A 72,089-nucleotide genomic window follows, 5' to 3' on the forward strand; every position below is an offset into this window, starting at 1 on the left:
AGCAAGATGTCTGATACCAACAGGCTCAGAGACAGTTTCAATCTACAAGTCATCAGACTGTATTGGAGCAAGATGTCTGATACCAACAGGCTCAGAGACAGTTTCTATCTACAAGTCATCAGACTGTATCGGAGCAAGATGTCTGATACCAACAGGCTCAGAGACAGTTTCTATCTACAAGCCATCAGACTGCTGAACACTTGAGCTGGACAGACCACCTGCTCTGATTCTTCACACCTTAGCACACATTCACTCACACGTCCCCACACACACACACGTCCCCACACACACACACACACACACACACGTCCCCACACACACACACGTCCCCACACACGTCCCCACACACACACACACATACACACACACACACACACACACACACACACACACACACACACACACACACACACACACACACACACACACACACACATCACATCACAACTGCTGCTACAAGACTCTTATTATTCTGCTCAATTTACACCTGCCCCCCCAAATACATGTGTAAATATTGGACTATAAATTGTGCTTTCCTGTATTATACGTATGATAAAATGTCTTTTCTATTCTACTGAGACATTTACTTTATATTCATATACTTATATTTGATTATTTCTTATTGTTGTTGCATTGTCGAGAAGGAACCTGTGCGTAAGCATTTGTTTGGACGGTGTATACCATGTGTATCCCGTACATACAACTAATAACACTTGAAACACACAAACTACTTTCCAATACTGTTAGCTAGCTTAGCTAGAACCTGCTGAATTCCAAGACAGATTAAACTGTCCCAGTGCAACTGGTTTCTTCTCATTCTAGAACTCTCTGAGGGAGAGAGGAGGAACAACAGTCAGGTTGTAAATGTGTTGGTCTAGACCTCACTGTTTCATCCTATCGTGTTACACTGGTCAGAGAATCTCAGGATATTTAAAGGTCTTTTAAATGTGCTTGGTGAAAAACAGTAAAGTAAAGTGCTTGATGAAGTAGCCATTCTGTCCAGGTCCCAGAGGTACAGGTAAGGACAGATGGAAGGAGCTGTTTTGCTGTTTGGACTCCTGGCTGCATCCCACATGGCCCCCTATTCCCTTTATAGCGCACTCCTTTTGATTTGACCCCATAGGGCTCTGGTCAAAAGTAGTGCACTATGTAGGGAATAGAGTGCCATTTGGGACGCAACCCTTTTCCCGGAATCTTAAACAGTATCATTCATCTGAGACTCGTCAACTAACCCATCCAAGCCAAATAAATAAGAGGACCCCCAAGAGCAAAACGTGAGAGAGCAGTTCAGCTCGGCACTGAAACTATAGGCAAGGGAAAGGGGGGGATCCGTTGTTGCTACCCGATCCCCGGCCTCAACACATTTGGGGGGTAGAAAGAAACAGGGAAGAGAGATGAGAGAGTTGAGAGAGAGATGAGACAGTTAAGAGAGAGAGAAAGAAAGATAGAGAGAGAGCGCTGAGAGAGTAAGAAAAAGAGAGAGAGAGAGAGAGAGAGAGAGAGAGAGAGAGAGAGAGAGAAAAGAAGATAGACTATCAGTATACCTGAACTACTGTAAGATAACAAGGTTTTAGTAAACACAGGCTTATACCATAATATTCTATAACATCTGTTAACACCCTAATATTATGTCTCTGTGGATTAAGGTGCGATTAGTGATTGACCTGGTGAGACAGAATGATTTCCACAGATGATACGAATAGAAATAAATGAAACTTTCCTAAATATAAACAAATGAATAACACTTCATACAAATGACATTACGTTACATTACTACAGTATAACACTGGAACCCAAAATGACCAAATAATTGACTTCCCTTTAGCTCAGGACCAAATATACTCTAATGTTTACATTATGATTATAGACAGCATGGTCGAATGCCATTGCAATCAAACTCAACATAGAAACGGAGAGGGGATCACGGAAAGAACAAAATTGCCATTCTTTAGTGACAGATCTCATCAGCCACAAATGTTCTTTGTTTGTTCATACACAGAGTGTACCCACGCCATGCTAGGTCTAGCTAGTCAAATGTTTCCTGTTTGTTCATGCAGAGTGTACCCACGCCATGCTTTGCTTTGGAGATGCCCTGTAATTTTCAACCATGCAGTCAGTCAGTGGTTGGCTGGCCGGCATCGTTCAGTACCCATGACGTAATCTCTTTCCCTGGGCACAGCTAGTGCGCTGGACACGCATCCCAAATGGCACCTTGTTCCCTATAGTGCACTTTAAAGGGTTCCATTTGGGACGCAGCCCTGGCTTCTGTAACCCATGGAACAGTTGTGGTTTAACCTGTTAGCATTGGACGCACACAGAAACAGATGGATCAACATGCTATCTTCTAAAGACACATTGAAAAATGTATTTAAAAAAAAAATTATAAAGGATTTTTTTTTTTCATTTTCATTTTCTCCTCTTAATGTTTTTGCCGACTGGAAGCCCATTTTGTGTAGTAAAGTTCATACAACAAAGTATGTTTTGCTCTGAGTGTGAATGTAGTACTGTACAGCCTTATATGGTAACTGGACTGACAAGGTGTTCGTCTAGTCCAGGATTTTCAAAGAGACAGCTGTTTAGTACTGGAAACCAGATTCAACAGGTGATGTCAAAGATTAAGACCCTGTGGGGTCACTATTGCCGCGTTCACGTGCGACTCGGAACTAGAAAACTCTGAAATGTACGACTTGCTAACTGGTTGTAGTTATACACGTGCCACTTTCAACCAGTTAGCAAGTTGGAAATGTGCGAGTTTCCGAACTAGCACGTGAACGCGGCACATGTCATTAGGTACTTTTTAGTCACATGGGTCCAGGTAGTCAGGCTGTTTGACCTTGGAAATGTAATCTATTTGTGGTGTTTTGAAAACTCATTGTGATTATCAGGCTATGGATCCTCGCATCAGTCGCACTGTGGACAAAGATGTGGTTACTGTACACAAAACCATGTGCCAGAGAGAAAACCTTGTGATTGTTGCAAATACTCTATACTCATTGTTGTTCAGATTCAGAGTGTTTAATAATCACATGTACAGGGTTGCAGGTGTAATTGCAGGGTAACAGTGAAAATCTTAGGCTTCGAGCGCCAACATGCTGATCTAATGAAATAAAACAATGACAATGGTCATAAAAACAATAGAAATAAATATGTATATATATATATATATATATATATATATATAGATATACCACTATATACCACTATATACCACTATATACATCATAACAACTGTGGCAGTGATGAATAGATATACCACTATATACCACTATATACCACTATATACCACTATATACATCATAACAACTGTGGCAGTGATGAATAGATATACCACTATATACATCATAACAACTGTGGCAGTGATGAATAGATATACCACTATATACATCATAACAACTGTGGCAGTGATGAATAGATATACCACTATGTACATCATAACAACTGTGGCAGTGATGAATAGATATACCACTATATACCACTATATACCACTATATACCACTATATACCACTATATACCACTATATACATCATAACAACTGTGGCAGTGATGAATAGATATACCACTATATACATCATAACAACTGTGGCAGTGATGAATAGATATACCACTATGTACATCATAACAACTGTGGCAGTGATGAATAGATATACCACTATATACCACTATATACCACTATATACCACTATATACATCATAACATCATAACAACTGTGGCAGTGATGAATAGATTTACCACTATATACCACTATATACCACTATATACATCATAACAACTGTGGCAGTGATGAATAGATATACCACTATATACATCATAACAACTGTGGCAGTGATGAATAGATATACCACTATATACCACTATATACCACTATATACCACTATATACCACTATATACATCATAACAACTGTGGCAGTGATGAATAGATATACCACTATGTACATCATAACAACTGTGGCAGTGATGAATAGATATACCACTATATACCACTATATACCACTATATACCACTATATACCACTATATACATCATAACAACTGTGGCAGTGATGAATAGATATACCACTATATACCACTATATACCACTATATACATCATAACAACTGTGGCAGTGATGAATAGATATACCACTATATACCACTATATACCACTATATACATCATAACAACTGTGGCAGTGATGAATAGATATACCACTATATACCACTATATACCACTATATACCACTATATACATCATAACAACTGTGGCAGTGATGAATAGATATACCACTATGTACATCATAACAACTGTGGCAGTGATGAATAGATATACCACTATATACCACTATATACCACTATATACCACTATATACATCATAACAACTGTGGCAGTGATGAATAGATATACCACTATATACCACTATATACCACTATATACCACTATGTACATCATAACAACTGTGGCAGTGATGAATAGATATACCACTATATACCACTATATACCACTATATACCACTATATACATCATAACAACTGTGGCAGTGATGAATAGATATACCACTATATACATCATAACAACTGTGGCAGTGATGAATAGATATACCACTATATACCACTATATACCACTATATACCACTATGTACATCATAACAACTGTGGCAGTGATGAATAGATATACCACTATGTACATCATAACAACTGTGGCAGTGATGAATAGATACGTCCACTATATACATCATAACAACTGTGGCAGTGATGAATAGATACGTCCATTGGGGCGGAGGCAGAGGCTTGAGGGGGTGGAGTGGAAAAACCATAGGGGGAACAGCAGCACAACCATTGAGTGAAATAAAAACAAGTAATAATATAATATACATATTAATATCTGCAACAGTGATGAATATAATGGCGGGGGGGGGGGTTGCCCATAGAGGGAGTAGAAGGGGCAGGGGCCTGGCCTTTCTCTTGTCTCCTTTTGCCATTGAAAAGCTCAGTCTGATTGTGTGGGCAATACAAATGTTAATATATTTACATACACAGCCCTGATTGGCGGATAGGATCATCCAGAGTAGTGTTTTCCAAACCCTGGTCCTCGAGTAACCCCAACAGTACAAATTGCATTACTCATCTCATATCTCATAACACTGTCACCACCAAAAAATCCGCGATAATCACGAATTTCAAGAAGCATTTCTCTACGGCTGGCCATGCTTTCCTCCTGGCTACCCAAACCCCGGCCAACAGCTCCGCTGCCCCAGCTTCTCCTTCACCCAAATCCAGACAGCAGATGTTCTGAAAGAGCTGCAAAACCTGGACCTGTACAAATCAGCTGGGATAGACAATCTGGACCGTCTCTTTCTAAAATGATCCGCTTCCATTGTTGCAACTCCTATTACCAGTCTGTTCAACCTCTCTTTCGTATCGTCCGAGATCCCTAAAGATTGGAAAGCTGCCGCGGTCATCCCCTTCTTCAAAGGGGAGGGGACACTCTAGACATGTTACTATTCACTATGTTACTATTCATGTTACTATTCACTATGTTACTATTTACTATGTTACTATTCACTATGTTACTATTCACTATGTTACTATTCACTATGTTACTGTTCACTATGTTACTATTCACTATGTTACTATTCATGTTACTATTCACTATGTTACTATTCATGTTACCCATTCACTATGTTACTATTTACTATGTTACTATTCACTATGTTACTATTCACTATGTTACTATTCACTATGTTACTATTCACTATGTTACTATTCACTATGTTACTGTTCACTATGTTACTATTCACTATGTTACTATTCACTATGTTACTATTCATGTTACTATTCACTATGTTACTATTCACTATGTTACTATTCACTATGTTACTATTCATGTTACTATTCACTATGTTACTATTCACTATGTTACTATTCACTATGTTACTATTCATGTTACTATTCATGTTACTATTCACTATGTTACTATTCACTATGTTACTATTCACTATGTTACTATTCACTATGTTACTATTCACTATGTTACTATTCATGTTACTATTCATGTTACTATTCACTATGTTACTATTCACTATGTTACTATTCATGTTACTATTCACTATGTTACTATTCACTATGTTACTATTCATGTTATATTCATGTTACTATTCATGTTACTATTCACTATGTTACTATTCATATTACTATTCACTATGTTACTATTCACTATGTTACTATTCATGTTACTATTCACTATGTTACTATTCATGTTACTATTCATGTTACTATTCATGTTACTATTCACTATGTTACTATTCACTGTTAATATTCACGTTACTATTCATGTTACTATTCACTATGTTACTATTCACTATGTTACTATTCACTATGTTACTATTCACTATGTTACTATTCATGTTACTATTCACTATGTTACTATTCACTATGTTACTATTCACTATGTTACTATTCACTATGTTACTATTCACTATGTTACTATTCATGTTACTATTCACTATGTTACTGTTCACTATGTTACTGTTCACTATGTTACTATTCACAATGTTACTATTCACTATGTTATTATTCATGTTACTATTCATGTTACTATTCACTATGTTACTATTCATGTTACTATTCATGTTACTATTCACTATGTTACTATTCATGTTACTATTCACTATGTTACTATTCACTATGTTACTATTCACTATGTTACTATTCATGTTACTATTCACTATGTTACTATTCACTATGTTACTATTCATGTTACTATTCACTATGTTACTATTCATGTTACTATTCACTATGTTACTGTTCATGTTACTATTCATGTTACTATTCACTATGTTACTATTCATGTTACTATTCACTATGTTACTGTTCATGTTACTCTTCATGTTACTATTCACTATGTTACTATTCACTATGTTACTATTCACTATGTTACTATTCATGTTACTATTCACTATGTTACTATTCATGTTACTATTCATGTTACTATTCATGTTACTATTCACTATGTTACTATTCATGTTACTATTCATGTTACTATTCACTATGTTACTATTCATGTTACTATTTACTATGTTACTATTCATGTTACTATTCATGTTACTATTCATGTTACTATTCACTATGTTACTCTTCATGTTACTATTCACTATGTTACTCTTCATGTTACTATTCACTATGTTACTATTCACTATGTTACTATTCACTATGTTACTATTCATGTTACTATTCACTATGTTACTATTCACTATGTTACTATTCACTGTTAATATTCACGTTGCTATTCATGTTACTATTCATGTTACTATTCACTATGTTACTATTCATGTTACTATTCATGTTACTATTCACTATGTTACTATTCACTATGTTACTATTCATGTTACTATTCACTATGTTACTCTTCATGTTACTATTCACTATGTTACTATTCACTATGTTACTATTCACTATGTTACTATTCATGTTACTATTCACTATGTTACTATTCACTATGTTACTATTCACTGTTAATATTCACGTTGCTATTCATGTTACTATTCATGTTACTATTCACTATGTTACTATTCATGTTACTATTCATGTTACTATTCACTATGTTACTATTCACTATGTTACTATTCATGTTACTATTCACTATGTTACTATTCACTATGTTACTATTCACTATGTTACTATTCACTATGTTACTATTCACTATGTTACTATTCATGTTACTATTCACTATGTTACTATTCACTATGTTACTATTCATGTTACTATTCACTATGTTACTATTCATGTTACTATTCACTATGTTACTATTCACTATGTCACTATTCACTATGTTACTATTCACTATGTTACTATTCACTATGTTACTATTCATGTTACTATTCACTATGTTACTATTCATGTTACTATTCACTATGTTACTATTCATGTTACTATTCACTATGTTACTATTCACTATGTCACTTTTCACTATGTTACTATTCACTATGTTACTATTCACTATGTTACTATTCACTATGTTACTATTCATGTTACTATTCACTATGTTACTATTCATGTTACTATTCACTATGTTACTATTCATGTTACTATTCACTGTTAATATTCACTATGTTACTATTCATGTTACTATTCACTATGTTACTATTCACTATGTTACTATTCACTATGTTACTATTCATGTTACTATTCACTATGTTACTATTCACTATGTTACAATTCATGTTACTATTCACTGTGTTCCTATTCACTATGTTACTATTCACTATGTTACTGTTCACTATGTTACTATTCATGTTACTATTCATGTTACTATTCATGTTACTATTCATGTTACTATTCACTATGTTACTATTCATGTTACTATTCATGTTACTATTCATGCTACTATTCACTATGTTACTATTCATGTTACTATTCATGTTACTATTCATGCTACTATTCACTATGTTACTATTCATGTTACTATTCACTATGTTACTATTCACTATGTTACTATTCACTATGTTACTATTCATGTTACTATTCACTATGTTACTATTCATGTTACTATTCACTGTTAATATTCATGTTACTATTCACTATGTTACTATTCACTATGTTACTATTCATGTTACTATTCATGTTACTATTCATGTTACTATTCACTATGTTACTATTCATGTTACTATTCATGTTACTATTCACTATGTTACTATTCATGTTACTATTCACTATGTTACTATTCACTATGTTACTATTCATGTTACTATTCACTATGTTACTATTCATGTTACTATTCACTATGTTACTATTCATGTTACTATTCATGTTACTATTCACTATGTTACTATTCACTATGTTACTATTCACTATGTTACTATTCACTATGTTACTATTCATGTTACTATTCACTATGTTACTATTCACTATGTTACTATTCTCCATGAGGAGGGGGTACAGGTAGTTATTGTGTGACTGAGTCCCATTTGAACTGGGTCAATAAGTTCACAAAGGTGGGAGGGACAAGGACTGTTCCACTCTACATCATGTGGCCTGTTGTGCTACGGCACTGTCCTGTATAGTTCCATAGTCCCTACGGCACTGTCCTGTATAGTTCCATAGTCCCTACGGCACTGTCCTGTATAGTTCCATAGTCCCTACGGCACTGTCCTGTATAGTTTCATAGTCCCTACGGCACTGTCCTGTATAGTTCCATAGTCCCTACGGCACTGTCCTGTATAGTTTCATAGTCCCTACGGCACTGTCCTGTATAGTTCCATAGTCCCTACGGCACTGTCCTGTATAGTTTCATAGTCCCTACGGCACTGTCCTGTATAGTTTCATAGTCCCTACGGCACTGTCCTGTATAGTTTCATAGTCCCTACGGCACTGTCCTGTATAGTTCCATAGTCCCTACGGCACTGTCCTGTATAGTTCCATAGTCCCTACGGCACTGTCCTGTATAGTTTCATAGTCCCTACGGCACTGTCCTGTATAGTTTCATAGTCCCTACGGCACTGTCCTGTATAGTTTCATAGTCCCTACGGCACTGTCCTGTATAGTTTCATAGTCCCTACGGCATTGTCCTGTATAGTTTCATAGTCCCTACGGCACTGTCCTGTATAGTTTCATAGTCCCTACGGCACTGTCCTGTATAGTTTCATAGTCCCTACGGCACTGTCCTGTATAGTTCCATAGTCCCTACGGCACTGTCCTGTATAGTTTCATAGTCCTTACGGCACTGTCCTGTATAGTTTCATAGTCCCTACGGCACTGTCCTGTATAGTTTCATAGTCCCTACGGCACTGTCCTGTATAGTTTCATAGTCCCTACGGCACTGTCCTGTATAGTTCATAGTCCCTACGGCACTGTCCTGTATAGTTCCATAGTCCCTACGGCACTGTCCTGTATAGTTCCATAGTCCCTACGGCACTGTCCTGTATAGTTTCATAGTCCCTACGGCACTGTCCTGTATAGTTTCATAGTCCCTACGGCACTGTCCTGTATAGTTTCATAGTCCCTACGGCACTGTCCTGTATAGTTTCATAGTCCCTACGGCACTGTCCTGTATAGTTCCATAGTCCCTACGGCACTGTCCTGTATAGTTTCATAGTCCCTACGGCACTGTCCTGTATAGTTTCATAGTCCCTACGGCACTGTCCTGTATAGTTTCATAGTCCCTACGGCACTGTCCTGTATAGTTTCATAGTCCCTACGGCACTGTCCTGTATAGTTTCATAGTCCCTACGGCACTGTCCTGTATAGTTTCATAGTCCCTACGGCACTGTCCTGTATAGTTTCATAGTCCCTACGGCACTGTCCTGTATAGTTTCATAGTCCCATACTGCATGTTGGCGCTATAGGTGGCATGTTGTGCTACGGCACTGTCCTGTATAGTTTCATAGTCCCGTACTGCATGTTGGCGCTATAGGTGGCATGTTGCGCTACGGCACTGTCCTGTATAGTTTCATAGTCCCATACTGCATGTTGGCGCTATAGGTGGCATGTTGTGCTACGGCACTGTCCTGTATAGTTTCATAGTCCCGTACTGCATGTTGGCGCTATAGGTGGCATGTTGTGCTACGGCACTGTCCTGTATAGTTTCATAGTCCCATACTGCATGTTGGCGCTATAGGTGGCATGTTGTGCTACGGCACTGTCCTGTATAGTTCCATAGTCCCATACTGCATGTTGGCGCTATAGGTGGCATGTTGTGCTACGGCACTGTCCTGTATAGTTTCATAGTCCCGTACTGCATGTTGGCGCTATAGGTGGCATGTTGTGCTACGGCACTGTCCTGTATAGTTTCATAGTCCCGTACTGCATGTTGGCGCTATAGGTGGCATGTTGTGCTACGGCACTGTCCTGTATAGTTTCATAGTCCCATACTGCATGTTGGCGCTATAGGTGGCATGTTGTGCTACGGCACTGTCCTGTATAGTTTCATAGTCCCGTACTGCATGTTGGCGCTATAGGTGGCATGTTGTGCTACGGCACTGTCCTGTATAGTTTCATAGTCCCGTACTGCATGTTGGCGCTATAGGTGGCATGTTGTGCTACGGCACTGTCCTGTATAGTTTCATAGTCCCGTACTGCATGTTGGCGCTATAGGTGGCATGTTGTGCTATGGCACTGTCCTGTATAGTTTCATAGTCCCGTACTGCATGTTGGCGCTATAGGTGGCATGTTGTGCTACGGCACTGTCCTGTATAGTTTCATAGTCCCGTACTGCATGTTGGCGCTATAGGTGGCATGTTGTGCTACGGCACTGTCCTGTATAGTTTCATAGTCCCGTACTGCATGTTGGCGCTATAGGTGGCATGTTGTGCTACGGCACTGTCCTGTATAGTTTCATAGTCCCGTACTGCATGTTGGCGCTATAGGTGGCATGTTGTGGAAAATGAATAGGAGAGTGCACATGAATAGAGAAAGGGCATGGAAAATGCTACGGCTCTATAGAAATGACATCAGAGTCCCAACCTGCCTGAAATTACTATGGCTTCATAGAAATGACATCAGAGTCCCAACCTGCCTGAAATTACTATGGCATCATAGAAATGACATCAGAGTCCCAACCCGCAGAGCCTTTGTTTAGTCTGACGGTCCAACTGGTGCCAACTTCTAGAGTGATTCACTCAGCCTTAATGTTTCCATGCATTCAGACACTGTAAGAGCCTACTGAGTCTAAATATTAGGATGTCTCACAGACATTATTTCATACGTACAGTATGTATACACCCACATATTTTACTGTACGAACAGAGCCTATGCGGTCACAGCAGACCTACACATTCACATAAAGAGTAGAGGTGTACTATGAAATGTCTGTGTACTACAAAGTACACACTTACATAAAAAGTTTGTTCTATGACAGTGTGTACTAGGAAATTTACTCATCTACAGATACAGGAAACTCCACTTTGTGGGGGATTTTGTCAAAGACAGGAAGTGATCTCTGACACGAATCTAGAGAATCACTCTGATCTTATCAGTGAGGAGGCATCATCTACTAGAGTTGCCATAGAGACCAATGAGCTGATTGTGTCCAGACAGACAGTAAAGTGCCTCTGTTCCTGCATCCTAAATACAGTGAGATTAAGAAGTTAAAACGTGGTCACACATACTTGACTATTTCATGCACTACTTTTGATCAATTGGTTTAGTCTATGTGGCACCAGGCGGAATCTGCAGCACATCCTTCTAGCTCACGGTAGACCTGATAAGACTAATGACACATCGTTCACTGACCGACTGTCTCAGTTCTGCTTTGATACACTGTTCACTGACCGACTGTCTCAGTTCTGCTTTGATACACTGACTGACTGTCTCAGTTCTGCTTTGATACACTGACTGACTGTCTCAGTTCTGCTTTGATACACTGTTCACTGACTGACTGTCTCAGTTCTGCTTTGATACACTGTTCACTGACCGACTGTCTCAGTTCTGCTTTGATACACTGTTCACTGACCGACTGTCTCAGTTCTGCTTTGATACACTGACCGACTGTCTCAATTCTGCTTTGATACACTGACCACTGACTGACTGTCTCAGTTCTGCTTTGATACACTGACCGACTGTCTCAGTTCTGCTTTGATACACTGACCGACTGTCTCAATTCTGCTTTGATACACTGACCACTGACTGACTGTCTTAGTTCTGCTTTGATACACTGACCGACTGTCTCAGTTCTGCTTTGATACACTGTTCACTGACTGACTGTCTCAGTTCTGCTTTGATACACTGACTGACTGTCTCAGTTCTGCTTTGATGCACTGACCGTCTGTCTCAGTTCTGCTTTGATACACTGTTCACTGACTGACTGTCTCAGTTCTGCTTTGATACACTGTTCACTGACTGACTGTCTCAGTTCTGCTTTGATGCACTGTTCACTGACTGACTGTCTCAGTTCTGCTTTGATACACTGTTCACTGACTGACTGTCTCAGTTCTGCTTTGATGCACTGACTGACTGTCTCAGTTCTGCTTTGATACACTGTTCACTGACTGACTGTCTCAGTTCTGCTTTGATGCACTGACCGACTGTCTCAGTTCTGCTTTGATACACTGTTCACTGACTGACTGCCTCAGTTCTGCTTTGATACACTGTTCACTGACTGTCTCAGTTCTGCTTTGATGCACTGACTGACTGTCTCAGTTCTGCTTTGATACACTGACTGACTGTCTCAGTTCAGCTTTGATGCACTGACCGACTGTCTCAGTTCTGTTTTGATGTTTTGGCATCTATGCATCATTGATCTGTATCGTTGATGGTAGCTAACATAGAGGCTGTGAGGCTCTTGACTGGTCTTGTCTTGTAATTTAGATGTTATCTGTTGGCAATTGAGAGAAACAGAATATTACATCTAAGGGTATTCAATGGTTCGGTTTCATTTTCTCTAAGCACCACCTGCGTTAAAATGATACAGTCCACTAACTCACATACAAATCTTTTATTTTCTACGTGGACTTTACTGACATGATAGTGGCTTCGTCCCAAATTGCACCCTACTCCCTATGTATGCTCTGGTCAAAAGTAGTGCACTATATAGGGAATAGGGTGCCATTTGAGATGCTGCTAGTGTCTGTATACACTGCAACTCATGTGGGACACTGTGTCCTCCTCCTGAGTCTGCCTTACCCCAGATCCTAGACGCTGATAGGCCGGATACGAGTTACGACTGGATGACTTTGCCTTGGGCTAGCCGGGCTTATTTCGGGAGGATTGAGTCAAAAGGTGGAAACTTTAATGTTTCTGGGAAGTCCTGCCTCTAGCTGGTTTACAATCCCCACATACCTTTAGCCTGGGGCCCCAGTCCTTCCTCCTACCACCAATCCCCCTTTTTTGTAGGTCTAGCTAGTCTAAATGAAACTGAGTTCCTGCCTCTGTTTTAGGTTTACCAAGTGAACCATTAAATTAGATTACATCAGATTAAATCAAACCTAAGCCGTAAAAATCGCTAGACATTGCATTGAAGATGTGTGCCATATCAGGCCATAAAACAATTTGGGTTATAAAGTAATTCAATTTCAATCTTAAATGGCAGAGGCACAAAGAATGCAATGGCCCTTATTTCCTTGACACTGATTGTGATTGACTTTTCAAGGTAATGCCTCCTGTAAAAATCTCACGTGAACAATTCCCCCAATGACAGATTGACAAACGTTGGGACATGAAAAGCCTCTCTGTACTCAGATAATGAATTATATCTGATGCATGCCATAGTCTTAGGTCCTAGCACAACAAGTATAGTACCTAGGACTTTGTTTCCTTTCATTGGGGACATCAGAATGCCTGAAGCTGGACCTGGGAGTGGAATTAAGGTTCCACACAGTGGACGGATGTTGTCAGCGGTGGGGGGACTCTTTTTGATGTGAGCCCTCACAGGAACTGAATCCCGCTAATCATACACACACCCAGTATTCTACCAGCCACTGTCACTGAACTGATCAACTTATCCACTTTATTGGAGTTTATCTGCCTTATCATTACATATAGGACAGAACATCATAGGTGGTCTTCCCACAGGATTTTTCCAGTGGGTTGCAAGGATGAACCACTCGTAATCACATTTAAACCAACAGGGAATACACGTCTGTAATGAAGAAACATGTACTGTCCCTGTCTAAAACAGAGCCATAGATGTATATTAGATGAAGGGTTTTGATAGAGTGGGGGACAAATAAAGGGCAGGTCATGTGATTTTCCCAATGCATCCTGGGTTATCCTGGGGCCTAGAGTCTTTGTCAGTGGCAGGTGTGAGTATAGATTCAAGCGCTGGCTTCTCTGAGGCAGGTGCTTACTTTCATACAGGAGCCAAAGAGAGTTCAGGTGGTACAGATATGATTTGCTCCCTCAGTAAGACATAAAGTAGATCACCACATCAAACACTATTCAACCTCGACCTGGGATTTACAGTGGGGAACTCATGGACAGCTGCCTTTGGAAATCATCAAAGGTGAGCAGCAGCGTCACAATGCTAGGGAGTCTTCTGTAGCTGGCTATCTGGCCATTCTCCACACAAAAGAAACTCCTGACTGAAAGAACTCTGTTTTGCTTTTTCTTTGTGTCCTCTTAGTCTAGTCCCAGGTCTTTTTGTTCTGTCTAGCGATTTCCTTTTAAACAATCACCACAGCGGTTGGCGAGACACAACAAACAGATCTAGGACCAGGCTAATGGCATAATGTCTTCCTTCCCCCAGTCACATAAAACAATCAACCAGTTCAATGTGTTGCTTGTTTTACCTTTCATTCGATAGATCAGGAAAACAAATAAAAAAATGGGTGTACAGTACAGTACGTCTTGCTTTGATAGACGAAAAAGCATCTTGGCTCTGAGTCCCAAATTACACCCTATTTCTGCATAGTGCACTACTTTTGACCAGAGTCCTGTGGGACCTGGTCAAAAGTAGGGCACTATATAAGGATTTGGGACACAGATGTTGACTCGTCCTCTTCAGAAGGTTGGTTCCAGTTAAGGTAACGTCCTGTGACAGGGATCCTAACCAGATAAAGCCTCTGCCGATGACTCACCTGTACAAAGGCTGTCTGCCTAGAGTGAAAGAAGGGGGGGGAAGAGAGAGAGAGCGAGAGAGAAAGATAGAAGCATCAATATATGAATAGGTGAGTCGAAACATGTAAGAGAGAAAAACAGAGAGAGAGAGAAAAAAGAAAGAGATATGAGAGAAGAGAGATGAGAGTAGAGAGAGAGAGAGAGAGGGAGAAAGAGAGAGATGAGAGAGTAGAGAGAGAGAGAGAGAGAGAGAGAGAGAGAGAGAGAGAGAGAGAGAGAGAGGGAGAAAGAGAGAGATGAGAGAGTAGAGAGAGAGAGAGAGAGAGAGAGAGAGAGAGAGAGAGAGAGAGAGAGAGAGAGAGAGAAGCACCATATATGAATAGGTGAGTGTGAGTGAAAGTGTTTTGGGGCGATGTCTCACCTTGCAGATTCAATTACACAGGAAAAACAAAGGGATTCACAATGGAAGAGATCAAAGGGACATCATATAAAAGTGTCCAGAATGCAGGTCTGCACAGCACCCGAGGCTGTGACTTTTCAGGTTGGACCACAATCCCCCTGTTTCAGAACAAATCACACCGGAGAGTTTTTAAATGGGGAAGCTCCCTCTTAATCCTTTACAGAGGATATATTTATTCAACAAGATAAATCCTTTAATGGTTTACTATACATCTAGAAGGCTTTTACTCAATGTGAACTCAAATTGTTCAGTGTTCCTAGTTTTGAGAATGTTGCATTGTTGTATAAGCCTACAGTACTTGTTATTGATGTGCTGCAATGTGCACAAACAAATAAAGACAGCAAAATAAAGTGTCTAAATTTTTCGTCTAACCTCTTGGTGGAGTCACACAAAAAGCATAAAAGCAAGAATGGGATTGAATTGAAAGACTGTGGAAAACTACAGCAGGGAAATACATGAAGACTGGAGTAGGAGTCCACCTGGTGGCTAAATATGTCAACAACAGAAGCTTGCAGTTCAGCTACAAGGCAAGGGCTCTTTTTCAAAAGGTACATTTTACATTTTAATCTGGCAGTTGGCCTTTAGGTCGGGACTCATTAAATATTGCCCTGACATATTTCTATGTGACCTTTGTTTTGTATTCAGCCACAGCTTCATTAAATCCCATTTTCTAAACAAGAACACGGGCTGGTCGTATTTGATATGCAAATTATCTTACAGATCATTTTTTAAATCACAAAAACAGAGATTAAATCTTCTGACCTTAAAAAATAAACATCAAAACATTATAATAATGAAGATGATGAATATGCAATGTTATGATCAACACTGTCAAACCAGGCAAGCACAACAAAGTACCAGTGCATTTGATCTGGACAAATTACAGAGCAAATCCTTTTTTCTTTTGGATTCGCACAGATCATATTAGATCATATGACTGATATCCATTGACGTGTTCACACCGTACAGAGAGAGTTGGGTATCATATGTATGCAGACAGACCAGTGGGAACGAGTCAAAGAGCTCTTTCATACCACTAACCTGACCTAAACTGCCCAGAGGGTGGGTGTGGCTTTACCACTCTGAATGGCCATCTCTTCATCTACAGACTATCACCCCCCCGAATTACACTATCTAGTCTACACCCCACTTCAATTTACCTTACACAGGACCTTCCAATTCAGTTGACCTAAACACAGGACCTACCAATTCAGTTGACCTTACACGGGACCCTCCATTTCAGTTGACCTAAACACAGGACCCTCCATTTCAGTTGACCTAAACACGGGACCCTCCATTTCAGTTGACCTAAACACAGGACCCTCCATTTCAGTTGACCTAAACACAGGACACTCCAATTCAGTTGACCTAAAGAACAGGACCCTCCATTTCAGTTGACCTAAACACAGGACCCTCCATTTCAGTTGACCTAAACACAGGACCCTCAAATTCAGTTGACCTAAACACAGGACCCTCTATTTCAGTTGACAGGTGGGATGGAGCAAAACTTCCCTTCACTCCCAGTCATCTACCACAGTTGAATTCCTCACAAATTGTTATGGAAGTCAGATACACCCTGCAATCCAATGCGTATCTATTTCAATACCTGATATCACAGACCAGAACAATAGGGAAACCCGTCCTGTGATTCTTTATACCATCCTCCATTGTCTGTGAGACAGTGGCTGTCGGTGCCATTTAAGATGAGGGAGGATGATTTGTTTTTTCATGAGCATGTCCTTATTTCTATTACAGCATATCGGATGACTCTCATTCATATTCCATTCACCCAGTTCAATGTAACATCGATAGGTTTAGGCTACTACAAATTTTCCCTATCATTTGTCCAACATCTGCATACGAGAGTTTCTATTGAACAAATTCAGGAATGTGTATCCCCGTTTTGTTCCGTTTGCTTCCGTTTGCGAAACATTTTTCAACAGAATCGTCGAAATGAATACACCCCTGATCACGCATAAACACAGTTAATTTTCATAGCAGCCACGTTATATTCCTTCTCGCATCTATGCACTCTCCTCCTCTCACCTTTTCCCTTCGCTTGTGGACTTAAATGAACAACACATCAGCTGTATGTGACCAGGCAATAAAAACCTTTCCAAGCCAAATTTTTACACACCGCCTACATCGTTGTCACCTCATTAGCTAAAGTAACATCATAGTCAGCATAGCTAATAGAACTATCGCGCTAGTAAACCCGCTACAAACATGCAGTAACATTACAGTGTATAGTTAGTAAGCAGTTACACCGGCGGGACCCAGTGGCAATACATTTGTAAAACCAAAAGCTTACCTTGACTTGGAAGAGTTCCAGTGTTGTGTTGGAAAGTCATACCCAGCTAGCTAACATAGCATCCCTCTGTTTGAGCAGGGTGTTTCAGTAGGCTAAACAAGCTAGCTGCAATTGCTAGCTAAGTAAGTGAAACTGAAAGTGAAGAAAATGACAACATTTCTCTCTCTCTCTATTTCTCTCTCTCTCTATTTGGAAGAAATTAATTTGTTCAAAACTGTTCAACTACACATTTTATGTTCTGCAGTGCTAGATTTCTGTAGCTTATGCTTTCAGTACTAGATTTATTCTCTGAACCTTTGATTGGGTGGACAACATGTCAGTTCATGCTGCAAGAGCTCTGATAGGTTAGAGGAGGTCCTCCGGAAGTTGTCATAATTAATGTGTAAGTCTATGGAATGGGGGTGAGAACAATGAGCCTCCTAGGTTTTGTATTGAAGTCAGTGTACTCAGAGGAGGACGGAAACTAGCTGTCCTCCAGCTACACAATGGTGCTACCCTACAGAGTGCTGGTGAGGCTACTGTAGACCTTCATTGCAAAATAGTGTGTTTTAATCAATTATTTGGTGACGTGATTATATTTACTATAGTTTAAAAAGGATAACCTTTTAATGTTATACAATTTTATTTTTCTGAAATTCACTGAGGAGGATGGTCCTCCCCTTCCTCCTCTGAGGAGCCTCCACTGCGTGAGAGTAGTCTGGTATGATTTGTCTCTTAATGAGCCAAGTTCACAAAGGATAACTGTTGGGGGCAGATGATTGGTTTACAGTGCGGGATGAAAGACAACGCAGCTTCAAAGCAAAACCACCCAACCGCGACAAAGAAACTTAGGGTTCAAGAAGCCAAAATGTGTCCATAGAAGAGCTTTAACACAGTCACACTACAACTTCCTGCTACTTTCACAGCTTTATGGATCTGTATGTGGTCAGAATAGAGCCTCAAAGAGTGAAACGATCAAACCTAGAAGGTAAACGTCTCTTTATTGTAAAAACGATATATTTTGCTATGATGCCAAGGCTGTTTGGAATTTAGACTGAAGACCAGGTCAAGTGTTAGTATATCAAAGTTTGCACCTGTTCATTTCTAAAATAAATCTAACTTATTAAAAGGCAGAGCACAAGAAACAAGAAAAGGAATCACATCTTGAGAATCAGATCAAGTGTAAAAAGTAAAGATGTATTTTTTCATCTTTATTGTATTCTGAAAATAACAGGTGCAAAGGCTTAGTAAATCAGACCCTAAGTGATCCTCTTTTGATTGACATAGCATTCCATCTCCCAAATCACATTCAGGTCGTTCACCTCACTGCGCATTCCTGACATAATGTTGAAGGTATCCTCCTGACATAATGTTGAAGGTATCCTCCTGACATAATGTTGAAGTTATCCTCCTGACATAATGTTGAAGGTATCCTCCTGACATAATGTTGAAGTTATACTCCTGACATAATGTTGAAGGTATCCTCCTGACATAATGTTGAAGTTATACTCCTGACATAATGTTGAAGGTATCCTCCTGACATAATGTTGAAGGTATCCTCCTGACATAATGTTGAAGGTATCCTCCTGACATAATGTTGAAGTTATACTCCTGACATAATGTTGAAGTTATACTCCTGACATAATGTTGAAGTTATACTCCTGACATAATGTTGAAGGTATCCTCCTGACATAATGTTGAAGTTATCCTCCTGACATAATGTTGAAGTTATCCTCCTGACATGATGTTGAAGTTATCCTCCTGACATAATGTTGAAGTTATCCTCCTGACATAATGTTGAAGTTATCCTCCTGACATAATGTTGAAGGTATCCTCCTCAGATGTCAGATGCTGCTTCTTCATTTTGATACCTTTTGAACTGGCACAGTATCTGAAAATACTGCTCCCTTAGAAATTTGTTCCAGATCATTCAGAGATCATAACACCTCTCTCTCTCCCTCTCTCACTCCCCCCTCTCGCTCCCTCTTCCTCTCTTTCTCTCTCTCTCTCTCTCTCCTTTTGTTCTCTCTCGCGTTTTTTTCTCCTCTCGTTCTCCTCTCTGTCTCTCCTCTTTCTAACCCAAAACACACCTCCAGGCTGTGTAAGGGCTATTTGACCAAGGAATGGGATGGAGTGCTGCATCAGATGACCTGGTCTCCAGAATCACCCGACCTCAACCCAACTGAGATGTTTTGGGATGAGTTGGAGTGAAGCAGAGTGAAGGAAAAGCAGCCATCAAGGCCTGATTCACGCAATCTTCTCTGAACGGTTGATGTTGTGATGTGTCTGTGACTTGAACTCTGTGAAGCATTTATTAGTTTCTCTTTGCTTATTTGACCTGTTCTTGCCATAATATGGACTTGGTCTTTTACCAAATATGGCTATCTTCTGTATACCACCCCTACCTTGTCACAACACAACTGATTGGCTCAAATGCATTAAGAAGGAAATAAATTCCACAAATTAACTTTTAACAAGGCACACCTGTTAATTGAAATGCATTCCAGGTGACTAACTCATGAAGCTGGTTGAGAGAATACCAAGAGTGTGCAAAACTGTAATTTGTTTTATTTAACTAGGCAAGCCAGTTAAGAACAAATTCTTATTTACAATGACAGCCTAGGAACAGTGGGTTAACTGCCTTGTTCAGGGGCAGAACGACAGATTTTTACCATGTCAGCTCGGGGATTTGATCTAGCAACTTTTCAGTTACTGGCCCAACGCTCTACAATGTAGAAAATAGTACAAATAAAGAAAAATCCTTGAATGAGTAGGTGTGTAAAACTATATATATATATATATATATATATATATATATAAATGCTGGAATTCACATGACAAATTCTAAGTTATTTCTTGTTTATTAATGATACTGTGAAAAGTCTCACCACCAACCTGATGTGAAATACAAAACATGCTACGCATGGATCTAATTCCTAAAATGTATTTGTTGAAAGGACCACATAGGAGGAGCAGCTCTATAGCTCGCTCTGGTTCCTCGTTGTGCTGTTCGGATCCCTGATGAATAAACAAATACAAAGTAGGGTGGAAGCTTTCAGACTTGTCATCTGCCTTGAAAGCAGAAATCATTGGTTCTGGAATGTTAGCTTATACATCTCTCTCTGATAAATTCCCGAACGATGATTTTAATATTGACTCAGATGATGGTAATAGAGAATATGATCCGCTGAATATGATATCTCTTATTGATATTACGCACCTCCACTTTTATCAGGCGTTTTAGGATTGACTCAACTGGGAGCAAATCAGCACCATGGACAGTAACGGCAACGATGAGACGTCACAGACAACGCCCTGCAATACAAAAACGCATCATTTTTTTCCTAGTAAATATATGCAGCATACTACAGCCAATAGTCCCCTCACTGATTTTCACAATTTTACCGCTCAACTACGCCCACATGTGCCACATGATTACGCACGTTTTCAGCGTAAACACTACTCTACTGATTACTCATATTTTGTTTACCATTCATAAAGGGCTACAATATCATAACGGTAACTCGTCGGTTTAGCGTACAGTCCACTTTATCCGGTGGCGGCCCCTTTAAGGGTAATGTAGAGAGACGGGCTGATGTAGGACCACACCTCCGTGTGCGCTATGCTCTCTCGCGCTGCCATCCCATCCTCATCATGGCCTCCAAAAATCCGCCGCTGCGTCCGAGAACGAGCACGAGTAGACTAGCCGTTGGCCCTTTCCTTCCCCGCGCGGAAATGAACAACGTCAAGCCGAAACAGAGGCACCGGTAGAGGGGTGCGCGCCGGGGGATAAAGCCTCCGAGCTCATGCCACCCCGGTCTCCTCGATGTCTTCGTCAAAAGCCACGTACAGCCATTTGACAAAGAGGGGTGCGAACCCCGGCCGCGGCGGCGACAGAAACATGAACAGGGATTTTTCTGTCAATTTATCAGTGCAGCAAGTGCTGAGCCTCTGGGTGCAAGGCACGACGCTGCAACATTTCACAGGTAGGCTATGTCACATTATTACTATACAGTGTACAGCCATGTCGTGCATTTGGCATCGTTTCAACCGTTGTGTGTATGGTCTGGCCAGTGTTGTAGGCTACACACATGTAGTACTGGCCCATATCTACTAACCTACTGTAGGCTACGGACATGTAGTACTGGCCCATATCTACTAACCTACTGTAGGCTTACGGACTTCAGGGCGACATGGACAGCTGTGCGAGTCCATTTGTAAAGGGAGAGCATACAAAGCACGAAATATCTACCGGGAACTGGTAACTGACCAGAGGTGTTTCGTCTGTCGGTCTCCATACTTTATAGCCTACCAGGAGCCAACCTTGGTTTGCAGGATGCATCCGCCTGTCAATGGTAGTCCTATCACCAGATTAACATCTGTCAATGGTAGTCCTATCACCAGATTAACATCTGTCAATGGTAGTCCTATCACCAGATTAACATCTGGCAATGGTAGTCCTATCACCAGATTAACATCTGGCAATGGTAGTCCTATCACCAGATTAACATCTGGCAATGGTAGTCCTATCACCAGATTAACATCTGTCAATGGTAGTCCTATCACCAGATTAACATCTGGCAATGGTAGACCTATCACCAGATTAACATCTGTCAATGGTAGTCCTATCACCAGATTAACATCTGGCAATGGTAGTCCTATCACCAGATTAACATCTGTCAATGGTAGTCCTATCACCAGATTAACATCTGTCAATGGTAGTCCTATCACCAGATTAACATCTGTCAATGGTAGTCCTATCACCAGATTAACATCTGTCAATGGTAGACCTATCACCAGATTAACATCTGTCAATGGTAGTCCTATCACCAGATTAACATCTGTCAATGGTAGTCCTATCACCAGATTAACATCTGGCAATGGTAGTCCTATCACCAGATTAACATCTGTCAATGGTAGTCCTATCACCAGATTAACATCTGGCAATGGTAGTCCTATCACCAGATTAACATCTGGCAATGGTAGTCCTATCACCAGATTAACATCTGTCAATGGTAGTCCTATCACCAGATTAACATCTGGCAATGGTAGACCTATCACCAGAATAACATCTGTCAATGGTAGTCCTATCACCAGATTAACATCTGTCAATAGTAGTCCTATCACCAGATTAACATCTGGCAATGGTAGTCCTATCACCAGATTAACATCTGTCAATGGTAGACCTATCACCAGATTAACATCTGTCAATAGTAGTCCTATCACCAGATTAACATCTGGCAATGGTAGTCCTATCACCAGATTAACATCTGTCAATGGTAGACCTATCACCAGATTAACATCTGGCAATGGTAGTCCTATCACCAGATTAACATCTGGCAATGGTAGTCCTATCACCAGATTAACATCTGGCAATGGTAGTCCTATCACCAGATTAACATCTGGCAATGGTAGTCCTATCACCAGATTAACATCTGGCAATGGTAGTCCTATCACCAGATTAACATCTGTCAATGGTAGTCCTATCACCAGATTAACATCTGGCAATGGTAGACCTATCACCAGAATAACATCTGTCAATGGTAGTCCTATCACCAGATTAACATCTGTCAATGGTAGTCCTATCACCAGATTAACATCTGGCAATGGTAGTCCTATCACCAGATTAACATCTGGCAATGGTAGACCTATCACCAGATTAACATCTGGCAATGGTAGACCTATCACCAGATTAACATCTGTCAATGGTAGTCCTATCACCAGATTAACATCTGGCAATGGTAGTCCTATCACCAGATTAACATCTGTCAATGGTAGTCCTATCACCAGATTAACATCTGTCAATGGTAGTCCTATCACCAGATTAACATCTGTCAATGGTAGTCCTATCACCAGATTAACATCTGTCAATGGTAGTCCTATCACCAGATTAACATCTGGCAATGGTAGTCCTATCACCAGATTAACATCTGTCAATGGTAGACCTATCACCAGATTAACATCTGTCAATGGTAGTCCTATCACCAGATTAACATCTGTCAATGGTAGTCCTATCACCAGATTAACATCTGTCAATGGTAGTCCTATCACCAGATTAACATCTGTCAATGGTAGACCTATCACCAGATTAACATCTGTCAATGGTAGTCCTATCACCAGATTAACATCTGTCAATGGTAGTCCTATCACCAGATTAACATCTGGCAATGTGTAACAGAAGTTGTGTGATAAATGTAATTTCACTCCCATATAAATGATGCCATGCTTGGAATCATCAAATGAATAACAATCTTTTATAGCGGTTATTTCATATTTATGGTGTCGTGTCTTTGGGTACCATTAAACGGAAGATATGTTTATCAATTAGCTCCCTGTAATTATTATCACACGACTAAACTGATTAATCGTTTAATTGTAATTACCTAGGAGATCGGGGCACCAAGGAGAATATTCAGATTACAAAACTATAATTTTCCTAATATAACTTTCCTGTACTATAATATTCTATTATAGTATAGGCCGATTATCTTCTAGTTTCAATGGTGTATTTTACCTTGCGTCCAGTCTCATTCCAAAACGTCGTAAATTGTTGTATCTGCACGAACCCAGTCTTTACTAAAATCATCCATACATCAATTGTCTTAAAATCATTTATTTACTACACTAAGTAATTAACAGAAAACATACAAACAGTAATTATCGTCACAAAGGATTGGTAGAGGAATGTGCCCTACTGGCTAACAAGCATGGCTGGTCTGTTAGACAATGGGTCATAAACGGTCGGCTGAGAAGTTACACAGAGTTCATTAATATTAACAATTGACAATTGAAGGCTCACTCATTCGGGAACAATTGCAATCAATATATATTTACGCTCAGTGTGTCGTTCTGATTCTTGTTGGAGAGTAGTTCTGATGGAGAGTCTCTCTCTCGGTTAGAATGGATCTTTCAAAGCGACATTCATTAATGTCGTCATCGAATGGTTGTTTCGTTGGTCTTCGCGTTCAATGATATAATTTACTTAGCTGCAGACTAATAATTAATATCAAAGACTTGTTCTTATTCTGTCGGTATCAATAGTCTAAAAGTTAACCACGTGGTATTGTTCACTTTCAGTAGAGTACTTGGCTGGTCAAACCTATGGGCCAAACTCACAATGGAGTGGAGGCCTGGTCTGTAGAAATGTAAATCAGGGGGTGTTTTATAGTGCCCATAGAACAGGCTTGTCAAATGACGCCTGGTCCTGTCTGTGTCCCTGGGGGCGTGCCTATGACTGAGTTAGACTTGGTTACAGAAATACAATTCTATCACATTAACATCAGTACATAGCATCTCAATGTATTACAAATAGCTTTATCCTTATTAATACATTTTATACAACCATGTGGATTCAGTCTCATCGCTGAGGCTATCATATAAACAGTTTTATGGTAATATGGCTATATTGTCTCTTCTGAGTATCACAAAATTGTACCAAGCGGACCAGTTCGTTGCTGGAGTCTTCACCAATCTTCCATATCTTCTCCAGAACACACATGTCGCTCGGTTCTCCAATTCTATGAGTTGGAAGAATTTCCTTTGTCTCTCTATGAAACATGGGGTAGGAGATTCTCCTCTTAAGAGTTTTTACAACCCTGGGTTGGGGGGAAGGTAGGTTGGGTGATGGTACAAAGGGGAGGGGGTCAACTGATAGCCCTGTACCCAAAGAGGCCAACGTCATGACAATGGTTTGTGAATGCACTTGGCACTGTGAAGTGTTCGGTCGAGTTATGACCTACAATTAGTGACATCCTCTCCAACTCTTGAATAGGCTGTATTTGTATTTAAATGTATTATGGATCCCCATTACTCTTCCTGGGGTGCAGCAAAATGAAGGCAGTTATACAATTTTAAAAACATTACAATACATTTACAACAAATTTCACAATACATTAAGTGTTTGCCCTCAGGCCCCTACTCTACTACCACATGTCTACAACACAAAATCCATGTGTACGTGTGTATAGTGCATATGTTATTGTGTGTGTGTGTGTGTAACCGATGTGAAATGGCTAGTTAGTTAGCGGTGGTGCGCGCTAATAGCGTTTCAATCAGTGACGTCACTCGCTCTGAGACTTGAAGTAGGGTTTCCCCTTGCGTTGCAAGGGCTGTGGCTCTTGTGGCGCGATGGGTAACGATGCTTCAGTGGGTGTCAGTTGTTGATGTGTGCAAGGGTCCCTGGTTTGAGCCCGGGTTGGGGCGAAGAGAGGGACGGAATCTACACTGTTACATTGATGCTGTTGACCCGGATCATTGGTTGCTGTGGAAAAGGAGGAGGTCAAAGGGGGGGTGAGTGTAACCGATGTGAAATGGCTAGTTAGTTAGCGGTGGTGTGCGCTAATAGCGTTTCAATCAGTGACGTCACTCGCTCTGAGACTTGAAGTAGGGTTTCCCCTTGCGTTGCAAGGGCCGTGGCTTCTGTGGCGCGATGGGTAACGATGCTTCGGTGGGTGTCAGTTGTTGATGTGTGCAAGGGTCCCTGGTTCAAGCCCGGGTTGGGGCGAAGAGAGGGACGGAACCTACACTGTTACATGTGCATGCATGTGTCTGCTTATGTTTGTGTTGCTTCACAGTCCCCGCTGTTCCATAAGGTGTATATTTCTCTTTTTTAAATTATTTTTTATTTTACTGCTTGTATGAGTTACTTGATGTGGAATAGAGTTCCATGTAGTCAAGGCTCTATGTAGACTGTGCGCCTCCCATAGTCTGTTCTGGACTTGGGGACTGTGAAGAGACCTCTGGTGGTATGTCTTGTGGGGTATGCATGGGTGTCTGAGCTGTGTGCTAGTAGTTTAAACAGACAGCTCGGTGCATTCAGGTTGTCAACACTTCTTACAAAAACAGGTAGGGGGATTAAGTCAATCTCTCCTCCACTTTGAGCCATGAGAGATTGACATGCATATTATTAATGTTAGCTTTCTGTGTACATCCAAGGGCCAGCCGTGCTGCCCTGTTCTGAGCCATTTGCAATTTTCCTAAGTCCCTCTTTGTGGCACCTGACCACACGACTGAACAGTAGTCTAGGGGCGACAACTAGAGCCTGTAGGACCTGCCTTGTTGATAGTGCTGGTAAGAAGGCAGAGCAGCGCTTTATTATGGACAGACTTCTCCCCAATTTAGCTACTGTTGTATCAATATGTTTTGACCATGACAGTTTACAATCCAGGGTTACTCCAAGCAGTTTAGTCACCTCAACTTGCTAAATTCTCACATTATTCATTACAAGATTTAGGGTTTAGTGAATGATTTGTTCCAAATACAATGCTTTTAGTTTAGAAATATTTAGGACTAACTTATTCCTTGCCACCCATTCTGAAACTAACTGCAGCTCTTTGTTAAGTGTTGCAGTCATTTTGGTTGCTGTAGTAGCTGACGTGTATAGTGTTGAGTCATCCGCATACATAGACACACTGGCTTTACTCAAAGCATGTCGTTAGCTAAGATTGAAAAAGTAAGGGGCCTAGACAGCTGCCCTGGGGAATTCCTGCTTCTAACTTGACTATGTTGGAGAGGCTTCCATTAAAGAACACCCTCTGTGTTCTGTTAGACAGGGAACTCTTCATCCACAAAATAGCAGGGGGTGTAAATGGTAAAAATCTGTTGTTCTGCCCCTGAACAAGGCAGTTAACCCACTGTTCCTAAGCCATCATTGAAAATAAGAATTTGTTCATAACTGATTTGCCTAGTAAAATAAATGAAAACATTGATAATTTCAAAAGCTGTGCTGAAGTCTACCAAACAGCCCTCATAATCTTCTTATTATCATCAGTCATTTGTGTAAGTGCTGTGCTTGTTCAATGTCCTTCCCTATAAGCTGAAAATCTGTTGTCAATTTGTTTACTATTAGTATTGATTCTGGCCAAAGACCATTTCCCCCAAAGTTTACAAAGGTTTGGTAACAGGCTGATTGTTCGGCTATTTGAGCCAGTAGGTAGGTAGCTGTCTGGGATGTTCTAGAGAGATATGGCTCATCCATATGTGGGTAATGAAGACCTAGATGTTGTATCCTGACTATTCTGCACAGTGCACAGCAGTGTTAACTTCTAAATTACTGTGAGTTTTTTCTGAACGGAAAACAGTCATGATATTGAGAAGCAACACAGTCTAGAAGAGACAACTTGAGTGACAGTGTCACAGATTATGATTAAACGGCTGGCTATAAGTAGTCATTACAATTAGGCCTACTTCTCTCTCTTTGCCTGCCTTTCTGCCTGCCTTTCAGCCTGCCTTTCAGCCTGCCTTTCTTCCTGCCTTTCTTCCTGCCTTTCTGCCTACCTTTCTGCCTGCCTTTCAGCCTGCCTTTCTGCCTGTCTGTCTCTCTCGCTCTCGCTCTCGCTCTCTCCTCTCTGTCTCTCTCTCTCCTCTCGCTCTGCCTCCCCTTACTCTCTTTCTGCCTCCCCCCTCGCTACCTCTCTCTCAAATGAGGCTTGTACATAATGAAATATGATATCATTTTGTTAGTGCTTTGGTCATTGTATTCAGGGTATTTATTTTGAATGGGGGTGGAATGGGGGTGGACAATGGGGGTGGAATGGGGATGGACAAGCTCTCCCTCAACGTGATCAAGACAAAGGAGATGATTGTGGACTACAGGAGAAAGAGGACTGAGCACTCCCCCATTCTCATTGACAGGGCTGCAGTGGAGCAGGTTGAGAGCTTCAAGTTCCTTGGTGTCCACATCACCAACAAACTATCATGGTCCAAGCACACCATGACAGTCATGAAGTGGGCACGACAAAACCTATCCCCCTCAGGAGACTGAAAAGATTTGTCATGGGTCCTCAGATCCTCAAAAGGTTCTACAGCTGCACCATCGAGAGCATCCTGACTGGTTGCGTCACTGCCTGGTATGGCAACTGCTCGGCCTCAGACCGCAAGGCACTACAGAGTAGAGGTCGACCGATTTATGATTTTTCAACGCCGATACTGATTATTGGAGGACCAAAAAAAGCCGATACTGATTATTGGAGGACCAAAAAAAGCAGATACCGATTAATCGGCCGTTTAAAAAAAAAAAATATATATATTTGTAATAATGACAATTACAACAATACTGAATGAACAATGAACACTTTTATTTTAACTTAATATAATACATAAATAAAATCTATTTAGTCTCAAATAAATCATGAAACATGTTCAATTTGGTTTAAATAATGCAAAAACACAAAGTTGGAGAAGAAAGTAAAAGTGCAATATGTGAAACTGTCACGTCCTGACCAGGAAAGGGGTCATTTTGTTATTGTAGTCGGTCAGGACGTGGCAGGGGTGTGTTTGTTTTGTGTGTTTCGGGTTTTTTTGGGTTAATTTCTATGTTAATATATTTCTATGTTTGTTCTAGTTCTTATATTTCTATGTTTAGTTTATTGGGCTGACCTTCAATTGAAGGCAGCTGTTCCTCGTTGCCTCTAATTGAAGGTCCTATTTAGTTGGGGTGTTTTTTCCATGGGTTTTGTGGGTAGTTGTTCCGTGTATAGCTGTGAGCCTTACAGGACTGTTTTTCGTCGTTGTTTTTGTATAAGTGTTTTGTTTTGTTTTTTTCTTCTAATAAAAGAAGATGAGTATTCAGAACATGAGAACATATGAAAGCTGGTGGTTCAATATTCCCAGTTCTTCAATATTCCCAGCTAAGAAGTTTTGTCGACTTTTTCTCTCTGTACCATTTCTATTTCATATACCTTTGACTATTGCATGTATAGGCACTTTAGTGTTGCCAGCCTAATCTCGGGAATTGATAGGCTTGAAGTCATAAACAGCGCTGTGCTTCAAGCATTGTTAAGAGCTGCTGGCAAACGCAGGAAAGTGCTGTTTGAATGAATGTTTACGAGCCTGCTGCTGCCTACCACCGCTCAGTCAGACTGCTCTATCAAATATCAAATCATAGACTTAACTATAATATAATAAACACAGAAATACGAGCCTTTGGCCATTAATAAGGTCAAATCCGGAAACTAGTATTTCGAAAACAAAACGTTTATTCTTTCAGTGAAATACTGAACCGTTCCGTATTTTATCGAATGGGTGGCAACCTAAATATTGCTGTTACATTGCACAACCTTCAATGTTAAGTCATAATTATGTAAAATTCTGGCAAATTAGTTCACAGTTTGCAACGAGCCAGGTGGCCCAAACTGTTGCATATACCCTGACTCTGCTTGCACTAAACGCAAGAGAAGTGACACGATTTCCCTTGTTAATATTGCCTGCTAACATGAATTTCTTTTAACTAAATATGCAGCTGTAAAGAAATATACTTCTGTGTATTGATTTTAAGAAAGGCAATGCGCTTTTGTTAAATCATCACCCATTTGGCGAAGTTGAAGTAGGCTGTGATTCGATGGTAAATGAACAAGCACCACAATGTAATCGTCCATAATCGGCGTTCAAAAAGGCCGATTACCGATTGTTATGAAAACACGACCTCTACTACAGAGGGTAGTGCGAATGGCCCATTACATCACTAGGGCCAAGCTTCCTGCCATCCAGGACCTCTATACCAGGCGGTGTCAGAGGAAGGCCCTGAAAATGTTCAAAGACTCCAGCCACCCTAGTCATAGACTGTTCTCTCTGCTACGGCACGGCAAGCGGTACTGGAGCACCAAGTCTAGATCCAAGAGGCTTCTAAACAGCTTCTACCCCCAAGCCATAAGACTCCTGAACATCTAGTCAAATGGCTACCCAGACTATTTGCATTGTCCTTCCCTCTCCACACCACTGCCACTCTCTGTTGTCATCTGTGCATAGTCACTTTAATAACTCTACCTACATGTACATACTACCTCAACTAACCGGTGCCCCTGCACATTGACTCTATACCGGAACCCCCCTGTATATATTGTTATTTTTTACTGCTCCTCTTTAATTACTTGTTACTTTTATCTCTTTTTCTTATCTGTATTTTTTGAAACTGCACTGTCGGTTAGGGGCTTGTAAATAAGCATTTCTCTGTAAGGTCTATACCTGTTGTATTCAGCGCATGTGACTAATAAAATTTGATTTGATTTCAAATGCCTAAATGTTGAGAGATTACAATAGGCCTAACCTAAGAATGAACGGGGCAGTGGAACAACACACAGTACAACGTCAAAATAAGATCTCTCAAGATCTCTCGTGACTGAAATTCATTTTTTTGCCGTGCAAAGAGGAAGATGGACATATATAGGCATCATGGCTGCCATGGAGATTTACGAGAGCAAGCCCAGGCAGACTTCCTGCTGAGGAACAGGAAGTAAAAACAAGACCTGGCCTGCATCTCATGGCTCCCTGTTACCTTTATATTGCACTGCTTTTGAAAGGATGCCACAGGTGGCCATAATCACGCTGACTCGGCAGGGAAGTGACTCGCATCCACACATCTATGGTTAATCACGCTGACTCGGCAGGGAAGTGACTCGCATCCACACATCTATGGTTAATCACACTGACTCGGCAGGGAAGTGACTCGCATCCACACATCTATGGTTAATCACGCTGACTCGGCAGGGAAGTGACTCGCATCCACACATCTATGGTTAATCACACTGACTCGGCAGGGAAGTGACTCGCATCCACACATCTATGGTTAATCACGCTGACTCGGCAGGGAAGTGACTCGCATCCACACATCTATGGTTAATCACGCTGACTCGGCAGGGAAGTGGCTCGCATCCACACATCTATGGTTAATCACGCTGACTCGGCAGGGAAGTGGCTCGCATCCACACATCTATGGTTAATCACACTGACTCGGCAGGGAAGTGACTCGCATCCACACATCTATGGTTAATCACGCTGACTCGGCAGGGAAGTGGCTCGCATGCACACATCTATGGTTAATCACGCTGACTCGGCAGGGAAGTGGCTCGCATGCACACATCTATGGTTAATCACACTGACTGGACAGGGAAGTGACTCGCATCCACACATCTATGGTTAATCACGCTGACTCGGCAGGGAAGTGACTCGCATCCACACATCTATGGTTAATCACACTGACTCGGCAGGGAAGTGGCTCGCATGCACACATCTATGGTTAATCACACTGACTGGACAGGGAAGTGACTCGCATCCACACATCTATGGTTAATCACGCTGACTCGGCAGGGAAGTGACTCGCATCCACACATCTATGGTTAATCACACTGACTGGACAGGGAAGTGACTCGCATCCACACATCTATGGTTAATCACACTGACTCGGCAGGGAAGTGACTCGCATCCACACATCTATGGTTAATCACACTGACTGGACAGGGAAGTGACTCGCATCCACACATCTATGGTTAATCACACTGACTGGACAGGGAAGTGACTCGCATCCACACATCTATGGTTAATCACACTGACTGGACAGGGAAGTGGCTCGCATGCACACATCTATGGTTAATCACGCTGACTCGGCAGGGAAGTGACTCGCATCCACACATCTATGGTTAATCACACTGACTGGACAGGGAAGTGACTCGCATCCACACATCTATGGTTAATCACGCTGACTCGGCAGGGAAGTGGCTCGCATCCACACATCTATGGTTAATCACGCTGACTCGGCAGGGAAGTGGCTTGCATCCACACATCTATGGTTAATCACGCTGACTCGGCAGGGAAGTGGCTCGCATCCACACATCTATGGTTAATCACGCTGACTCGGCAGGGAAGTGACTCGCATCCACACATCTATGGTTAATCACGCTGACTCGGCAGGGAAGTGGCTCGCATCCACACATCTATGGTTAATCACACTGACTCGGCAGGGAAGTGGCTCGCATCCACACATCTATGGTTAATCACGCTGACTCGGCAGGGAAGTGGCTCGCATCCACACATCTATGGTTAATCACGCTGACTCGGCAGGGAAGTGACTCGCATCCACACATCTATGGTTAATCACGCTGACTCGGCAGGGAAGTGACTCGCATCCACACATCTATGGTTAATCACGCTGACTCGGCAGGGAAGTGACTCGCATCCACACATCTATGGTTAATCACGCTGACTCGGCAGGGAAGTGACTCGCATCCACACATCTATGGTTAATCACGCTGACTCGGCAGGGAAGTGGCTCGCATCCACACATCTATGGTTAATCACACTGACTCGGCAGGGAAGTGACTCGCATCCACACATCTATGGTTAATCACGCTGACTCGGCAGGGAAGTGACTCGCATCCACACATCTATGGTTAATCACACTGACTCGGCAGGGAAGTGACTCGCATCCACACATCTATGGTTAATCACGCTGACTCGGCAGGGAAGTGACTCGCATCCACACATCTATGGTTAATCACGCTGACTCGGCAGGGAAGTGGCTCGCATCCACACATCTATGGTTAATCACGCTGACTCGGCAGGGAAGTGACTCGCATCCACACATCTATGGTTAATCACGCTGACTCGGCAGGGAAGTGACTCGCATCCACACATCTATGGTTAATCACGCTGACTCGGCAGGGAAGTGGCTCGCATCCACACATCTATGGTTAATCACGCTGACTCGGCAGGGAAGTGACTCGCATCCACACATCTATGGTTAATCACGCTGACTCGGCAGGGAAGTGGCTCGCATCCACACATCTATGGTTAATCACGCTGACTCGGCAGGGAAGTGACTCGCATCCACACATCTATGGTTAATCACACTGACTCGGCAGGGAAGTGACTCGCATCCACACATCTATGGTTAATCACGCTGACTCGGCAGGGAAGTGGCTCGCATCCACACATCTATGGTTAATCACGCTGACTCGGCAGGGAAGTGGCTCGCATCCACACATCTATGGTTAATCACGCTGACTCGGCAGGGAAGTGGCTCGCATCCACACATCTATGGTTAATCACGCTGACTCGGCAGGGAAGTGGCTCGCATCCACACATCTATGGTTAATCACGCTGACTCGGCAGGGAAGTGACTCGCATCCACACATCTATGGTTAATCACGCTGACTCGGCAGGGAAGTGGCTCGCATGCACAAGTATTGCAGAAGTGAAGTTGCTGTAGTGAGGGAACCGAGGAGTGACACCCAGTATCACATCCCTGGTCAGATGAGAAGCAAGATGATGAAGCTTAGAGAGGTTCTGAATGTAGACTCCTCATGTTATGATAGACATCTCCCTTATACTAGTAGTGTCGCCCACAGAGAGACTCTAGTACTTTAACAAATGAGATTTCCTGTGGACGTGTTCTTCGGTGTCCTACCAAGCAATTTCACTCCCCATTTTCTTCTCTATTCTCAACAAAGCACAAAAACATGCATTCTTCTATTTTTTCCATTTTAAAATGTTGAAAAGACTGCGTCCAGCAAATTGATATGCTCTGATTGACAAGGTTATTGATGACACCGTTAAAGCACATTGAATGTTTGTCAGTTCTCAGTTATCCTTTGTGTTCTCATTTTATCATGCTTGCTCCCTTGTTCACATGTTATTACATGCTATTACAGTGCTGACAACTTTGATGCTTCTGACAGTACTGCATCTTGTTGTAATGTGACTATCATTAAATGTGAAGACTGTTATATTATCAAATCAATTCTCTATGTGTAATTATTCTTACACGATTAAACTAATCATGTAAACTTTAATTAACTAGGAAGTCGGGGAACCACGGGACAATGTTTAAAGAGTCTCTATTTCCCGAATTAACTCTTGAGATATTTTCATATCTTACAGTCTTCTATTAATGTATTGTTACCTCATCAGTGTCTTCTATTAATGTATTATTACCTCATTAGTCTCATTCCTGAACGTCGCAAACCCTTGGATATCTGCACGAACCCTACAATCATAAATCATGATTCAGCGATATACAAATTGGCTTAATTATTTATTTACTAACTAACTAATCAATCACAGAATTACATAAACACACACACACACACAGTAGGTCATACATTGGTTACTAACATGACACAAAGGAAAGTCCCTAGTGGACAAAACTGATATGACAGCTTGGTAGACAAAGGAAAGGGGTGGGGACCGTTCAAGAGCGGGAAACTCAGAGTGGACCCATGTACATACAGTTGACTACACTCATGGAAATTCTAATACTTTGAACATGCACAGTCGCTCATTCGAAAATATATGCCTTTGTTGTTTCTCCCTGTGGTCGCCGATCCATCTGCTGAATAGTTAGTTGACAGAAACTCTCTGGTATTGTCCACCATAGATCAAAGTCTCGTAGTTGTAGCTTGTTATAATGGATACATCAGAGTACCATTCGGTCATTCGAATGGATGCGTTTACCAGACTAAAGTATTTAAACAGCTGCAGACTGAATAATTGGTCTTTAGTTTGTAGATTTCACAACCATTTCAGCGTGGGGATGATTCCCATGTTCTCTGGACTTGTCCTTCAGTAGAGTTGTAGTTTAAACCATTTTGCAACATCCAGCTCACACCTTAGTCTTCTTGGTCTATAGAGTGGTAGCCATCCCTGCGTTCTCTTGACTACATGTACATTTTGTCATGAGTCCTTTTAATTAACTCTGTGGAAAGGGGGCGTTCCATGATGTTTGGGTATAATGTCTGTGCTCACTGGCGCGTGGCCACTGACTGAGCATAAATTACTATAAAAAAAATATTCTAATTTAGAATACTAACAACACATTATCTTTCCAAAACTATTCTAATTTAGAATACTAACAACACATTATCTTTCCAAAACTATTCTAATTTAGAATGCTAACATCACATTATCTTTCCAAAACTATTCTAATTTAGAATGCTAACATCACATTATCTTTCCAAAACTATTCTAATTTAGAATGCTAACATCACATTATCTTTCCAAAACTATTCTAATTTAGAATGCTAACATCACATTATCTTTCCAAAACTATTCTAATTTAGAATGCTAACATCACATTATCTTTCCAAAACTATTCTAATTTAGAATGCTAACATCACATTATCTTTCTAAAACTATTCTAATTTAGAATGCTAACATCACATTATCTTTCCAAAACTATTCTAATTTAGAATGCTAACATCACATTATCTTTCCAAAACTATTCTAATTTAGAATGCTAACATCACATTATCTTTCCAAAACTATTCTAATTTAGAATGCTAACATCACATTATCTTTCCAAAACTATTCTAATTTAGAATGCTAACATCACATTATCTTTCCAAAACTATTCTAATTTAGAATGCTAACATCACATTATCTTTCCAAAACTATTCTAATTTAGAATGCTAACATCACATTATCTTTCCAAAACTATTCTAATTTAGAATGCTAACATCACATTATCTTTCCAAAACTATTCTAATTTAGAATGCTAACATCACATTATCTTTCCAAAACTATTCTAATTTAGAATCCTAACATCACATTATCTTTCCAAAACTATTCTAATTTAGAATCCTAACATCACATTATCTTTCCAAAACTATTCTAATTTAGAATGCTAACATCACATTATCTTTCCAAAACTATTCTAATTTAGAATGCTAACATCACATTATCTTTCCAAAACTATTCTAATTTAGAATGCTAACATCACATTATCTTTCCAAAACTATTCTAATTTAGAATGCTAACATCACATTATCTTTCCAAAACTATTCTAATTTAGAATGCTAACATCACAATATCTTTCCAAAACTATTCTAATTTAGAATGCTAACATCACATTATCTTTCCAAAACTATTCTAATTTAGAATGCTAACATCACATTATCTTTCCAAAACTATTCTAATTTAGAATGCTAACATCACATTATCTTTCCAAAACTATTCTAATTTAGAATGCTAACATCACATTATCTTTCCAAAACTATTCTTATACTTAACATTTATTTTATACAACATTTCGATGCCCATCATCACCATCAAACCCCATCATTGAGAAGTGTATACAAATAAAGAAAAAGTAATGTGTTGTCTCCTGTCCTTCATGAGATCACCAAATGAAACAAACTCGTCATGACTGTTCCTTAAGTGTCCACGGTTCACTCCAACTGTTTGGAATACAGAAATACTGTTCAATTATTCAACCTTTTGATGTCAGAGTTTGACCAAGTGTCTCTCTGTGTTCCACAGTCACATTCCAATCTGAATACTACAGAGCCCAGAAGCAGAGTATTTTATGACCGCCATAAAGCTGTGGAGGGTAAATGCCCCCCCCCCCCCCCCCCCCCCCCCGGGCAGTCAATCTCTACTAAACTCTCATACAGCACAGTCTTTCATATCTGACTAGCCTGTAGCAGTTGTAGTATTACTCCAGGATTCATCTCTCTCCTCCTCTCTCCCCCACACAACAGGAGATAGGACTATAGCAGTGGGTGATCCCAGCTCCCCTGTGGCCCTCTCCCTCTGTTCTCCTCTATCCCGTTTAGCTCGGTCCCATCGGTCCCTCTGGGCCCCCATACAGCTACAGCTGCCTTGGCTGGCTGTGCCTTTTGTAATCAAGGCTCCATGGGCCAAACATTTTCACCGCTTATAAGTGGAATGGGAACATAATGCCTTTCACTGTAACACGGATCCATAATAAACCATTTATTAAGCATTTTATAAAGTGTGTGTTTACCATTTATTCATTCATAATTACTCCCACATGAATAAACCATATACTAATCATTAGTAAAGTGTTTTTGCGGTCCCTAATCAAAAGTGAGTGCTATTTATACTTTCTAAGTGTCTTGAGTGACCGGTGACCCGTGTAATTTGCCACGACAAGATGGACATGCCATTGGTAGACATTCCAGCAGTACCTGGTGATAGAAGCAACACACAACACAGGATGTTTAAGATAGTAAATATACATGTCTGAATAACTAGCTTACTAACATTACACATGTGGGAGTCATGTTTAATACATGGTGAGCAAACGGTTTATAAATGCCTTATAAACGGTTTATTATTGACCCTTAAAAATAAAGTGTTCCCCTTCCTCTTTAATGCTTGTGTTGGCATGCAAGGCCAGCCGGGACCCACCGTATGTTGTAAAAGCTGCTGACAGCAGCCCACAGGTCCCTGGTAGGGGATTAGTGGTGTAACACACATTAATAATCCTACATTCTGCTGACATGGGGGGGGGGTTGCATGCCTGAAGATGACACAGCACTTGTACTACTACAGACAACCTTGACTCCTCGACAACCCCTCATAGCCACACACACACACACACACACACATTCCCATGCAGAGAGTGGTGCTGCGGAGCTGTGTCCCAGTGGCGTGACAGAGCAGCGGTGTGTGGTTGGCCAGCAGATGCTCAGCTAGCGCCATCAGGTGGACTGTGTGGAATCCTAACGGAGTTGGCTGGCGGTGGCGTGACGCTCTGGGCCCAGTATGGCCCTTCTCTCTCCTCTCTATCCTTCCTTCCATCTCTCTCTCTTTCGGCGTCTCTCTATCTTTCTCCCTACCTGTCTCTCTCTCTCTCTTTCTGCTCCTCTCTCTACCTCTCTGTCTTTCTCTGCCTCTCTGTCTCTTACTCTCTCTCTCTCTCTGCCTCTCTCTGTCTCGCTGTCTCTCTCTCTGCCTCTCCCGTCTCTTTCTCTCTCTCTTTCTCTCTCTCTCTGCCTCTCTGATTCTGCCTCTCTCTCTCTCTGGCTCTCTGTCTCTCTCTGTTTCTCTCTCTACATCACTCCCTCTCTTTACAGTATCCTGTCCCTGTCTTCCTATGCTGGCCTGCCAATTCAGTCTGGCCCCACTCCTCTCAATCCATCTCTCTCTCTCTCTCTCTACCTCTCTCTACAGCTCTCTACCTTTCTCATGAAACATTACACTCACAAAAGTTTAAACAGATAAATATACGTTGTATTTACAATGTTATTTGTGCTCCACTGGTTTCCCTTTTCTTATGGCAACGGAACACAAATATTGTTGCTGTGATTGCACACTGCTGTATTTCGCCTACCAGATAAGGGAGATGTTTGTGGTCATAAATTTGTGGTCATAAATTTGTGGTCATAAATTTGGCAGGAGGTTAGGAAGTGTTGCTCAGTTTCCACCTCATTTTGTGGGCAGTGTGCATATAGATTATCTTCTCTCTCTTCTCTCCTGCCTATGGGGGCCTCTCTCAATAGCAAGGCTATGCTCACTGAGTTTGTACATAGTCACGGATTTTCTTAATTTTGGGTCAGTCACAGTAGTCAGGTTTTCTGCCAATGTGTACTCTATGTTTAGGGCAAGTTTGCTCTGTTTTTTGGTTGATTCTTTCCTGTGTTTCAAATAGTTATCTTTTTGTTTTCTCATAATTTGGCTGAAGCTCTGTGGGGTCTGTTTGTGTTTGTGAACATAGCCCCAAAACTAGCTGGCTGAGGGGACTCTTCTCTAGGTTCATCTCTCTGTAGCTGAGGGGTCTGTGGGGTCTGTTTGTGTTTGAGAACAGAGCCCCAGAACCAGCTGGCTGAGGGGACTCTTCTCTAGGTTCATCCTTCACAACCATAGAGGGCAATGGGTTCGATAACTGCTCCTAATGGGGATGTTGGGTTTTATGTTCCTTTTGATGGCGTAGAAGACCCGTCTCGCATATCGTTCACAGCCTTGTGGAAGTTACCTGTGGTGTTAAGGTTTAGGCTAAGTTAGTTATAATTTGTTGTGTTCTCTAGAACAACAGCATCTAGATATCATTTGTATTATTTGTCTTGGCTACTGGACTATTTTTGGAACACCATTATTTTTGTCTTACTGAGATTTACTGTCAGGGCCCAGGTCTGGCAGAATCTGTGCAGAAGATCTAGGTGCTGCTGTAGGCCCTCCTTGGTTGGGGACAGAAGCACCAGATCATCAGCAAACAGTAGACATTTGACTTCAGATTCTAGTAGGGTGAGTCAGACTGTTCTGGTGCCCTCGCCAATTCATTGATATGTATGTTGAAGAGGGTGGGGCTCAAGCTGCATCCCTGTCTCACCCCATGGCCATGTGGAAAGAAATGTGTGTGTTTATTGCCAATTTTAATTGCACACTTGTTTTTTTTGTACATTGATTTTATAATGTCATATGTTTTTCCCCCCAACACCACTTTCCATCAATATGTATAGCAGACCCTCATGCCAAATTGAGTCAAAAGCTTTATTGAAATCAACAAAGCATGAGAGGACTTTGCTTTTGTTTTGTTTGTTTTTCACTAAGGGTGTGCAGTGTGTGTATATGGTGTGTCGTATGGTATTTTGGTAAGAAGCCAATTTGACATTTGCTCAAGACACTGTTTTCTCTGTTGATGATACTGCAGACGGTTGCTGCTGATGCATATTCCACAGTAATCAAATTTGTCTCCACTTTTGTGGATTGGGGTGATCAGACCTTGGTTCAAAATATTAGAGAAGATGCTAGAGCTAAGGATAATGTTAAAGAGTTTAAGAATAGACAATTTGAATTTGTGGTCTATATATTTCATCATTTAATTTAGTATACCATCAACACCACATGCCTTTTTGGGTTGGAGGGTTTGTATTTGGTCCTGTAGTTCATTCAATGTAATTGGAGAATCCAGTGGGTTCTGGTAGTCTTTAATAGCTGATGCTAAGTTTAGTAAATGAGAATGTATATGTTTTAGCACTTGGTTCTTTGTTATATGGCCAAAAGGTTAGAGAAGAGGTTTATCCATACATCTCCATTTTGGATATATAGCTCTTCATGTTGTTGTTTGTTCAGTGTGTTCCAATTTTCTCAGAAGTCATTTGATTCTATGGATTCTTCAATCACATTGTTTTCTGTTTTCTGTCATACTGTTCCTTCTTATTCTTAGTGTATTTCTGTATTGTTTTAGTGATTCACCATAGTGAAGGCGTAAGCTCAGGTTTTCTGGTTCTCTGTGTTTCTCTGTCTCTCTGTCTCTCTCTCTCTCTCTCTCTCTCTCTCTCTGTCTCTCTCTCTCTTTCTCTCTCTCTCTCTCTCTCTCTCTCTCTCTCTACATCACTCTCCCTCTCCCTACAGTTTCCCGTCCTGTCTCTGACCTACCCTGACATAGATAGGGGCTGTATTGTGTCTCGTCTCACCAGTATGAGCTGACTAAGCTGGCTGTGTGTTCTGTTGAGACCAGAGAAGCCAGGCAGCACAAAGGTCCCTATGTCACATCTCTCTCTCTGCCCAGCATGACAGCTGGCAGCTGGATCGATATCAGAGGAAGACGGTTGTGGAACAAGGTTAAATGGATATGCTAAAGATAACATGGTTAATGTTGACAGCACATTCAGGTCATTGGCACATGTATTGCAATTTACACTTTAGACATTTAGCAGACAAGCGACTTACAGGAGCAATTAGGGTTAAGTACCTTATTCGAAGGAATATCGACACATTTTTTACCTAGTTGGCTCGAGGGTTCAAGCCAGCGACCTTTCAATTACTGGCACAACGTTCTTAACTGTAATATTTTTGCAGAGGTGCAGTTTGAAGATGTAGAACAGTCCACGTTTACTTTTCCTCTGCAAACAAAGCGAATAGTGAATAGAAAAATTACACAACCCCATAGTCACATTGTTGATCTATTTACTTAGATCCCGAGTGACACTTCATCTCAGTGCCAGAGGTGTCACTGCAGTCCCTGGTTCAAATCCAGGCTGTATCACATCTGGCTGTGATTGTGAGTCCCATAGGGCGGCGCACAATTGGCCCAGCGTCGTCCGGGTTTGGCCGGGGTAGGCCGTCATTGTAAATAACAATTTGTTCTTAACTGACTTGCCTAGTTAAATAAAGGTAAAATATGTGTGAAGCATTCTGACAAGCAGTCACAGGGAAAACAGCGGTTAAAAAAGAGGGGATCCCAGTTTTTACGATCCTACTTGATATATTTCTCAACTCCTAAATATGTGCGAACGGCCCCATTTTAGCATCGGCATGGTTACTGCTCTGAGTGCATAGGGGAGAGTAGGGATAAATGTAACACGGGTCAATTGTAGGGTAACTTGGGGTAAAACTACCCCCTACCTCAAAATATTTTTGGGGGGGGAGTGACTTAAAAAATTGTGACAAGGCAGATTACATTCTCTTCCCAACACCCCAAACATCCTGTCCAATCTTACGTCCAATCCACTTTGCCTCTGTGTCAGCGGAGCCAAGCTGGCCACTTGATGGCTGAGTGAATGTGATGTGGCCAGAAGGCACAGCTTGTCTCCAGGAGCCAGGAAAAAAGGAATACGGCAAGGGATGAGGGGAGGGAGAGAATGAGAATCGGACTCTCTGCTGGGCTCTCAAGCCTCTCTCTGGGACATCATAAGATTGGGTGTTCTTCCCTGTTTATCCATAGACTATCTATGTTTTCTTTCACAGCGATTACTATGGCAGGTGCTACCTTGGTCATGTACTAGGAATGACAGATATGTGTTGGAATTCCTATGTTAGAACATAGAGAGAAATCAGTTCATCATAGTTTTGGAATGTCCAATATTTTTGGAGGAGCTCTTTGTGAAAAGGGATACTTGTCCAGTATGTACCATGCATGTGTTCCAGGTTGGTGTTTCCGTTGGGATAATGTAGAACAACTAGTTCTACAGGTGGGACACAGCAGGAGAATGTTTGGTATTTACATTTTTGTGATATATCCAGAGCGACTTACAGAAGTGAGTGCAGACATTTTTGTAATGTTTTTGTAGTAATTTCTCCAAATTTGATAGAACAGTGAATTTAAATGCTTATTTAAGTGCTTTTAAGTCCTTCACTGAATGGATTTAATCCCCTTCGTAAACCTTCAGAATGGCAACTGGATATGAAATGGTAGAATTTTTTTGAAATGCAGCCTGTTTTATTTCATGGTGTCTACACACACACACACACACACAGACACACACACACACACACACACACACACACAAAAAAAATAAAGATATTGATTCAACGTACAAAGACAACCTGCTACAGTTGGACTGTGAGTTTTCTCAACATTTTCACAGAAACTTTTTGTTGTGAATTTGCTCAACAACATTTTCACACACACATTTTTGTTGAGCAAACAAACTCACAATCCTATTGCAACTTGTTGCCTTACAATCATACATTAAATAAATTTTTTTGAATGTAATTTTGTATTTTTACATTGTATTAGCATGCTTGACTGCCTTCTCATGAGCCCAGGCACGCGGTGTGTGCAGCTGCTGCTCTCTGTCTCTCAGATATAGTAATATAGTAATACACCTGCCGAGGTTTGACCCAGAACTGCTTCCTGTGGTTGTTTGTTCAGAGAGGTGTCTTAAACCACATCCTCTGTCTGATATTTAGAGTACGTGAAGGCCATGCACTCTAACACCTTACAAGAGTTAATAGTTCAAATATGTCAGCTCATCTTTTCTAACCACTCTGCCCTTTTTCCATTCAGAGACTATGTTATGGTATGCCTACAGAGCTGTCTAACTAACAACTGGTCTGTGTTATTTCCATTGCTTTTAACTAGGCAAGTCAGTTAAGAACAAATTCTTATTTTCAATGACAGCCTAGGAACAGTGTGTTAACTGCCTTGTTTAGGGGCAGAACAACAGATTTTTACCTTGTCAGCTCAGGAATTCGATCTTGCAACCTTTCGGTTACCAGTCCAACACTCTAACCACTAGGCTACCTGCCGCCCATGTACAGAGCTGTGTCTAACCACTAATCTCTGTCTTTCCTCCCCCTCTCTCTCAGAGATGTGGTACTGGGTGTTCCTGTGGTGTCTGTTCTCCTCTCTCTTGGTCCACGGGGCGATGGGCCTGCTCATGTTGGTCATGTTGCAGCGCCACAAGATGGGTCGCCTCATCACCTTGGTCCTGGTCAGTCTGGGTTTCCTGGCCTCCCTGGCTGGAGGGGTCATCACCAGTGAGTCATTGGAAGATGTTGAGTGTGTGTGTGTCTGTCTGTCCCTGCTTATGTATGCCACCCCCCTCTGTCTGTCTGTCTGTCTGTCTGTCTGTCTGTCTGTCTGTCTGTCTGTCTGTCTGTCTGTCTGTCTGTCTGTCTGTCTGTCTGTCTGTCTGTCTGTCTGTCTGTCTGTCTGTCTGTCTGTCTGTCTGTCTGTCTGTCTGTCTGTCTGTCTGTCTGTCTGTCTGTCTGTCTGTCTGTCTGTCTGTCTGTCTGTCTGTCTGTCGGCTGCCTTCTTCCTATCTGTCTGTCTGCGTTTTGCCTCTCTGTCACCACCCATTCTGTGTGTTGTCTGTCGATAGGTCTGTCTGGCTCCTGCCCTCTTTCTGTCTATCGATCTGCATATCTCTCCGTCTGTCTGGCTTTCTATCTAATTGTTGCGCATGTGTAGAGAGGACATCTTTAGCCCAAATATCATCTTTCAGTCTGAAGAGTGGTACATAGTACTGCTTCTGTATGTGTAAATCGACCTTAGTCTATGAATGTGTCCTAAATGGCACCCTATTCCCTACCTAGTGCACTACATTTGTCCGGGGCCATAGGGCTCTGGTCAAAGCAGTGCGCTAAATACAGATGTTAGATCTTATTTTGACCCAGTTTGCTACAGCAGGAAAATAATCCTGCAGCAACAGGAAATGATTATGTGGATTATAATTAATGGACATTTTTGTAAGGCTGATGCATTTTTTCATAAGGGAAAATCAAGTCTGAAATTGCAATGTGGAACTGACAAACTTCAGAAACCTTTTTTAAAACCTCAAATACACTACAGGTAAAAACAATTCAGGACAGTTATCCTGCAACAGGGTGATCAAATTAAGATCCTACATGTGTAGGTAATAGGGTGCCATTTGGGGCGCTGTTTGTGAGCTACGTGGACTAGGACAGGAGCTCCTGATGACAGACCAGGATGAAACACTCAATCACAGAGGCAAGCCAAGCCAAAAATAGAACAGACCACTTTATTATTCATATGGAAGCTCGCGGAGAGAGCAAACTATTGACTGTGCGTTGTGGGTACTCTTAAAACAGCTTTAAAGCAAGCACCGTGTAGCAGCAGCAACCCTCTGCCAAGAGTGATAGAAGGTGAGGTTATTTAGTGGTCGACCGGCAACAGTCAGACATCAACAACTTTCAGACATTTTATAAGCTAATCTCTTCCAGTGTCCTTTGTCTTGACATCATTGTTTGTTCTTGACTCAAAATAAGATTTGTATCTAAAGGTCTTGAGCTAAAACATATATATATTTTTATTGAACTCAAGACAGTTGGACTTTTGAGACCCTCTTCAGTTCTGACCGTTTCCATGGCGATGGTCCTAATGACGTATAGTGAGAGAGAGGCAGGACTAACTTGTATGGAGAGAGCGAGAGACTGCGTCCTAAATGGTACCCTATTCCCTACATAGTGCACTACTTCTTCACCAGGCGACATAGGAAGTAGGGCTCTACAGCATGTAGGAAATAGGGCTCTACAGTATGTAGGAAATAGGGCTCTACAGTATGTAGGAAGTAGGGCTCTACAGTATGTAGGAAATAGGGCTCTACAGTATGTAGGACGTAGGGCTCTACAGTATGTAGGAAGTAGTTCTCTACAGTATGTAGGACGTAGGGCTCTACAGTATGTAGGACGTAGGGCTCTACAGCATGTAGGAAGTAGGGCTCTACAGTATGTAGGAAATAGGGCTCTACAGTATGTAGGACGTAGGGCTCTACAGTATGTAGGAAGTAGGGCTCTACAGTATGTAGGACGTAGGGCTCTACAGTATGTAGGAAGTAGGGCTCTACAGTATGTAGGACGTAGGGCTCTACAGTATGTAGGAAGTAGAGCTCTACAGTATGTAGGACGTAGGGCTCTACAGTATGTAGGAAGTAGTTCTCTACAGTATGTAGGACGTAGGGCTCTACAGTATGTAGGACGTAGGGCTCTACAGTATGTAGGACGTAGGGCTCTACAGTATGTAGGAAGTAGGGCTCTACAGTATGTAGGACGTAGGGCTCTACAGTATGTAGGAAGTAGGGCTCTACAGTATGTAGGACGTAGGGCTCTACAGTATGTAGGAAGTAGGGCTCTACAGTATGTAGGACGTAGGGCTCTACAGCATGTAGGAAGTAGGGCTCTGCAGTATGTAGGAAGTAGGGCTCTACAGTATGTAGGAAGTAGGGCTCTACAGTATGTAGGAAGTAGGGCTCTACAGTATGTAGGAAGTAGGGCTCTACAGTATGTAGGAAGTAGGGCAGTACAGTATGTAGGAAGTAGGTCTCTACAGTATGTAGGAAGTAGGGCTCTACAGTATGTAGGACGTAGGGCTCTACAGTATGTAGGAAGTAGGGCTCTACAGTATGTAGGACGTAGGGCTCTACAGTATGTAGGACGTAGGGCTCTACAGTATGTAGGACGTAGGGCTCTACAGTATGTAGGACGTAGGGCTCTACAGTATGTAGGAAGTAGGGCTCTACAGTATGTAGGAAGTAGGGCTCTACAGTATGTAGGAAATAGGGTGCCACATCCAGGGGTGAGTAAACACAGTATGTGTGCAGACACTCACTCATGCCCCAACTGGCTGCGTGGAGCCACATATTAATACAGCAGGTAGCCTAGTGGTTAGAGCATTGGACTAGTAACTGAAAGGTTGCTAGATCGAAACCCTGAGATGACAAGGTAAAAATCTGTCATTCTACCCCTGAACAAGGCAGTTAACCCACTGTTCCTAGGCAGTCATTGTAAATAAGAATTTGTTCTTAACTGACTTGCCTAGTTAAAAAAAGGATAAATTAAAATATATATATATGGTCAGCTTACAAAGGACAGTCTTTTAATGCTTCTACTAAAACTGTCCATGTGGGAGAGTCTAAAGACACTTTAGATTCCAGTAGGGAGCTGTAAGGATATGAGGACAGGTTGAGAATAAGGAGTTATTTTTCTCTTTCTGTCATTCATTTTTCTTTGCGCTTTTAACAGTACTGAAATGCTATTGAACAATCTGGGGTGCAGACGACAAGGTTTGACTGGCTGGTGTATGTTAGGATATGTGTGGTAATAGTCATATTAATGACAATCTGTATGTGGGTGTGTCTCTTTCCCAGGTGCAGCGGTGGCGGGGGTGTACAGGGTGGCAGGGAAGGACATGGCCCCTCTCCAGGCCCTGGTGTTTGGAGTGGGCCAGACCACCCTCTCTGCCCTCATCTCCTTCTCACGCATACTGGCCACTCTCTGAAGAGATGACCCTTCCACACAGACGGAGACTCACTGACGGATGGATAGATAGACACACACACACACACAGGAGAGGAGGGAGAGACTGGGCACGTGTGGGAGACCATGGTTCACATCCTACCAGTTCCACTCGCCAGCGACAGATAACAACACAGCCAATGGGTGAACTGTGGTGTTTTCTTTATGTTGTATTTGGAGGAAAACAAACCCAGTAAATTAGCTGAAGACAGTGGTCTCCCAGCAGTTCCAGACATTTAGGGTGGGATGCTGAAGAGATAGTACCCCCTCAGTGGCTGGGGGGGTACGCCACTGCTGCCCTCTGCTGCAGTACGACATGGGACGTCAATGCAGGTCTCAGTTCTCTGTGTCAAAGAAGCACTTCATAAGGCTCCCCACCAGATGGCGATGTCCGCAGCCTCCGTCAAGTGTCAAGTCAGTGAAACCACATCCTGGACTGAAAGCAATGTCTTGGGTGTTTTCAGAATTGTCAGTTCTATGTGCCAATGGCCTCTGGGACTTACCTCCAGTGTTGCCAAGAGAGATGCATTCATGGCCGTCTCCACAGACTCTCCTCTCCTGTTTTCTGATGCCCTTGTGGTGGGAAAAACACCCACATCTTTTACAGTAAAGAAAAAGGACAACATTTGTCCAGAACAGAGATGGACCTTTTGAAGACCGTTCGTCATTCTGACATGCCAGAGAGGATGTCAACCAAACTACCTTTCAGTGTTAAACAAAACAACTGGTTCTTCTGACTGTGGACATCTTTGGAACTATTCCTTCTTGTAAAGTCCTTCACCTACCGCAGCAGTGTTTCTGTTGGCAACACACTCCTACATGTTCCTTTTTTAGGGTAAAGAAAGAAAATGACAAATGGCTTAAGCCTTTGTACTTTCTAAATGTTGGCGATCCCCCTTGTTTACCTAAAAGGTGTCGGAATAGGGGAAGTTGTTCAGGTGCCGTAGTTCAAGGTTACAATGGAGATAGAACCACTATCCCTGTTTGACCTTTGTCAATTCATGTCTAGACCCGTCCAGGTTGTCCAACATACTCTGAGGCAATAGCAACTCTGGCCATGAAGCTTGGCTGGAGAGGGTCAGAGTTGGGGAATCTTTCACTACCTGGTTCTTACAGAGTTTTATGGAGGTAAACTAATGTCTTAACTGAAGTTAAGGGATGCAATGTCCTGGTAGTAGCTGTATGGCTGCTTGAGAATAGTTGAGATAGAGTATCTCTTGGAAGGGTTTCTGTCTCTGTGTTGTGGTGCAGATTTACTGTTAAAGGCACAGTGCAGTCAAAAATATCATTTTCCTGTGTTTTATATATATTTCCACGCTATGAGGTTGGAATAATACTGTGAAATTGTGAGAATGGTGATTGTGCCCTTTTCGTGTAAGAGCTGTTTGAAAAGGACACATGAAATTTTTGCCTGTTTTGGTGGGATGGAGTTTTGGCCTGCCTGGTGACATCACCAGATGGTAAATTAGCTAATAGACCAATAAGAAAGAGAGTTCCAAACCTCTCTGTCAATAACAGCTAGCTTTCAGTTTCCCCCTCTCTACTTCAGACAGTCCTAGCTAAATTTGAGTCCGTTTTGATTGAAGTCAATATTTAATTGTTACCCAGAAAGGATTTAATATTGAGATAAAAATGTCTGCATTGTACCTTTTTTAAGGTTTAGAAATTGGAATCCAGCCGCTACTTGGCGATTAAAGATACAAATGTCTGGACTCCTATAAATCCCACTCCATAGAGAGCCATTTCTATAGAAGGTCAGAGACTCAAGTTGCGTCCCAAACTGCACCCTATATAGTGCACTACTTTGGACCAGAGCCCTATTACCTATATAGTGCACTACTTTTGACCCGAGCCCTTATGGTCAGTCACACAGATTCTGCTGCTGAGACGGCCATTTTCTATGGCTCCCTGCCTCTCTGTTAGGTCTTACCAAGCCAGTGTGTATTGTTAATGTGTTCTGTTTAACTAAGATTGGCTTGTTTATGTGTTCTGTTTAACTAACTTGTTATGTGTTCTGTTTAACTAAGTTTGACTTGTTTATGTGTTTTGTTTAACTAAGTTTGACTTGTTAATGTGTTCTGTTTAACTAAGTTTGACTTGTTTATGTGTTCTGTTTAACTAACTTGTTATGTGTTCTGTTTAACTAAGATTGACTTGTTTATGTTCTGTTTAACTAAGTTTGACTTGTTAATGTGTTCTGTTTAACTAACTTTTTATGTGTTCTGTTTAACTAAGATTGACTTGCTTATGAGTTCTGTTTAACTAACTTGTTTATGTGTTCTGTTTAACTAACTTGTTTATGTTCTGTTTAACTAAGTTTGACTTGTTTATGTGTTCTGTTTAACTAACTTGTTTATGTGTTCTGTTTAACTAACTTGTTTATCTGTTCTCTTTAAGTTTGACTTTGCGTATTTCACTGACAAGGTATCTGCCTTAATTTTGCACAGTGTTGATATCTGATGATACTGGTCTTAGGTGGGTGACCCATAGACCCATGTAGGATGTTATATGTAATTCTATGGGGTGACCTATAGACCCATGTAGGATGTTATATGTCATTCTATGGGGTGACCCATAGACCCATGTAGGATGTTATATGTAATTCTATGGGGTGACCTATAGACCCATGTAGGATGTTATAGGTAATTCTATGAGGTGACCCATGTAGGATGTTATATGTCATTCTATGGGGTGACCCATAGACCCATGTAGGATGTTATATGTCATTCTATGGGGTGACCCATAGACCCATGTAGGATGTTATATGTAATTCTATGGGGTGACCCATGTAGGATGTTATATGTAATTCTATGGGGTGACCCATAGACCCATGTAGGATGTTATATGTCATTCTATGGGGTGACCCATAGACCCATGTAGGATGTTATATGTAATTCTATGGGGTGACCTATAGACCCATGTAGGATGTTATATGTAATTCTATGGGGTGACCTATAGACCCATGTAGGATGTTATATGTAATTCTATGGGGTGACCCATAGACCCATGTAGGATGTTATATGTAATTCTATGGGGTGACCTATAGACCCATGTAGGATGTTATATGTAATTCTATGGGGTGACCTATAGACCCATGTAGGATGTTATATGTAATTCTATGGGGTGACCTATAGACCCATGTAGGATGTTATATGTAATTCTATGGGGTGACCCATAGACCCATGTAGGATGTTATATGTAATTCTATGGGGTGACCCATAGACCCATGTAGGATGTTATATGTAATTCTATGGGGTGACCCATAGACCCATGTAGGATGTTATATGTAATTCTATGAGGTGACCCATAGACCCATGTAGGATGTTATATGTAATTCTATGGGGTGACCCATAGACCCATGTAGGATGTTATATGTAATTCTATGGGGTGACCTATAGACCCATGTAGGATGTTATATGTAATTCTATGGGGTGACCCATGTAGGATGTTATATGTAATTCTATGGGGTGACCCATGTAGGATGTTATATGTAATTCTATGGGGTGACCCATAGACCCATGTAGGATGTTATATGTAATTCTATGAGGTGACCTATAGCCCCATGTAGGATGTTATATGTAATTCTATGAGGTGACCTATAGCCCCATGTAGGATGTTATATGTAATTCTATGGGGTGACCTATAGACCCATGTAGGATGTTATATGTAATTCTATGGGGTGACCTATAGACCCATGTAGGATGTTATATGTAATTCTATGAGGTGACCTATAGCCCCATGTAGGATGCTATATGTAAATCTAGTATTCCCTGGTACATATTCCCTGTGGGCCCTGGTCTAAAGTAGTGCACTATATAGGGAATAGGGCCCTGGTCTATAGTAGTGCACTATATAGGGAATAGGGTCCTGGTCTAAAGTAGTACACTATATAGGGAATAGGGCTCTGGTCTAAAGTAGTGCACTATATAGGGAATAGGGTGCCATTTGGGACACCGGTCAGGTTTGAGAAGCGCTGCTGTGGTTTTGGAGGTGTTACTGAGTGAGACTGAGAGACTGCAGCACCAGTGTTGTTGTTCGTTTGGCTCTGTGGGACTAATCATGAGTTATGTGTTTATGTCTGACTGTCCACCCTCTGGGACAGTTCAAGTGTATTTCAACAACAGGACAGGTCTTACTATAACTACATTAGACCACACAGAGTTATTGTCTGCGTCCCAAGTGGCACCATATTTCCTATATAGTGGGTTACTTTAGACCAGGGCCTTATTCCCTATATAGTTCACTACTTCAGACCAGGGCCTTATTCCCTATATAGTGCACTACTTTAGACCAGGGCCCTATTCCCTATATAGAGCACTACTTTAGACCAGGACCCTATTCCCTATATAGTGCACTACTTTAGACCAGGACCCTATTCCCTATATAGTGCACTACTTTAGACCAGGACCCTATTCCCTATATAGTGCACTACTTTAGACCAGAGCCCTATTCCCTATATAGTGCACTACCTTAGACCAGGGGCCTATTCCCTATATAGTGCACTACTTTAGACCAGGGCCCTATTCCCTATATAGAGCACTACTTTAGACCAGGGCCCTATTCCCTATATAGAGCACTAATTTAGACCAGGGCCCTATTCCCTATATAGTGTACTACTTTAGACCAGAGCCCAATGGGTCCTGGTCAAAAGTATTTCACTATACAGTGAATAGCAGGTGTAGTTTAGTTATTTCCTCCTGGTATTGGAGGGTTGCAGGGTCTACTGTTTTTACCTTTTAGTCAGAGAGCTGATAAGATATCATCCCCACCAGTCACTTTCATTGGTCAGTAAGTTACATTAGACCAACAAAAGGGTCCTCTGCCGCATATTAACTAGGGGTGAATACCGCACCAGACCCTCGGTGGAGTCTAAGGGTTATTTTTTTATGCCAAAGGACTTTGTTCTCACATTTTAACTTTATTTATTATGGATTTCTTACTTTTTTTTGTTATTATTATTGCTGAGAAAGTATGTATTGTTTTAATATCAGAACCATTATTTTTGCACAATGGCAATGAGCTGAACAACCGGATTTTAAAATCCCCCAAACCCCTTTGCTTCATTTTGGCCAAATATGAATGTCCAGTGTGACCTGACTGAGTGATCTGAGAGTGTTTACCAATGAAAGCTATTTCAGTTTTTTTCATTAGTTATGTAATTGACACCACTCACCTTCAGTACCAAGTCATTCCACCAGATGGCACCAGTGTAGTGCATTTTATGAGTGACAGTAACAGCCAGTGTAAGTGCGGGAAATGGATTGAGAGAGAGATGATTGTGGATTTTGTATTGAAGAGATACCTGATGACATTTTTTGTACTTTAATTTTTATTATATTCTTAAATTAATTCCTGAGGCTTCCAGACGGTCTGGAAACTTTTCTGTTTGACAAATCTAATGTATAACTATCAAATCAAACTTTATTTGCCAAATCAAAATTTATTTGCCACGCGCTGAATACAACAAGTGTAGACTTTACCGTGAAATGCTTACTTACAAGCCCTTAACCAACAGTGCAGTTCAAGAAGAAGAAAATATTTACCAAGTAGACTAAAATAAAAAGTAACACAATAAGAATAACAATAACGAGGCTATGTACAGGGGGCACCGGTACCGAGTCAGTGTGGAGGCTATATACAGGGGGCACCGGTATCGAGTCAGTGTGTGGGGGTACAGGCTAGTTGACAGTGTGGAGGCTATATACAGGGGGTACCGGTACAGAGTCAGTGTGGAGGCTATATACAGGGGGCACCAGTACCGAGTCAGTGTGGAGGCTATATACAGGGGGTACCGGTACAGAGTCAGTGTGGAGGCTATATACAGGGGGCACCAGTACCGAGTCAGTGTGGAGGCTATATACAGGGGGCACCGGTACTGAGTCAGTGTGGAGGCTATATACAGGGGGCACCGGTACTGAGTCAGTGTGGAGGCTATATACAGGGGGCACCGGTACAGAGTCAATGTGGAGGCTATATACAGGGGGCACCGGTACTGAGTCAGTGTGGAGGCTATATACAGGGGGCACCGGTACAGAGTCAGTGTGGAGGCTATATACAGGGGGCACCAGTACCGAGTCAGTGTGGAGGCTATATACAGGGGGCACCGGTACTGAGTCAGTGTGGAGGCTATATACAGGGGGCACCGGTACCGAGTCAGTGTGGAGGCTATATACAGGGGGCACCGGTACTGAGTCAGTGTGGAGGCTATATACAGGGGGCACCGGTACCGAGTCAGTGTGGAGGCTATATACAGGGGGCACCGGTACCGAGTCAGTGTGGAGGCTATATACAGGGGGTACCGGTACAGAGTCAATGTGGAGGCTATATACAGGGGGCACCGGTACCGAGTCAGTGTGGAGGCTATATACAGGGTGTTACGGTACAGAGTCAATGTGGAGGCTATATACAGGGTGTTACAGTACCGAGTCAGTGTGGAGGCTATATACAGGGGGCACCGGTACTGAGTCAGTGTGGAGGCTATATACAGGGGGCACCGGTACCGAGTCAGTGTGGAGGCTATATACAGGGGGGCACCGGTACTGAGTCAGTGTGGAGGCTATATACAGGGGGCACCGGTACCGAGTCAGTGTGGAGGCTATATACAGGGGGCACCGGTACCGAGTCAGTGTGGAGGCTATATACAGGGGGTACCGGTACAGAGTCAATGTGGAGGCTATATACAGGGGGCACCGGTACCGAGTCAGTGTGGAGGCTATATACAGGGTGTTACGGTACAGAGTCAATGTGGAGGCTATATACAGGGTGTTACAGTACCGAGTCAGTGTGGAGGCTAAATACAGGGGGCACCAGTACCGAGTCAGTGTGGAGGCTATATACAGGGGGCACCGGTACCGAGTCAGTGTGGAGGCTATATACAGGGGGCACCGGTACCGAGTCAGTGTGGAGGCTATATACAGGGGGCACCGGTACCGAGTCAGTGTGGAGGCTATATACAGGGGGTACCGGTACAGAGTCAATGTGGAGGCTATATACAGGGTGTTACAGTACAGAGTCAATGTGGAGGCTATATACAGGGGGCACCGGTACCGAGTCAGTGTGGAGGCTATATACAGGGGGTACCGGTACAGAGTCAATGTGGAGGCTATATACAGGGGGCACCGGTACCGAGTCAGTGTGGAGGCTATATACAGGGGGCACCGGTACCGAGTCAGTGTGGAGGCTATATACAGGGGGTACCGGTACAGAGTCAATGTGGAGGCTATATACAGGGGGCACCGGTACAGAGTCAATGTGGAGGCTATATACAGGGGGTACCGGTACAGAGTCAGTGTGGAGGCTTTATACAGGGGGTACCGGTACAGAGTCAATGTGGAGGCTTTATACAGGGGGTACCGGTACAGAGTCAATGTGGAGGCTATATACAGGGGGTACCGGTACCGAGTCAGTGTGGAGGCTTTATACAGGGGGTACCAGAACAGAGTCAATGTGGAGGCTTTATACAGGGGGTACCGGTACAGAGTCAATGTGGAGGCTATATACAGGGGGCACCGGTACCAAGTCAGTGTGGAGGCTATATACAGGGGGCACCGGTACCGAGTCAGTGTGGAGGCTATATACAGGGGGCACCGGTACCGAGTCAGTGTGGAGGCTATATACAGGGGGCACCGGTACCGAGTCAGTGTGGAGGCTATATACAGGGGGCACCGGTACCGAGTCAGTGTGGAGGCTATATACAGGGGGCACCGGTACCGAGTCAGTGTGGAGGCTATATACAGGGGGCACCGGTACCGAGTCAGTGTGGAGGCTATATACAGGGGGCAGCGGTACCGAGTCAGTGTGCTGGGGTACAGGCTAGTTGAGGTAATCTGTACATGTAGGTGGGGGCGAAGTGACTATGCATAGGTAACAAACAAACAGCGAGTAGCAGCAGTGTACAAGAGGGGGGGGGGGGTGGTGTCAGTGTAAATTGTCCAGTGGCGATTTTTATGAATTGTTCAGCAGTCTAATGGCTTGGAGGGTAGAAGCTGTTGAGGAGCCTTTTGGTCCTAGACTTGGCGCTCCGGTACCGCTTGCCGTGCGGTAGCAGAGAAAACAGTCTATAACTTGGGTGACTGGAGTCTGACAATTTTATGGGCTTTCCTCTGACACGCCTATTATATAGGTCCGGGATGGCAGGAAGCTTGGCACCAGTGATGTACTTGGCTGTTCGCACTACCCTCTGTAGCGCCTTACGGTCAGATGCCAAGCAGTTGCCATACCAGGCGGTGATGCAACTGGTCAGGATGCTCTCGACGGTGCAGCTGTAGAACTTTTTGAGGATGTGGGGACCCGTGCCAAATCTTTTCAGTCTCCTGAGGGGGAAAGCTTTTTTCGTGCCCTCTTCACGACTGTCTTGGTGTGTTTAGACCATGATAGTTCGTTGGTGATGTGGACACCGAGGAACTTGGATCCCATAGGTATCCCCCCATTTCCCTTTCCTTTCCCATACTAGCTCTCTCACAACTCTATGATTAAAGAAAATACTTGGAAATTGTATCCTTAAAACAAACTATAATGAGCAAAAATTCCCCCGATCAACTGAATTTGTAGCGCATTAGTTAGTTATTACACTCATTGAAATCTTTTCTGGTTCTAGTTCAGGAACCAAATGTGACTTATTTCAGATGACTCTACCACAGATAGAACAATGAGACAGATATTTCACTGGATGTGTAAATGTGAAGCATACGCTTGGCGTTTCCACTCACTACCAAATATGGTGAGAGGAAGCCCGCTAGCGGGCAGTGGGACAAGATGGATCGAGATGGATTTCAGCCGACATTCTGCAAATGTTCTCATCGATGAAACATTGTTCTCAATGCAGTTTTCTGTTCCTAAAACTAAAATATGTTATGAGCAGAGTGGACTGTTTTGTAGACTTTGCCCTTTGAAAACTTTTTATTTATTTATTTATTTAATCGCGTTGTTTAGAAGGTGCGAGTTATTGCACACGCGCACTTCACAGAGTAGGCGTTCCCTAACGGAAATATGCAGATGATGCTAAAACACGCCAATAGGATCTCGCTAGCTCATACTTGGCTCTGCCCACCTCCTTGCTTGTTCTGCCCAGTATGACTCATTTGTTCCCATTGGAAACAACAGGCTGTGGCCTATCTTGGTTTAGTTATAAAAAATATTTGACTCTACCCTGCTGTCAGAGTGATATGATCAATACTGTATGTTTCTGTTTGTAAGTGAAACTGTGTTTGACAGAGTGTTGATGTTGTACTTGATGTATGTCTGTGTGGTGTGGTTGTTGTGTATGTGACTGTTTTAACATGTATTAACTTATTTTCTTTCAATCCCTGAAAAGCGCTGTCTCGAGTCTTGGGCAAAATGTTGTCTGATGGCAGGTCACTGAGCAAGGTCTAATAATAATGTTGTTTAAAACCTTTTGATGTATTTCATCTACAAGGTGTTCACAACTATTTTTCTGCAACCAAAGCTCCATGCACTATTCTTAACACTGTTAAGAGATGAAGTCTAGATTTTGTTGGCCAGATGAGGACGCGTCATGTATTATTGTGCAGAGTATACGAAGCCGGGTTGGGCTCAATTCCATTTAAATTCTAGTCAATTCAATTCAGAAAGTAAACCAAATTCCTATTCATGTGCTTCTTTCACATGCATTGCTTGCTGTTTGGGGTTTTAGGCTGGGTTTCTGTACAGCACTTTGAGATATCAGCTGATGTACGAAGGGCTATATAAATAAATTTGATTTTGATTTGATATTCTAAATATTCTCACATAAATCATTAAACAGAATTGGCATTTCAGTGTAATTTGTGCATTGACTGGAATTGAGGAATTGACCCCAACCCTGATATATTCTTCACCAGAGGATGTGTAGCATGAGCTGTACTGACATACATTGACATTTACATTTGCACCATGGACAGTATTTTGATACCAATAAGATGTATTTGTCTATTACAAACACAAACCATATTTTGGACCTTTAAAGGGAAAGGTTCACCCATTTTGAATGTTATATTGTTTTGGTGCATCTCTGAGTGATGTTTTATCGATTCTCTGGGTCATTTCTTCTTTTCATGTATATCTAAGTTTTTGGCGTTGAACCAGGCAGAAATCTGGCCGGTATGACGTAGCACCGTGATGATAAAGTCTCTCTCGCTACACTGGAAGTTAATAGGAATACGACTTTTAGATCGCCAAAACGTCTATCATACATGTCAGATTTCAATACTGCCCGATGTCATAACTCATGAGGATGTCTTCTCTTGAATGAGACATTTTCTATGATATTCCTACCTCGAGAAACGTGTAATTTAACGGAGGGTCTAGCACATTTTTCTTATTTGTCTGCCTCTTTAGTTAGTCCAGGGTGCATTGCATGGTGCCTCACTCAGCAGACTGTCGACCAATCGCGTTCACTTTGTCTTGTTGCGTCACACGGTTGCTAAGCTAATCGTCACTCAATCCCTTCTCAAAGTCAGTGTGTATGTCGAGAAACGTACCTATTTTCCTCGAAAGTACGTAATGTCACATTTCCAAAGCTATACGATATACTACAGATAGCAAGTTAATTGTCTCACATCTCAGAAAAGCTTTGTAATGTTGTACTTCTTGTTGACCAAATTTGTGCTAATGTTGGGTTTTTGAGCTAGCGCCTAATAGACTCCCAGTCACTCCTTGAAGGAGAGTTGCTCATTGACCTAGCATGGGCAATGTTTCCCATCTCCTGTTTGACTCCACTTTGTGAGGCACATTGATCTGCAGGTTGAACATGGTGAGATTGTAGACTCCTTAATTGATAGTGCAGTTTGTTGAGGCGATTTTACAGCAGACCAGCTACTTTACATGCTGGTATTATCTTTGGTATTGTTGTGTGTTGCTATGTTTGCTAGCTACACTCTTAGGAAAAAAGAGTTCCAAACATTTTTGGTTCTAGGTACAACACTTTTTGGTTCCATGTAGAACCCTCTGTGGAAAGGGTTCTACATGGAACCTAAAAGGGTTCTACTTGGAACCAAAATTGTTCTACCCGGAACCAAGAATAGTTCTTCAAAGGGTTCTCCTATGAGTACAGCCGAAGAACTCATTTAGGTTCTAGATAGAAAGAAAAGGTGCTAACAGTGTAGGTACCTAGCTAGCTAGCCAGTCAGCCCATAGAGAGAACATTGCATTGTGGGTTTTGTAGTTGACAGATTTCCACAACGATTTTCCATGTTGCTACCAACCTTATTATAATGCCAAAATAAAAAATATTGTTCTCACATATTAGTGTTATTCAACACTGTAAATTAAAGGAATGAATGATTTTGGGTGGATTTTTCCTTTAATGTAATTGCCATGAATGTAAATTTGTTGGCGTTGGATGAAGAGGATGACAAGGAGGACGAGTACATTTTCTGCTCACTGTGTGATGATGTCATAGATGTGGGCGGGTAATCCTGTGGAAACTGCAATAACTAAAGGGACATTTTGCAGCTGGTGATCCCCACAGTTTTAAATACCCACAACCCCCCCATCCGACCGTACGATGCGCTGTCTTATAATCCGTTGTTTGTATTTCTCATGAGCTTATAACCAATGCCAACCCCTCAGTCCAGTTCAGTGTTATACAAATGCCACGTACGCTCCAAGGATAACTGTGTACCCACTCAGCAACTGCATGCGGAATGAAACTCGGATAATGTGTGTGAATGGATTTGGACAATCCATAGACCATGGTGTGCAAAACAAGTGGCACATGTAGATAATGTATAATATGTTGTTTTTTAAATTTTGTACCAGCGAACAGCTGATGTTTATAACGTGCCTATTTATGTACAAATGTTCTCCTGTACATACTCAGCATTCTGTTGAAATAAAATGTTTTGCAGTAAAAATACCGTTGGTTATTCGTAAGTGTATTACATAGACAGTTACTTGTTCATATAGTAGTATGTTCAGCTGAATGGTGGTTTTGTTAAGAAGAGAGTGGGAGTATTATTTGGACTATGATGCTGAAGCTTTCTGCCTCTCCTGGTAATCTACCATTCTTCTTTCTAGAAGCCCATTCTACTGTATGATTAGTCTGACCATGTCCTCTCTCCCTCCAGCTCTCACAATATCACCTGTCAACCTTTCCTATCCATGGTCACACTTTGGATAGTCTGGGTTTTCCTTGTGTAGATGCTTTACAGATGGTCATACTATCAACAAACTATCTGTTGATAAGCAACTGCTTGCTAAGGTTACAGTTTGGTTTAGAATAAGGGTTAGGATACGGGGTAAGGTTATAATAAGGGTTAGGATAAAGGGGTAAGGGTTAGAATAAGGGTTAGGATAAAGGGTAAGGGTTAGAATAAGGGTTAGAGTTAGAATAAGGGTTAGGGTTAGAATAAGGGTTAGGGTTAGAATAAGGGTTAGGGTTAGAATAAGGCTTAGGGTTAGAATAAGGGTTAGAATAAGGCTTAGGGTTAGAATAAGGGTTAGGGTAAGGGGTAAGGGTTAGAATAAGGGTTAGGGTTAGAATAAGGGTTAGAATAAGGGTTAGGGTTAGAATAAGGGTTAGGGTTAGAATAAGGGTTAGAATAAGGCTTAGGGTTAGAATAAGGGTTAGGGTAAGGGGTAAGGGTTAGAATAAGGGTTAGGGTTAGAATAAGGGTTAGAATAAGGGTTAGGGTTAGAATAAGGGTTAGGGTTAGAATAAGGGTTAGAATAAGGCTTAGGGTTAGAATAAGGGTTAGGGTTAGAATAAGGGTTAGGGTTAGGGGTAAGGGTTAGAATAAGGGGTAGGGGTAAGGGTTAGGGTTAGAATAAGGGTTAGTGTTATAATAAGGGTTAGGGTTAGGGGTAAGGGTTAGAATAAGGGTTAGGGTTATAATAAGGGTTAGGGTTAGAATAAGGGTTAGGGTTAGAATAAGGGTTAGGGTTAGAATAAGGGTTGGGGTTAGAATAAGGGTTGGGGTTAGAATAAGGGTTAAGGTTAGAATAAGGGTTAGGGTTAGGGGTAAGGGTTAGAATAAGGGTTAGGGTTATAATAAGGGTTAGGGTTAGAATAAGGGTTAGGGTTAGAATAAGGGTTGGGGTTAGAATAAGGGTTGGGGTTAGAATAAGGGTTAAGGTTAGAATAAGGGTTAGGGTTAGAATAAGGGTTGGGGTTAGAATAAGGGTTAAGGTTAGAATAAGGGTTAGGGTTAGAATAAGGGTTGGGGTTAGAATAAGGGTTAAGGTTAGAATAAGGGTAAGGGTTAGAATAAGGGTAAGGGTTAGAATAAGGGTTGGGGTTAGAATAAGGGTTAAGGTTAGAATAAGGGTAAGGGTAAGGGTTAGAATAAGGGTAAGGGTTAGAATAAGGGTTAGGGTTAGAATAAGGGTTAGGGTTAGAATAAGGGTTAAGGTTAGAATAAGGGTTAGGGTTAGAATAAGGGTTGGGGTTAGAATAAGGGTTAAGGTTAGAATAAGGGTTAGGGTTAGAATAAGGGTAAGGGTAAGGGTTAGAATAAGGGTAAGGGTTAGAATAAGGGTTAGGGTTAGAATAAGGGTTAGGGTTAGGGTAAGGGTTAGAATAAGGGTAAGGGTTAGAATAAGGGTTAGGGTAAGGGTAAGGGTTAGAATAAGGGTAAGGGTTAGAATAAGGGTTAGGGTAAGGGTTAGAATAAGGGTTAGAATAAGGGTTAGGGTTAGAATAAGGGTTAGGGTTAGGGGTAAGGTTAGAATAAGGGTTAGGGTTAGATTAAGAGTTAGGGTAAGGGTTATAATAAGGGTAAGGGGTAAGGTTAGAGCTATCCTCATAGTGTTACCCTCTCCTCTTCCTCTGGACATTACTCTATAAGTCTCTTACCTACCTCCTTTTGTCCCTCCATATCCTACCTCTCTATCCCTCCCTCTGTGTCTCTCTCTTTCTCTCTCTCTGTCTATCTCCCTCCTCCCCCCTCTTCCTGTCCATATGGACACTGCCCTCAGTCTGCCCATGCTGAAGCCCTACCAGGTTGGCACACCCCACACACAGAGCCATCATAAATCCTCATTGTGTTTCCACATGACTCTGCCATTGTCTCCCATTCATGGCTGGCCTCCTGGCAGTGCCCCCATAAGGCTGCCCAGGGGTGACGTGCTGGATGTGGAGCCAGGGAGGGATCATCAGAAGAGGGAGCGGCTGGTCTCCCGGGCTGGCGCTGCTACTAGACAAGCCACACCCCCTGGTGCTGCTACGAGACTAGCTACACCGCCTGGGGCTTCTAGTAGACCAGCCACATCCCCTGGCGCTACTAGACCTGCCACATCCCCTGGTGCTGCTAGACCAGCCACATCCCCTGGTGCTACTCGACCAGCCACATCCCCTGGCGCTACTAGACCAGCCACATCCCCTGGTGCTGCTAGACCAGCCACATCCCCTGGTGCTGCTAGACCAGCCACATCCCCTGGTGCTGCTAGACCAGCCACATCCCCTGGTGCTGCTAGACCAGCCACATCCCCTGGTGCTGCTAGACCAGCCACATCCCCTGGTGCTACTAGACCAGCCCAACCCCTGCTAGACCAGCCCAACCTCTTGGTGCTCCTGCTAGACCAGCCACATCCCCTGGTGCTGCTAGACCAGCCACATCCCCTGGTGCTACTAGACCAGCACAACCCCTGCTAGACCAGCCCAACCCCTTGGTGCTCCTGCTAGACCAGCCCAACCCCTTGTTGCTCCTGCTAGACCAGCCCAACCCCTTGTTGCTCCTGCTAGACCAGCCCAACCCCCTGGTGCTCCTGCTAGACCAGCCCAACCCCTTGTTGCTCCTGCTACACCAGCCCAACCTCTTGGTGCTCCTGCTAGACCAGCCCAACCCCCTGGTGCTCCTGCTAGACCAGCCCAACCCCTTGTTGCTCCTGCTACACCAACCCAACCCCTTGTTGCTCCTGCTACACCAGCCCAACCCCTTGTTGCTCCTGCTAGACCAGCCCAACCCCTGGTGCTCCTGCTAGACCAGCCACATCCCCTGGTGCTCCTGCTAGACCAGCCCAACCCCTGCTAGACCAGCCACATCCCCTGGTGCTGCTAGACCAGCCACATCCCCTGGTGCTCCTGCTAGACCAGCCACATCCCCTGGTGCTGCTAGACCAGCCACATCCCCTGGTGCTGCTAGACCAGCCACATCCCCTGGTGCTCCTGCTAGACCAGCCACATCCCCTGGTGCTGCTAGACCAGCCACATCCCCTGGTGCTACTAGACCAGCCACATCCCCTGGTGCTGCTAGACCAGCCACATCCCCTGGTGCTACTAGACCAGCCACATCCCCTGGTGCTCCTGCTAGACCAGCCACATCCCCTGGTGCTGCTAGACCAGCCACATCCCCTGGTGCTGCTAGACCAGCCACATCCCCTGGTGCTACTAGACCAGCCACATCCCCTGGTGCTCCTGCTAGACCAGCCACATCCCCTGGTGCTGCTAGACCAGCCACATCCCCTGGTGCTGCTAGACCAGCCACATCCCCTGGTGCTGCTAGACCAGCCACATCCCCTGGTGCTACTAGACCAGCCACATCCCCTGGTGCTCCTGCTAGACCAGCCACATCCCCTGGTGCTGCTAGACCAGCCACATCCCCTGGTGCTGCTAGACCATTCACATCCCCTGGTGCTGCTAGACCAGCCACATCCCCTGGCGCTACTAGACCAGCCACATCCCCTGGTGCTCCTGCTACACCAGCCCAACCCCTTGTTGCTCCTGCTAGACCAGCCACATCCCCTGGTGCTGCTAGACCAGCCACATCCCCTGGTGCTACTAGACCAGCCACATCCCCTGGTGCTACTAGACCAGCCCAACCCCTGCTAGACCAGCCCAACCTCTTGGTGCTCCTGCTAGACCAGCCACATCCCCTGGTGCTGCTAGACCAGCCACATCCCCTGGTGCTACTAGACCAGCCCAACCCCTTGTTGCTCCTGCTAGACCAGCCCAACCCCCTGGTGCTCCTGCTAGACCAGCCCAACCCCTTGTTGCTCCTGCTACACCAGCCCAACCTCTTGGTGCTCCTGCTACACCAGCCCAACCCCCTGGTGCTCCTGCTAGACCAGCCCAACCCCTTGTTGCTCCTGCTAGACCAGCCCAACCCCTTGTTGCTCCTGCTAGACCAGCCCAACCCTTTGGTACTCCTGCTAGACCAGCCACATCCCCTGGTGCTGCTAGACCAGCCACATCCCCTGGCGCTACTAAACCAGCCACATCCCCTGGTGCTCCTGCTACACCAGCCCAACCCCTTGTTGCTCCTGCTAGACCAGCCCAACCCCTTGGTGCTCCTGCTAGACCAGCCACATCCCCTGGTGCTCCTGCTTGACCAGCCACATCCCCTGGTGCTCCTGCTAGACCAGCCACATCCCCTGGCGCTGCTAGACCAGCCCAACCCCTTGGTGATGCTAGACCAGCCCAACCCCTTGGTGCTGCTAGACCAGCCACATCCCCTGGCGCTACTAGACCAGCCACATCCCCTGGTGCTCCTGCTACACCAGCCCAACCCCTTGTTGCTCCTGCTAGACCAGCCACATCCCCTGGTGCTGCTAGACCAGCCACATCCCCTGGTGCTACTAGACCAGCCACATCCCCTGGTGCTACTAGACCAGCCCAACCCCTGCTAGACCAGCCCAACCTCTTGGTGCTCCTGCTAGACCAGCCACATCCCCTGGTGCTGCTAGACCAGCCACATCCCCTGGTGCTACTAGACCAGCCCAACCCCTGCTAGACCAGCCCAACCCCTTGTTGCTCCTGCTAGACCAGCCCAACCCCCTGGTGCTCCTGCTAGACCAGCCCAACCCCTTGTTGCTCCTGCTACACCAGCCCAACCTCTTGGTGCTCCTGCTACACCAGCCCAACCCCCTGGTGCTCCTGCTAGACCAGCCCAACCCCTTGTTGCTCCTGCTAGACCAGCCCAACCCCTTGTTGCTCCTGCTAGACCAGCCCAACCCTTTGGTACTCCTGCTAGACCAGCCACATCCCCTGGTGCTGCTAGACCAGCCACATCCCCTGGCGCTACTAAACCAGCCACATCCCCTGGTGCTCCTGCTACACCAGCCCAACCCCTTGTTGCTCCTGCTAGACCAGCCCAACCCCTTGGTGCTCCTGCTAGACCAGCCACATCCCCTGGTGCTCCTGCTAGACCAGCCACATCCCCTGGTGCTCCTGCTAGACCAGCCACATCCCCTGGCGCTGCTAGACCAGCCCAACCCCTTGGTGATGCTAGACCAGCCCAACCCCTTGGTGATGCTGTACCCCAATTCTAGGTGGGGCATGAGACCACTGGGGATGGATCCTGGAGCCTTCCAAATGGCAGAAGTGCTTTTCAGAGTGAGGCAATAGACAAAGTCTATTAGATGCAGAGGTCTAAGGCACTGCGGCTCAGTACTAGAGGCGTCACTACAGACACTATGGTTCGAATCCAGGCTGTATCACAACCGGCCATGATTGGGAGTCCAATAGGGCGGCGCTCAATTGGCCCAGCGTCGTCCGGGTTTGGCCGGTGTAGCCCCTCATTGTAAATAAGAATTTGTTCTTAACTGACTTGCCTAGTTAAATAAATAAAGGTTAAATTGAACAATTTAAATTTAAAAGTAGTTCAACACTACGTGCTCTTAATACAGTTGAAGAGCCATTTTTAACCGAGCTACTGAAAGACATGGTGTGTCCACCCCTGGGTTTTGAGGAAGTTTGCTGTTTTGGCTAATATGGTACAGCCCTTCAATGTTCAAGAAGAACCCTCTGTAAGTGATGGATCATCAGTCAGTGAATGGAGCAGAACAATCGCAAAGTTCCTTATCCGATCCTAGTCTCCATGTCGGAACAAAAGACCATTTAGAACCTCAGACAATTAGTCTTTCCATTGATATTTGTGTAATGTGTCTTGTCGGTTTCAAAGTAACTTGACTTGAACCCAAAAGCTCAAGGCCTAGTCTCCTATTACCGTATGTTCTAGTCACCACTGTGCTGTACTACAGTAAGTACTTTATGTCCAGGGGTCATTGTCAGCTTTGTTGCCTAAAGTAGGTTGACTGAAGCGTGGGAGCGACAATGCATTCACTGGAATTGAATCAGTTGCTTGTGGAATGAAAAAGGCGAAGGTCTCAAGTCTTTATCACCTTATTTTTGTGAGTGTTTTTGTTATTCTACTCCCTACACTTCTGGCTAGGTTTGTGGTTTCCAGTAAACTCCGTACAAGGGACTGTTTTATAACCTGTTGAGTGGCTGAGAGGAGCTGATAAGAGGTCAGTGGCCCAGTCTGAAGCTTTGTCCCAAACCGCTCCCTATATATCCCTATTTAATGCACTACTTTTGGCCTGGGATCTGTTTAAAAGTAGTGCACTAATATAAGGAGTAGGGTGCCATTTGGGATGTAGTCTGAGCTCGGATACAGGGAAGGAAATGTTTCATAAGAGCAGAACAGAGGAGAGCGGCGCTGAGCGTATATGATCCATGGAATGTGTGTGAGGCTGTGTGTGTGTGTGTGTGTGTGTGTGTGTGTGTGTGTGTGTGTGTGTGTGTGTGTGTGTGTGTGTGTGTGTGTGTGTGTGTGTGAGGCTGTGTGTGTGTCAACTTGGTGCCACCCCGTACATCACCTGTCAGTCTGTATTTGATATCCCAAACAGGAAGTCTGTTATGTTGCTTTCCTGTTTTCTGTCTTCCATAGCTTGTTCTGGAATTCGACATGTCACACCAGGGGGGTGGGTTCCAAATGGCACCCTATTCCTTATAGTGACTTATGGCCTCTGGTCAAAAGTAGCGCACTATATAGGGAATAGGTTGCCATTTGGGAAGAAGGCCAGTTGTCTTTTACGTGGCCCTTGGTACAATCTGTGCCCTTATTTTCCAGGAATGTATTTATCATTTAACCTGGAAGTGCTCTGGTCATGGCAGGAAGCCACCTCTCTGTGATCTAGTTCAAACACACCACTTTTCTACTGACAGAGGTTTATTATTCTAAGGACTGGTATCTAGCTGTGAGGGACAGTTTCCACTTAAATACTGATACAGAGATTAATGAACTCGTAAACCACCAGGACAAATATGGAAACACTAACAGGTAGAAAGGGGGATTAGCAAGTCATGTCTTATTTCAAAGGAGAATAGATTTATTCTGCTTGTATGTTTCAGTTTATTCAGGACATACTGTATACGATTCAGCATCTCAGCGTGTGGCTCTTTAGGATATAGGCTACTACTTTATCTGAGACATTAGCTTTCTAGACTACGTTTTAAGTGTTGTAAATCATCCTATCACCATGGTGACTAGTCATATCACTGCACTAATCCAAACAGTTTGTTCTATATTGATTCATCATAGGATTTATTATGGCTCCGTAGAGTAGATCAGTCTGCTTCAGTAAGTCTTGTGCCTTTTGTCTTATTGCTTCCTCCGCAGGAAATACTCCTGAGTTGAGGACGAGACAAGGGGATGCATGCTCGCCTTGACAAAAAAAAAAAGACTCATTCCACAATGGCTGGATCCTGACCAAGTCGTTTGACCTGGAATATCATCTCAAATGATTGACCTTGTCTCCCCTTGGATCATCATCTTTAAGAGCTGCAGACAACAGACAATTCAGGGTCTGTCTCCTGGACTGACCAGAGGTTCAGTCGTGACAGCAGCGTCTACAGTCTGGGCTGGCCGTAGTCTCTCCAGACAGACAGGTTGCCTCCCGCAATTTATCAATGTTCCAATGCTGTTGCCCTGGGTCTGGGATTTCTGAGGGTAGGTCTGGGATTTCTGAGGGTAGGTCTGGGATTTCTGAGGGTAGGTCTGGGATTTCTGAGGCTAGGTCTGGGATTTCTGAGGCTAGGTCTGGGATTTCTGAGGCTAGGTCTGGGATATCTGAGGGCTAGGTCTGGGATTTCTGAGGCTAGGTCTGGGATTTCTGAGGCTAGGTCTGGGATTTCTGAGGCTAGGTCTGGGATTTCTGAGGCTAGGTCTGGATTTCTGAGGCTAGGTCTGGGATTTCTGAGGCTAGGTCTGGGATTTCTGAGGCTAGGTCTGGGATTTCTGAGGCTAGGTCTGGGATTTCTGGGGCTAGGTCTGGGATTTCTGAGTCTAGGTCTGGGATTTCTGAGGGTAGGTCTGGGATTTCTGGGGCTAGGTCTGGGATTTCTGAGGCTAGGTCTGGGATTTCTGAGGGTAGGTCTGGGATTTCTGAGGCTAGGTCTGGGATTTCTGAGGCTAGGTCTGGGATTTCTGAGGCTAGGTCTGGGATTTCTGAGGCTAGGTCTGGGATTTCTGAGGCTAGGTCTGGGATTTCTGAGGCTAGGTCTGGGATTTCTGGGGCTAGGTCTGGGATTTCTGAGTCTAGGTCTGGGATTTCTGAGGGTAGGTCTGGGATTTCTGGGGCTAGGTCTGGGATTTCTGAGGCTAGGTCTGGGATTTCTGAGGGTAGGTCTGGGATTTCTGGGGCTAGGTCTGGGATTTCTGAGGCTAGGTCTGGGATTTCTGAGGCTAGGTCTGGGATTTCTGAGGCTAGGTCTGGGATTTCTGAGGCTAGGTCTGGGATTTCTGAGGCTAGGTCTGGGATTTCTGAGGCTAGGTCTGGGATTTCTGAGGCTAGGTCTGGGATTTCTGGGGCTAGGTCTGGGATTTCTGAGTCTAGGTCTGGGATTTGTGAGGGTAGGTCTGGGATTTCTGGGGCTAGGTCTGGGATTTCTGAGGCTAGGTCTGGGATTTCTGAGGCTAGGTCTGGGATTTCTGAGGCTAGGTCTGGGATTTCTGAGACTAGGTCTGGGATTTCTGGGGCTAGGTCTGGGATTTCTGAGTCTAGGTCTGGGATTTCTGAGGCTAGGTCTGGGATTTCTGAGGCTAGGTCTGGGATTTCTGAGGCTAGGTCTGGGATTTCTGAGGCTAGGTCTGGGATTTCTGAGGCTAGGTCTGGGATTTCTGAGGCTAGGTCTGGGATTTCTGAGGCTAGGTCTGGGATTTCTGAGGCTAGGTCTGGGATTTCTGAGGCTAGGTCTGGGATTTCTGAGGCTAGGTCTGGGATTTCTGGGGCTAGGTCTGGGATTTCTGAGTCTAGGTCTGGGATATCTGAGGGTAGGTCTGGGATTTCTGGGGCTAGGTCTGGGATTTCTGAGGCTAGGTCTGGGATTTCTGAGGCTAGGTCTGGGATTTCTGAGGCTAGGTCTGGGATTTCTGAGGCTAGGTCTGGGATTTCTGGGGCTAGGTCTGGGATTTCTGAGTCTAGGTCTGGGATTTCTGAGGCTAGGTCTGGGATTTCTGAGGCTATGTCTGGGATTTTTGAGGCTAGGTCTGGGATTTCTGAGGCTAGGTCTGGGATTTCTGAGTCTAGGTCTGGGATTTCTAAGGCTAGGTCTGGGATTTCTGAGGGTAGGTCTGGGATTTCTGAGGCTAGGTCTGGGATTTCTGAGGGCTTGGTCTGGGATTTCTGAGGCTAGGTCTGGGATTTCTGAGGCTAGGTCTGGGATTTCTGAGGGTAGGTCTGGGATTTCTGAGGCTAGGTCTGGGATTTCTGAGGCTAGGTCTGGGATTTCTGAGGCTAGGTCTGGGATTTCTGAGGGTAGGTCTGGGATTTCTGAGGCTAGGTCTGGGATTCCTGAGGGTAGGTCTGGGATTTCTGAGGGTAGGTCTGGGAATTCTGAGGCTAGGTCTGGGATTTCTGAGGGTAGGTCTGGGATTTCTGAGGGTAGGTCTGGGATTTCTGAGGCTAGGTCTGGGATTTCTGAGTCTAGGTCTGGGATTTCTGAGGGTAGGTCTGGGATTTCTGGGGCTAGGTCTGGGATTTCTGAGGCTAGGTCTGGGATTTCTGAGGGTAGGTCTGGGATTTCTGAGGCTAGGTCTGGGATTTCTGAGGCTAGGTCTGGGATTTCTGAGGCTAGGTCTGGGATTTCTGAGGCTAGGTCTGGGATTTCTGAGGCTAGGTCTGGGATTTCTGAGGCTAGGTCTGGGATTTCTGAGACTAGGTCTGGGATTTCTGAGGCTAGGTCTGGGATTTCTGAGGCTAGGTCTGGGATTTCTGAGGCTAGGTCTGGGATTTCTGAGACTAGGTCTGGGATTTCTGAGGCTAGGTCTGGGATTTCTGGGGCTAGGTCTGGGATTTCTGGGGCTAGGTCTGGGATTTCTGAGTCTAGGTCTGGGATTTCTGAGGGTAGGTCTGGGATTTTTGGGGCTAGGTCTGGGATTTCTGAGGCTAGGTCTGGGATTTCTGAGGCTAGGTCTGGGATTTCTGAGGCTAGGTCTGGGATTTCTGAGGCTAGGTCTGGGATTTCTGGGGCTTGGTCTGGGATTTCTGAGGGTAGGTCTGGGATTTCTGAGGGTAGGTCTGGGATTTCTGAGGCTAGGTTTGGGATTTCTGAGAGTAGGTCTGGGATTTCTGAGGCTAGGTCTGGGATTTCTGAGGCTAGGTCTGGGATTTCTGAGGCTAGGTCTGGGATTTCTGAGGCTAGGTCTGGGATTTCTGAGGCTAGGTCTGGGATTTCTGAGGCTAGGTTTGGGATTTCTGAGGGTAGGTCTGGGATTTCTGAGGCTAGGTCTGGGATTTCTGAGGCTAGGTCTGGGATTTCTGAGGCTAGGTCTGGGATTTCTGAGGCTAGGTCTGGGATTTCTGAGGCTAGGTCTGGGATTTCTGAGGCTAGGTCTGGGATTTCTAAGGCTAGGTCTGGGATTTCTGAGGGTAGGTCTGGGATTTCTGAGGCTAGGTCTGGGATTTCTGAGGGCTAGGTCTGGGATTTCTGAGGCTAGGTCTGGGATTTCTGAGGCTAGGTCTGGGATTTCTGAGGGTAGGTCTGGGATTTCTGAGACTAGGTCTGGGATTTCTGAGGCTAGGTCTGGGATTTCTGAGGCTAGGTCTGGGATTTCTGAGGGTAGGTCTGGGATTTCTGAGGCTAGGTCTGGGATTCCTGAGGGTAGGTCTGGGATTTCTGAGGCTAGGTCTGGGATTTCTGAGGGTAGGTCTGGGATTTCTGAGGCTAGGTCTGGGATTCCTGAGGGTAGGTCTGGGATTTCTGAGGGTAGGTCTGGGAATTCTGAGGCTAGGTCTGGGATTTCTGAGGGTAGGTCTGGGATTTCTGAGGGTAGGTCTGGGATTTCTGAGGCTAGGTCTGGGATTTCTGGGGCTAGGTCTGGGATTTCTGAGTCTAGGTCTGGGATTTCTGAGGGTAGGTCTGGGATTTCTGGGGCTAGGTCTGGGATTTCTGAGGCTAGGTCTGGGATTTCTGAGGCTAGGTCTGGGATTTCTGAGGCTAGGTCTGGGATTTCTGAGGCTAGGTCTGGGATTTCTGAGGCTAGGTCTGGGATTTCTGAGGCTAGGTCTGGGATTTCTGAGTCTAGGTCTGGGATTTCTGAGACTAGGTCTGGGATTTCTGAGGCTAGGTCTGGGATTTCTGAGGCTAGGTCTGGGATTTCTGAGACTAGGTCTGGGATTTCTGAGGCTAGGTCTGGGATTTCTGGGGCTAGGTCTGGGATTTCTGGGGCTAGGTCTGGGATTTCTGAGTCTAGGTCTGGGATTTCTGAGGGTAGGTCTGGGATTTCTGGGGCTAGGTCTGGGATTTCTGAGGCTAGGTCTGGGATTTCTGAGGCTAGGTCTGGGATTTCTGAGGCTAGGTCTGGGATTTCTGAGGCTAGGTCTGGCTTAGTCACGGTCACTGAGAGTGGAAAGTCATTCTAGTCATGTGGATGGAGAGAACCCTCTGGTTAGTTTACTGCACTGTCCTCTGGCCCACAGCCTGGGTGAGACTAAGGCTGTATCTCATATGGAACCCTTTTCCCTATACAGTGTACTAATATGGGCCTTGGTCAAAAGTAGTGCACTTAGGGTTGCAAAGGGAAGGTATATTACTGGAAACTTTAGAAGTTTACCAGTAAAGTATGTCATACCAGACATACTGTATAGTGGCCCTTTTGAATAGTTTAGTTTATCAGTTTGTCTGTAAATATATAAAACCATTATAATAGATCATCAAACCCGTAAAATATTATCCTAAATATAAACAATCAACGCAGTAAATACCATTGGTGTTTAATATGAAGGTTTCAACATTAAATATCCTTTATTTAGTTTTTACAAACTTGTATTTATTTTACTATATCAATGTGAATTTGCTGTCAATGTTTTGGCATTAAAAGTCATTTGTTGGAAGAGTTGCGGAGTTAATTGAAAATAATGCCATTGTTGATTAGATGCTTTTTTAAATGAATTAGGCTGTTTTCTCTGGAACCATATGGTCTGTCTACTAGAAACTCGTGGACAATATAGACACAGATATTATAAAGTAATACTATATATGAATATATATTTTTTAAGTTATTAAAGTATAAATTAACAAAGTTACGATAGATTGCCATAGACTTTCTATTAATTACAAAAATGACTGAAGATTCAGGTAACTTTGGTAAATAACCCATAGCTTTGCAACCCTAAGTGCACTACATAGGGAATAGGGTGCCTATATCATACACTACATAGTGAAAAGTGTGCCATTTGGGACGCAACTCTAGTTCTGGCTGACTGGCTCCGGGCCCACTGCACCGCTGACGGCACAATACACTCTGGGACTGATTTACGGTCTTCTCTCCTCTCATTATATTAATAGACAGTATGAAAAATGACCTACCTCTTCAGCTCCCCATTGTTTAGGGCTTCTTCTCCGACTCCCCCGACTCTATCTCTGAAAGATACGGCCCTGCTGGGTCATCCTCTGGGGAGGGGCGTATGTGTGTGTGGGGGGGGGGGATCATTGCCTGAGAGGGGATCATTGTCTGGGCCAGCGGCTGTCATGTGTGGGGACAGTGCGGCACGCGTCGACCCACACACCTGGCTTCTGGTTCTGGTACAGGCTTCTTAGATGTTGAAACCACAATCAGCCACACAAGGCTCTGGGTGAGAGGCTCTGGGTGAGAGGCTCTGGGTGAGAGGCTCTGGGTGAGAGGCTCTGGGCGAGAGGCTCTGGGTGAGGGGGTTCTTGGTGAGCGG

At 43.3% G+C, this 72,089-nt stretch overlaps 1 protein-coding gene across 1 annotated transcript; it reads left to right on the forward strand.

Moving 5' to 3' along the window:
• The first annotated feature begins 22,146 nt into the window (after window positions 1-22,146).
• On the forward strand, window positions 22,147-47,187 carry LOC115174094 (transmembrane protein 170B-like). The gene is made up of 3 exons (XM_029732769.1): window positions 22,147-22,198; window positions 43,758-43,928; window positions 47,057-47,187. The coding sequence occupies exons 2-3, from the start codon at window positions 43,760-43,762 to the stop codon at window positions 47,185-47,187; spliced, it is 300 nt and encodes a 99-aa protein (XP_029588629.1). The 5' UTR covers window positions 22,147-22,198; window positions 43,758-43,759.
• Window positions 47,188-72,089: the final 24,902 nt, after the last annotated feature.

The sequence above is a fragment of the Salmo trutta genome, chromosome 34 (genome assembly GCF_901001165.1).
Source record: "Salmo trutta chromosome 34, fSalTru1.1, whole genome shotgun sequence".
In the NCBI taxonomy this organism is placed as follows: domain Eukaryota; kingdom Metazoa; phylum Chordata; class Actinopteri; order Salmoniformes; family Salmonidae; genus Salmo; species Salmo trutta.

What these genes read in the sequence shown, in the direction of transcription:
- LOC115174094 (XM_029732769.1), top strand. Translation starts at nt 43,760, where the DNA reads ATGTGGTACTGGGTGTTCCTGTGGTGTCTGTTCTCCTCTCTCTTGGTC. An exon ending in GGCTGGAGGGGTCATCACCA is followed by an intron (nt 43,929 to 47,056) that starts GTGAGTCATTGG and finishes TCTCTTTCCCAG; the next exon opens with GTGCAGCGGTGGCGGGGGTG.